The 63,405-nt window shown below is 42.0% G+C and overlaps 1 protein-coding gene across 3 annotated transcripts; it reads left to right on the plus strand.

Annotated features, from left to right (window-relative positions):
* The first annotated feature begins 16,080 nt into the window (after nucleotides 1-16,080).
* Nucleotides 16,081-41,632, plus strand: MSANTD3 (Myb/SANT DNA binding domain containing 3). Of its 3 annotated transcripts, none has more exons than XM_075826810.1 (5): nucleotides 16,089-16,477; nucleotides 22,279-22,705; nucleotides 24,072-24,215; nucleotides 29,587-29,715; nucleotides 39,970-41,632. In XM_075826810.1, the coding sequence occupies exons 2-5, from the start codon at nucleotides 22,279-22,281 to the stop codon at nucleotides 40,377-40,379; spliced, it is 1,110 nt and encodes a 369-aa protein (XP_075682925.1). In that variant the 5' UTR covers nucleotides 16,089-16,477; the 3' UTR covers nucleotides 40,380-41,632. The 3 variants fall into 3 exon arrangements, with proteins under 3 accessions (XP_075682927.1, XP_075682925.1, XP_075682924.1); XM_075826809.1 differs by having other exon boundaries at nucleotides 16,089-16,338; XM_075826812.1 differs by lacking the exon at nucleotides 29,587-29,715 and having other exon boundaries at nucleotides 16,081-16,338.
* The last annotated feature ends 21,773 nt before the right edge of the window (nucleotides 41,633-63,405 follow it).

Here is a 63,405-nt window from a genome sequence, read left to right on the forward strand (position 1 = left end):
CGCCGGGAGGCGAAGCCTAGTCTGCTCAGTGAATAATTGACAGATCTAATACATTGCACTATGTAGGTAGCGCAATGTATTAGAAAAAAAAAATCTGACAGTTAGACCTTCAAGTCCCCTAGTGGGACTTGAAAAAAAGTGTAAAAAAAAAGTGAAAAAAATAAGTTTGAAAACATAATCAAAGTTTCAAGTAATGAAATAAAACACAATCACCCTGTTCGTTTATCAAGTCCTTTATTATTGAAAAAATAACAATAAACCATAAGTATTTGGTATCGCAGCGACCGTAACGACCTGAGGTATAAAAATACTATATTATTTATTGCACGCGGTGAACAGTGTAAAAAAAAACGTAAAAAACTATACCAGAGTTTCTGTTTTTTGGTCACTTTGCCCTACAAATATTGAAATAAAAAGTAATCAAAAAGTCGCACGTATCCAAAAATGGTACCTATAAAAACTATAGCTCGCCTCGCAAAAAACAATCCCTCATACAGCTCTGTCGACTAAAAAATTAAAAAGTTATAGTTCTCAAAACATGGCGACAGAAAAAATACATTCTTTTTACAAAAGTAATTTTATTGTGCAAAACGTTGTAAAACATAAAAAAAAGTGCTATAAATTAGGTATCGCCAGAATCGTACTGACCCGCAGAATAAAGTTAACATGTAATTTATAACCCATGGTGAACTCTGTTTAAAAAAAAAAAACCTAAAAAAATTATGTGAGAATTGCCTCTCAAAAAAAAGGGTAAATAGTGATCAAAAGGTCGAATGTACCCCAAAATGGTACCAATATAACTATGGCTCGTCCCACAAAAAAAAGCCCTCATACCATTACGTCTATGAAAAAATAAAATTACTTAAAGGAACAGTGTCATCACAAATTATTTTTTTATATGTTAAAGATGTTAGTGCTTTATTAAAAACGTTTATATTTATTTGTGTGTTTGTGTTTTACTTTTTCTTATTTTTACACTTTTTCTTCCCTATGGGGGCTGCCATTTTTTGTTCCATTTCTGTATGTGTCGATTAACAACACATACAGACATGGAATACGGCAGCCACAGTCCCATAGGGACTGCGAACGGCTCCCGTCCCATTCACTTGTGTGTACGGCGTCTGTGTGGGAACTGCGCATGCGCCGCTCCCACACAGTCCAATTTGAAATTGGCGCCGTCCGGCGCCATTTTCCTGTGGACCGGAAGTCGCGGCCGGACAGTAATATTACTACTTCCGGTCGCGGCTTCCGGACTTGTGCACTTGGACCAGCGGCAGCAGACGGAGCGGACGGGCCGGAGGGAGCCGCGGCGGCAGGAGCAGGTAAGAGATTTCAATGTATGTTCGTGTTTGTGTGTGTTTACTACTGTATGTAAACCTACTACACTGTGTGTTAGCTCAAAAAATGGCGACACACAGTGTAGGAGGTTACACCGTTCAAACCCCTCGTTTATCCCGGCACTAGCCAGGATAAAGGAGGGGGGGGGATGCTGAGAGCTCACTAGAGCGAGGGCTGTTTACCCAATTTTGCAATGCTGCAATTTTGGGAATAGCTCCATCTAGTGACCAGAAATGGGAAATATTATAAATTTGAATTAATTTATAATATTTCCTGACTCGTGAAAAAAATAAAAAAAATTTGAACAATGTTTAATCACCCACACACTAAATGTTTAATTAAAAAAAAACAAACATGTTTTTCTGGCAACACATTCCCTTTAAGGCTCCAAAAAGCCAGGAAATAAAAAATATGCAGTTATGCAGATCAGAGGGTAACATTTCGTCTGTTTCAAGAGGCGATTTATCGGGGCCCTAAAATTAGGGAACCAGGAAGGGGGGGTCCCAAACATATCTGCTAGAAGCGAGGGCGCCCATATTATACCAGGATAACACTTCCTAGCAAAATTCCCCAAACTGAAAAGGTGCGGAGTGTGGAACAAAAGGGGGATAAGTAAAGACACCGTTTATCAGTGCGACACCGGTCTGTGCAGAAATTATTGCTTCACAGCGTAATACACATCTATGGATTATTTTATTGTTTACCCCATTATTATACCACCGTACTATGCCCCTTATGTACTCTGCCCAGCTTACATATGCCCCCACTTTATAAACGGAAACACCAGTAATACTCAAACAAAACTCCTACCAAGTAAAATCGACGCTTCAAAACCCAAATTGCGCTCCCACCCATCTGAGCCCTACAGCGTGCCCAAACAGCAGTTTACTTCCACATATATGGCACCGCCATACCCGGGAGAACCCTTTTAACAATTTTTGGGGTGTGTGTCTACAGTGGCATAAGCTGGGCACGACATACTTGCCACTGAATTGGCAATTTCGTGGAAAAATTTTAATTTTTACTTTGCACCATACGCAGCGCATTTATTTATGGAAAAGACCTGTGGGGTGAAAATGCTCACTACACCCCTTAACCCCTTCCCGCTCCTGGACGTACTATTAGGTCATGGTAGCTGTATCGTTCGCGCTCCATCCGTCTCGCGTTCAATAGAGATCGCGGATTTTTAGGGGTTAAGCTGCCATCGCCCGGCCTGCTACACGATAGTGGCCTGCGATGGTGACTATGGCAACCGGACACCAAACAATGTCTTCCGGCTATGCCATCGACGGAAGCCTAGTGGGTCCTGACAAAGTCAGGACCCACTATGCTTGCTGTCAGTGAGTAGCTGACAGTTCTAATACACTGCACTACGGATGTAGTGCAGTGTATTAGAATAGCGATCAGGGCCTCCTGCCCTCAAGTCCCCTGGTGGGACAAAGTAATAAAGTAAAAAAAAAGTAAAAACAAGATGTGTAAAAATAAGAAACTAAAAGTTTTAAAAGTATTAAAAGTAAAAATCACCCTTTTTACCTTATCAGTCGTTTATTATTAATAAAAATAGATAAACAAACAAATAAACGACACATAATTGGTAACGCCGTGTCCGTAACGGCCTGAACTACAAAATTATTTCGTTATTTATCCCGCACGGTGAACGCCGTAAAAGAAAATAATAATAAACCGTACGACAATCACAATTCTTTGGTCACTTCACCTCCCAAAAAATGAAATAAAAAGAGATCAAAAAGTCGCATGTACCTAAAAATGGTACTGATCGAAACTACAGTTCGTTACGCAAAAAATAAGTCCTCGCACGGCTTTATTGATGGAAAAATAAAAATGTTCTGGCTCTTAGAATATGTTAACACAAAAAGTGAATGATTTTTTACAAAACTTATTTTATTGTGCAAACGCCAGAAGACATAAAAAAACTATAAACATATGGTATCGCCGTAATCGTATCGCCCCGCAGAATAAAGTGAATATGTAATTTATAGCGCACGGTGAACGCTGTAAAAAAAATTGAATAAAAAAACAATAGTAGAATTGCTGTTTTTTAGTCACCACGCCACCTAAAAATAGAATAAAAACTGATCAAAAAGCCGCATGCACCCCAAGAAAACTACAATGAATTCCTCAAGGGGTCTAGTTTCCAAAATGGGGTCACTTTTGGGGGGTTTCTACTGTTTTGGCACCACAAGACCTCTTCAAACCGGACATGGTGCCTAATAAAAAAGAGGCCTCAAAATCCAAAATCATTATCACTCTAGGGCCACATGTGGGATATTTCTCAAAACTGCAGAATCTGGGCAATATTGAGTTGCGTTTCTCTGGTAAAACCTTTTGTGTTATAGAAAAAAATGGTATAAAAAGGATTTTCTGACAAAAATAAATATGTAAATTTCACCTCTACTTTGCTCTAAATTTCTGTGAAACACCTAAAGAGTTCATAAACTTTCTAAATGCTGTTGTGAATACTTTGAGGGTTCTAGTTTCTAAATATATTTTGTCACTTGACACAATTCACTCATTATTTCTCATGATTTTTTGGTCAACCGCAATATATCCACAAGAGGGCACTAACACAAAGTCTATTATCTTAAATACATGTATTGACAGCATCTTACATTTAATCAGATGGGACTCTACAATCGAACATATTCACGCCTTACATCTGTGCCGGGGGTTCGTGCGAGCAGTGATGAGGGGAGCGGACTTCCCCCGTCAGACGTCATTCATCGCTCTATGCGCCTGCGCTGTCTCCCTGGTGACGCGTCCCGGTACTCGCACACGCGCTGATGAGCGATGTCGCCCGGCGGCGGCGGTCTCGCGTCTTCCTGACAGTCACGCTCACACGCCGTCATGACTTACACGGATTGGCCTGTAGCAAAGCACATAACCACCAGGGTTTAATATTTAAATGAGGTATCGACATAATAACAATACCCCTTGAAAAACCTACACGCGAAACGCGCGTCGGGGCGTCACTTTATCTGCTGGGTCATACAACTACACCAATGAATATGGGTAAGCACATTACAGTGGTTCTGCCAGGTTTTACATTTTGTCATTACACTGGTTACATCCATTAGGTGTAAGCCTTCATTTAAAGCTTTTCACCTCCTCTCTTTCTTTTGTTTTGATATGCATCTACCTATATGGCATACATACCTGAGTTAGGATACAATAAATAAGTGTTTCCCTATGTCATACACTGTTTGTACATAATTTTGACCAAGTGTACATCCATTTTTTGATCCAGTAATTGACCTGTTTTAGATTCTCATGTTTCAATACTAATAAAGATTTTCTATTTTCTCAATATTTGACATTTGATATTTATGGACTCCTTCTCTTGTTTATATACCTCTAGATAAATGCCTTAAGGGGTGTAGTTTTTAAAACGGGGTCACTTTTTGGGGGTTTCAACTGTACTGGTACCTCAGGGGCTTCTGCATACATGACTTCGCACCAGAAAATTCCCAGTAGGCCTAAATGGTGGTCCTTTCCTTCTGAGCCCTCCCATGAGCCCAAATGTCAGTTTATCACCACAAATTGGGCATTGCCGCACTCAGGACAAATTGGGCAACAAAATGGGGTATTTTATTTCTTGTGAAAATAAGAAATTTTCAGCCAAAACTATATATTATTGGAAAACATTTTTTTTTTAAAATTCCCAGCCCAATTCAAATAAGTTCTGTGAAGAAACTAAGGGGTCTAAATGGTCACATTACCCGTCAATTATTTCCTTGAGGGGTGTAGTTTCCAAAATGGGGTCACTTCTGGTGGGTTTCCATTGCTTTGATACCTCTGGGGCTCTGCAAATGTGACATGGCACCCAAAAACCAATCCAGCAAAATCTGACCTCCAAAGAACACACAGCGCTCCTTCTCTTCTGAGGCCACCCATGGGCCCAAACAGCAGTTTATCGCCACAAATGGGGTATTCCTGCACTCAGGAGAAATTGGGCAACAAAATTGGGTATTTTGTTCCCTGTGAAATTAAGAAATTTTGATAAAAAATGACATCTTATTGGAAAAAATGTCATTTTTTTAATTTCACAGCCCAATTCAAATAGGTGCTGTGAAAAAACTGTGCGCTCAAAAGGGTAACAACAACCATAAATTAATTCCTTGAGGGGTGTAGTTTCCAAAATGGGGTCACTTCTGGTGGGTTTCCATTGCTTTGATACCTCTGGGGCTCTGCAAATGCGACATGGCACCCGAAAACCAATCCAGCAAAATCTGCACTCCAAAGAACACACAGCGCTCCTTCCCTTCTGAGGCCACCCATGGGCCCAAACGGCAGTTTATCGCCACAAATGGGGTATTGCTGCACTCAGGAGAAATTGGGCAACAAAATGGGGTATTTTGTTCCCTGTGAAAAATAATTAATTTTTATCAAAAATTACATCTTATTGGAAAAAATTAAATTTTTTTAATTTCACAGCCCAATTCAAATACGTGCTGTGTAAAAACTGTGGGGTCAAAATGGTAACAACAACCATAAATTAATTCCTTGAGCGGTGTAGTTTCCGAAATGGGGTCACTTTTGTGGGATTCCTACTGTTTTGGCACCTCAACACCTCTTCAAACCTGGCATGCTGTCTAAAATATATTCTAATAAAAAAGAGGCCTCAAAATGTACTAGGTCCTTCTTTGATTCTGGGGCTTGTGTTTTAGTCCACGAGCACACTAAAGCCACATGTGGGACATTTCTAAAAACTGCAGAATCTGGACAATACATATTTAGTAGTGTTTCTCTGGTAAAACATTCTGTGTTACAGAAAATTTTTTAATACAATTGCAATTCAGCAAGAAAAATGAAATTTGCAAATTTCACCTCTACTTTGCTTTAATTTCTGTGAAATGCCTGAAGCGTTAAATAAACTTTCTAAATGCTGTTTTGAATACTTTGAGGGGTCTAGTTTTCAAAATGGGGTGTTTTATGGGGGTTTCTAATACATAGGCCCCTCAAAGCCACTTTGGAACTGAACAGGTACCTTAAAAAAAAGGCTTTTGACATTTTCTTAAAAATATGAGAAATTGCTGTTTATGTTCTAAGCCTTGTAACGTCCAAGAAAAATAAAAGAATGTTCAAAAAACGATGCCAATCTAAAGTAGACATATGGGAAATTTGAACTAGTAACTATTTTGGGTGGTATAACTGTCTGTTTTACATGCAGATGCATTTAAATTCTGAAAAATTCTATTTTTATTAATTTTCTCTAAATTTTGCAATTTTTCACCAATAAACACTGAATATATCGTCCAAATTTTACCACTAACATAAAGCCCAATGTGTCACGAGAAAACAATCTCAGAATCGCTTGGATAGGTTTAAGCATTCCGACGTTATTACCACATAAAGTGAAATACGTCAGATTTGAAAAATGGGCTCTGAAACAAGGCTGCTTCCTTAAGGGGTTAATAAATGCTTTGAAGGGTGTAGTTTCTAAAATGTGGTCACTTTTGGGTAAGTCGTCAAATTAGGTCGCCTCAATTTTGCATGGTATGCTCTCATTCCTGGGCCCTGTTGAATGTCCAGGCAAAAGATTAGGGCCCCATGTAGGGAGATTCTAAAACCGGGAAACACAGCATAATAATTAGAGAGCTGTCTTGTTATGGTGCCACAAGCTGGGCACCACATATTGGCCTAAACCATTTTCACTCTGCAATATCAGGGCACACTAATTTATGCAAAACACCTGTGGCGTTAACATGCTCACTACACCCCTAGGTGAATACCTTTAGGGGTGTAGTTTCCAAAATGGGGTCACTTTTGGGGGGTTTCCACTGTTTTGTAAATGCTACATAGCAACCATAAACCAATCCAGCAAAATCTGTACTCCGAAAGCCAAATGGCACTCCTTCCCTTCTGAGCCCTGCCATGTGCCCAAAAATTAGTTTATAACCACATATGGTGTATTGCTATACTCAGGAGAAATTGCTTAACATATGTTGGGGTTCTTTTTTTGCTTTATTTTTTGAGAAAATGAAAAAGTTTGCGCTAAAGCTACGTCTTATTGGAATAAAAATGTCATTTTTATTTTCACTGCCCAATTCAAATAAAATCTATGAAACAGCTGTGGGGTCAAAATGCTCACTACCCCCCCAGATGAATTCCTCAAGGGGTGTAGTTTCCTAAGTGGAGTCACTTTGTGGGCATTTTCATTGTTTTGTCCCCTTAGAGGCTCTGCAAATGTGACATGGACTCCGCAAACCATTCCTGCTAAATTTGAGCTCCAAAAGCCAAATGGCGCTCTTTCCCTCCTAAGCCCTGACGTGTGTCCTAACAGCCGTTTATTACCACATATGGGGTACTGTTTTACTCGGGAGAAATTGCTTTACAGATTTTGCAATGATTTTTCTCTTTTAGTCCTTGTGGAAATGAGAAAAAATTAGCTAAACCTACATTTTCTTTGAAAGAATGTAGATTTTCATTTTCACGGCCTACTTCCAATAATTTCTGCAATAAACCTGTAGGGTCAAAATGCTCACTATACCCCTAGATAATTTCCTTAAGGTGTGTAGTTTCCCAAATGAGGTCACTTTTGGGGGATTTCCACTGTTTCGGCACTACAAGACCTCTTTAAAACCGACATGGTGCCTAAAATATATTCTAATAAAAAGGAGGCCCAAAATCCTATAGGTGCTCCTCTGCTTCTGAGGCCTGTACTTCAGTCCAGTAGCGCACTAGAGCCACATGTGGGATATTTCCTAAAACTGCAGAACCTGGGCAATAAATATTGAGTTGCGTTTCTCTGGTAAAACTTTGTGTTACAAAATAAATGGATTAAAAATGAATTTCTGCAACAACAAAAAATTTAATTTGTAAATTTCACCTCTACTTTGGTTTAATTCCTGTGAATTGTGTAAAGGGTTAAGAAACTTTCTAAATGCTGTTTTGAATACTTTGAGGGGTGACATTTTTAAAATGGGGTGACTTTTTGGAGGTTTCTAATATATAAGGTCCTAAAAGCCACTTCACAACTGAACTGGCCCCTGTAAAAATAGCCTTCTGAAATTTTCTTGAAAATGTGAGAAATTGCTGCTAAAGTTCTAAGGCTGGGTTCACACGACCTATTTTCAGACGTAAACGAGGCGTTTTATGCAACATCTGCCCATTCATTTGAATGGGTTTGCCGACGTACTGTGCCGACGACCTGTCATTTTACGCGTCGCTGTCAAAAGGCGATGCGTAAAATGACTGCCTCGTCAAAGAAGTGCAGGACACTTCTTCGGACGTAATTTGAGCCGTTTTTCATTGAATTCAATGAAGAACAGCTCAAAATTACGCCCGTAATTGACGCCTCGCAAAACGCGAGTACGAGCAATTACGTCTGAAATGCACTATAATGTAGTGTTATAGTAATGTAGTGTTATTATAGTAATGTAGTGTTATAGTAATGTAGTGTTATAGTAATGTAGTATTATTATAGTAACATAGTATTGTTATAGTAATGTAGTATTATTCGAATAATGTAGTATTGTTATAGTAATGTAGTATTGTTAAAGTAATGTGATATTAGAGTAATGTATTATTGTTATTATAATAGTAATGTCGTATTATTATAGTAATGTAGTATTATTATAGTAGTTCAAATAACTAATTGATTAACAATAATTTTGTAATGTATCAATTTGAAAGTAATGCGGCCCGTCAACTTCACATTTTTTCTATATGTGGCCCACTTACCCCTGCTCTAGGACATATGATGCATGCAGATTGTTGGTACCCAGATGCATAACTTTACATTTATCCACATTGAATCTCATCTACCAATTGGATGCCCAAACACTCAGTGTGTCCAAATCAGCTTGCAATTCACGAACATCTTCCATAGACTGAACAATACTACATAGCTTGGTGTCATCTGCAAAAATAGAAATAGTGCTATTAATCCCATCCTCGTCTATATCATTAATAAATAAGTTGAATAATAGTGGTCCCAGCACGAAACCCTGGGGTACACCACCTATAACCGGGGACCATTCAGAGTAGGAATCATTGACCACAACTCTCTGGATACGGTCCTTGAGCCAATTCTCAATCCAATTACAAACTATACTTTCTAAACCTATAGTCCTTAATTTACCCATTAGACGTCTATGAGGGACAGTGTCAAATGCCTTTGCAAAGTCCAAAAACCCTATATCCACAGCGGCCCCTCTGTCTAGGCTTCTACTCACCTCTTCATGTAAACAAATCAGGTTGGTTTGACAACTTCTGCCCTTAGTAAAACCGTGCTGGCTGTCACTTATAATATGCGTGGGGCATTTCTTGTCCCCTACCCTCAGCATTGGTAAAATTACTATTTATTTGGTATATTGATGTAACATTTTGTTCATACGTGTATACTTGTACTTATAGACTACGTTGTCCATGATGTATTCGAATTTTGTGTTGAGGGGATAGGAGGTTCAGTGGGAGCTTGTTGTTGGCCACTTATCATGGTGACAGCTCCCAAGTTCTTTGTATAGAGCATGTTGATGCCATTTTAAATGTTTTTAACCGTGTATTATGGCTTAATTTGTCTAATAAAATTAGTTAATTTCAACTTATGATAAGTTACTTCATGATACCAATATACATACCCAATCTTTGTTATTGAATGTTGTAGGGATGTCACGATATCAGAATTTGGACTTCTGTAGTATTGCGATTGCGATACCAAAACGATACTTTGCCAACAGTAATAATAAAAAATAAAAAAAAGTTCTTCCATTTTCTGATGTGAGGCGCGAGGTGTGATGATGAATTTAACCTCCACGTGCCTCACATTCAGGGCGGATTTACACGAGCATGTGCGTTTTGTGCACGCAAAAAATGCTGCGTTTTGCGTGCGCAAAAGGCACTTAACAGCTCCGTGTGTCATGATCATATGGTGCGCGGCTGCGTGCTTTTTGCGCAGCCGCCATCATTATGACACTCTGTTTGTAAACAGAAAAGCACGTGGTGCTTTTCTGTTTTCATTCATACTTTTCACTGCTGTTGCGCAAAGTGCTTCCATGTGGTGCGCGTGATTTTCACGCACCCATTGACTTCAATGGGTGCGTAATGCACGAAATACGCACAAAGAACGGACATGTCGTGAGTTTTACGCAGCGGACTCACGCTGCGTAAAAATCACGGAACTGTCTGCACGGCCCTATGGACTAATATAGGTCCGTGCGACGTGCGTGAAAATCACGCTCGTTGCATGGACGTATATCCCGTTTGTCTGAATAAGCCCTCATAGTAATTATGTTTCTCAGTCATAATGGGTTAATGTGTGAGGTACATGATGGGGATAATTACTATTAATGTGAGGCACATGGAGATTTAATTCATCACACCTCGTGCCCCACATTAAGGCTGGGTTCACACGACCATGTTACGTCCGTAATGGACGGAACGTATTTCGGCCGGAAGTCCCGGACCGAACACAGTGCAGGGAGCCGGGCTCCAAGCATCATAGTTATGTACGATGCTAGGAGTCCCTGCCTTCGCTGCCGGACAACTGTCCCGTACTGAAAACATGATTACAGTACAGGACAGTTGTCCTGCAGCGAGGCACGGACTCCTAGCATCGTACATAACTATGATGCTAGGAGCCCGCTCCCTGCACTGTGTTCGGTCCAGGATTAGGGGCCAAAATACGTTCCGTCCATTACGGACGTAACATGGTCGTGTGAATCCAGCCTAATAAGTGAAAGAAGTTTGTTTTTTTTACAGCGTACACATAAACGATGCAAAAAAATTGTTGTGCAGGTTATTATGGCTGCGCCAATACCGAATATGTGTATGTTTTATGTATTGAGACTTATTTTAATGTTTATTGTAAAAAAAAGTTGTATGTGTATTTTTTTAAATTTAATATTACTTTATTTTTAAACTTTAATGTACTGGCATATATCTATATGCCAGTACATTAGCCTGTGTACATATAGTACACAGGCAGTTGTTAGGTCATACCTAAGTGTGCCCTAACAGGAAATATGGTAAGACATCCCTGGGGTCCTTCAATAGACCCTGGGCTGTCTGCCCATATATGGTATGTCCCTCAATCGCGTCACAGGAATTCCCTGTGACGCGATCCAGGGGCATCCCCCCTTCTCATTTTCCCCTGAATGCTGCAGTCAGCTTTGATGGCTGCATTCAGGGGAATAGTGGCAGAGATTAGAGGTTTCTCTGATCTCCGCCGTTATAGAGCAGGGCTGCAGCTGTGTAATACAGCCATTGTCCCGCTCCTGACAGGAAGTGCGCGCGCGGTCAGCATGAGGAAATGCGGCCGGTGCTGCACTAATGAGCGCAGGCACTGGAGACAGAACATGGGGGTGTTTTGTAGTGGCCCGCCATGTTCTGTCTTCAGTGTCGCCGCTCATTCGTGCAGCGCCGGCCGCATCGTATCATCCTGACGGCGCGCACTTGTCAGAACTCAGGAGCGTGGCAATGGGCAGATTACAGAGCCGCAGCCCCGCTCTCATACATTCATGTGTTACTATACTTAGCTGTGCGGCCGCACAGCTTAGTATCGAAATACATGAAACAACGGTATCGAACCGTTTGGGGATGCACAGTATCGAAGTTTCGATGCATTGTGCATCCCTAGAATGTTGATTGTTTCTCTGTTTATGTTTCAATCCTAGCTTTGGCTTCCAAACACTGAAGGAATATATTGACCAAAATACTGCCGTATAAAAGTGGCCCTATGTTGTATTTGTGGTCTCCATACTTTAGCATGTTCAGCACCACTGGTTTAGAAGACCTTTAACCTCCACTTTATTCGTTTGATAGGAGAAAACGTGAATTCAAGTTCTCTTTATCCCTTCCCATAGAACCACACACATGTACGTTGCGGGAAAGGTCCATTGACAAACAGCCACCCTCCAGCACTAATGGTTGGGATCGGATAAGAGGGCTCTCTTTGCTATCTCCCTGTGAGCCCTGGTATTGTGAACGCTGGGTCTGACAGTTTTTAAGGCTGGATTCACACGAACGTGGTGTTTTTGTGGACGCAAAAACCCGGCTTTTTGCGCGCGCAAAAACCACTTGACAGCTCCGTGTGTCATCAGTGTATGATGCGCGGCTGCGTGATTTTCGCGCAGCCGCCATCATAGAGATGAGGCTAGTCGACGTCAGTCACTGTCCAGGGTGCTGAAAGTGTTAACTGATCGGCAGTAACTCTTTCAGCACCCTCGACAGGGAATTCCGATCACAATATCGAGCAACCTGTTCAAAAAAAAACCAGACGTTCGTACTTACCGAGAACTTCCCTCCCGGCCGTTGCCTTGGTGACGCGTCCTTGGTGACGCGCCTCTCGACATCTAGCCCCACCTCCCTGGATGACGCGGCAGTCCATGTGACCGCTGCAGCCTGTGCTTGGCCTGTGATTGTCTGGAGCTGTCACTTGGACTGAATTGTCATCCCGGGAGGTCAGACTGGAGGAAGAAGCCGGGAGTTATCGGTAAGTCAGAACTTCTTTTTTTTTTTTTACACGTTCATGTATATTGGGATCGGAAGTCACTGTCCAGGGTGCTGAAACAGTTTAACTCTTTCAGCACCCTGGACAGTGACTATCTCCTGACGTCGCGTACCGGAAATTTTTTTGCCGGGTTCGGTGAAAACGAGTTCGGCCGAACACGGTGAAGTTCGGTTGTCCGGGTTCGCTCATCTCAAAGACACTCCGTTTGGATGTTTGTAAACAGAAAAGCACATGGTGCTTTTCTGTTTTAATTCATCCTTTTGACAGCTTTTGCGCGAATCACGCAGTTCGCACGGAAGTGCTTCCGTGCGGCATGCGTGGTTTTCACGCACCCATTGACTTCAATGGGTGCGTGATGCGCAAAAAACGCAGAAAGAACGGACATGTCGTGACTTTTTTTCAGCGGACTCACGCTGAGTAAAAATCACACACATGTCCGCACGGCCCCATAGACTAATATAGGTCCTTGCAACGCGCGTGCAAATCACGCGCGTTGCACGGACGTTTTTCCCGTTCGTCTGAATAAAGCCTAACAGATGCCTGTATATTTTATATGCACCGGCAGGATTGTAATTACAATTAGAAAAAATAAAGACAAAATTTTTTTGTAAAATTAAAAATACAAAAGTACGTTTTTTTCTTTATCAAATCAGTCTTATTGAAATTAATTATTAAAAGTAATGACCTGTATAATAAAGTTATTTTAGCAATTAAGGTAAATAGTGTTAAAAAAAAAAAAGTAAACTAATTCCTGTGGTCCTTAAAGGGTTATTCTCACGTTAGACATATCCACGGGATATGCCATAAATGTCTGATAGATACCTGTGTTTTTACTCTGAGTTGCGATTTTCACAGGGGGAATCGCAGCTTTCTTGCCGCTAAAATCACATCTGCTATTTGTTGCAGGATTTATCTCCCCATTGAATTCAGTAGGGAAAACCTGCAACAAAAAAAGCAGTGCTTATGCAGATTTGACATGCTGCATATTAAAAAATACTCACCACAGGTCAATTTCTGAGTGTTTTTTCCGCTTATCATTTACGCAGCGTGTGGCTGAGATTTGTTCAAATCTCATACACTCTGTAATGCTACTGTATTATGCTGCGGATTTTCCACAACTAAGTCTGTTGCGGAAAATCCGCAGTATTTCCGATACGTGTGAATCCGGCCTAAGGCTGCATTCACATACAGTGCTTTGCTGCGTTTTTCGTGACTTTTTAACAGCGTTATTTTGTAAGTGTTTTTTCTTTGTGCTGCCAGGTGTTAAATTAAAGTCTATATTCAAATATAAAACGCATTACATACACTGCGCTTTGGTTTGTGGTGTCTTTTGGCCAGTGACGTTTTTTTTTTTTTTAATTGAAGCATGCTCTGGGCGTGGCGTTTTATCCAATTGCCTGCTCTGTAGGTCTTCAAAAAAACGTTTAAAATGTCACAAAATAACGAAAAAACTTAAAGGCATGAAAACGCTTGAAATTCATTGTGTTTTTTTACAAGCGTTAAAAAATGCTAAAGATAGTGTATGTGAAAGAGGCCTAATGGAGATGAGCTTCAAAACTGGACACGGCCCATCAACAGACATGGCATTGTTTCTGGGGAATTTTTGTTTTCTTTTCAATGTTGCACAATTCCTCTAAGGATCTATTCACATCTCATTTGTGATGTCCATTTAGCATGTAGGTCGGGAGCGCTCCTGCTGTATATGCTAAACGAGTCCATAGGCCTCCATTATCCCAACGGAAGCCAAAAAGAGTGTCCTTTTGGCCTAGGTCGGGCCTGTATGCGTCACTATACCTTTTTTTTTTTAAGGATGGACTAGTGTAGTAGACTTCGCCATTCTAATCCATTCCACCAGATCCCGCAAAAAAAAAAGTATACTGCTCGGTTTAAGTTTATTTTAACATGGGTGACGTATGACATTGTATGGCATCCGTCACAGGCATCCATTTAAGGAATACATCATGAGCCCTCCAATAGCCTTTCATGACGTATTCGTTAAAACGAATACAATTATAGTCTATAGCTGACGGACCAATTAAACAGATGCCACTATGTTGCCATCTGCCACCCATAGACTATAATGGTTTCCTTTTCCCGGCTACGTCATGAACTCTCATGACCCCAGTTCTCAACATATCCATGGAACTGTTACTATTAAAGTCTATGGTGACGGATGCCACTGTTAGGCATGCGTGACAGCCTGCGTTTAGTGTATACATCAAAGGTTTTTTCCCCTATGTATACACTAAACGTAGGCAAAAAACGTGATGTGAACATAGCCTAAGCAAAACTGGCTACTAGTCAGCGTGATCCGCTATTTATTGTTCGGTGGTCGAACAGCAGATCTCTACCAATTATTTGTCCACTGCTGGCTCCTCCTCCAAAATATGAAGAAAAATTGATTTAATTACCCTGACCTGAAAACAAGTATTACGTCTTCTAAAAGTAACGTGATGATGTCACATTCACAGTGAGGTTACATCTTGTAATCGTAGCTGGCTGTGGGGACAATGCATTTCTGCTGTACTCACATGATGTGACGCCACTCTACTTTTATAACATCTGAGCAGTGGGATGCACAGAGGCCAGCAGGGGGAGCATACCGTTCACTACGCTATGGTTTCCGCAAAAAAAAAAAAAAAACGGAAAGCCTTACGGAACAGAAACAAGCGGAAACCAATTGCAACGGAAGCATTATCATTGAATTCAATGGTAATGTAAAAGGAAGCTATGGTTCCCGTTTGGCTTTCAACTTATCAGTTCCCCTGATGAAGAGGTCGAATGGAACCCATGAACGGAAGGGTGACGCTGATGTGAACAGGCCCTAATATACCCCACAAAGTGGGCTACTTTTTAGAATCTTTTTCACACTGGACACTGTGATGCTTTGTGACCAATCGCACTTTAGCAGATTTTACTTTCAGATTTGGTAGCTATTCCTTAATATGCCGTTATTAAAATCCCTACAATTACTATCTGGAGCAATTTGCAAATAGTGCAGCGTTGTATCGCGGTTTTGCCTTAATTCCATCCGGAGTGTTTATGCCAGTCTGGACCTCATTCACACACTACCATAAATAGCGCTCGTTAGACTCTTTCCTGCAGTTTTTCAACATTCCAGCATATCGGAACGACTCAAGTAATATTATGAGGGAATTTCTATTCAAGCAGTTCTGCAATAAGTTATTAACCCCCTCTGACTGGTGTACTGAATTCCTGAGGTGACCTCCGCTTTCGGTGCTCCCTCCACAGACACTCCATAAAGCGCTCACTCTATTGCATTCCTGTACTCAGCAGCACTTAGTCCCCTCCAGCTTATCCAGTCCAGCTCTTCCACTGTACAGCCTGCTGGCAGCATTGGGAGGAAGGCCTTTTGCATGCACTCAGGTTGAAGAGCCTCAAATGGCAGGGAAATTATCTGGCTCTGGAGGAAGGGCTGCGCTTGTCCTTTGTTCTGATCAGGTGCAGCCATAACAATACATATTGGGGCAGACGCAAAATTAACGACGGCGACCAATCTCAGACTAATGGTGAGCAGTCCCTGCGGCAGCAACGTCTCCTTTCTGGGGGCAACTGAGGCTCTTTGTCCGGGCAAGGCTTAAACTGATTGCTCCAAGCCAGGTGCTCGCCGGTCCGTGGAGGAAGCCTTCAGGCCAGTCCCGATGCTTGGTAGGATTATCACCCTGTGAATGTTCATCGCTACAGTTTTGTAATGAATTGTTTATAGACGGTGTCCCTTCCATCCACCCTTTCCCGGGCATTCTCCTCCCACTCTCACCTCTTTTTTTTTATGGCATTGCACCCCTCCTCCCTTATTTATCCCATCCCCGTCTATTGATTCATATGACGGAAGGTTGCAGGAAGCGCCGGCTATGTGCCACAATTAGCGCGCCGGTGATACATGTATGTGGACAGTGACATGTGTGGCAGGGGCATGCGCTGCCTTCTCCTGCCAGTCTCTCACCACATTCCTAATGGCATTTTTACGAGTCCTGTGTGTTTTTGAATTGGCTGTGGTTGCTATGGTAACACTCTTGAATGGACTGACCTAGCCCTAATAATTTTTCATTTTCCCCAATTACATTGTTCCTGCATCTTATTGTCAGGCATTGCTTCATGTTGTACACCTTGTATAATATCTGCTCAGTTTGTTTCAAAAGAAGTTTGCTATTGTAAATTAAATCTCGTCACACCGCCGGTTTCTACAGATAAGGGCCTGTTCACATCAGCGTTCTGGTTCTGTTCACCTGTTCCATTTGACCTTTCTGTCAGAGGAACAGATGGACAGAAAGCCGAACGGAAACTATCGCTTCTGTTTGATTTCAATGGTTCCGTTCCGTAAAGTTTCCGTTTTTTGTTTTTTTTTTCACGGAAACAATGGCATAATTTAAGGGGGAAGGGAAAAAAACAGCAATTCTGCCATTTCTTTTACGCCATGTGGTATAAAATTATTATCTTTAGGCTATGTTCACACAGAGTTTTTTTGCAGGCAGAATTTTTGCCTCAAATTTCGTTTGGAAGTTTGAGGCAGATTTTCCTCTCCTTGCACGCAGATTTTCGCAGCGTTTTTCGCCCGCGGCCATTGAGCACCGCGGGCATAAAACGCTTCGAAATACGCTCTCTCTGCCTCCCATTGAATTCTATGGGAGGTCAGAGGCGTAAACGCCCAAAGATAGGGCATGTCCCTTCTTAAAACCGTCTCGCGGGAAAAAGACGCCTCCGCCTCCCATTGAAATCAATGGGAGGCATTTTCAGGCCGTTTTTGACGATGTTTGTGGCGCGGTTTCTGCATCAAACTAGTCGAAAAACTCTGTGTGAACATAGCCTTATTCTGTTTCAGTAATTGTTATTAAGGAAATATGTGAAATACGTATTGTGGTTATAAAATTTATAGTCAACCTAGCCGCACAGTGTCTCAATAAAGCAGAGCTATAACCCTGTAACGACCACGTAGTGTTCTCAAATGCAAGACATAGAAAACATACACAGGAGTGGGGAAAAAAAGAAATAGATAAGGAAAAACAAAAAAAGAAGAGATCACTCCTGATTCAAGGAGAATCCAAATAGAATTAGTGCAGAGAGAATTCTCGAGTAAATTATCCAGGGGGATCTTCTCAAACAATGGTTATCCAGGCACTACAAATTGATGGCCCAGCCTCAGGAGCAGCTGTTTTGAATGGGGTGCAAAGTTCGTACGAGTGCTGCTTCCCCTTCATTTCTACTTGCTCACTGTGAATCTTCGACACGCATGTAGCGGTGAGTCACAGGTATTGCAGCCGCCTTCTCTCCTTGAAGTGAATGGGAGAAAAGGCTGCAATACCTGTGAATCGCAGCTACATCGGTGACACATGTTCCTACTAAGGCCTCATGCACACGACCGTAGCCATGTGCACAGCCTTGATTTTCGGGTCGGCCGGCAGATGAGTGTCACCCGCGAGCCGCCCACAAATCGTGGGCCGTGCCAATGGCCGCATCCGTTATTTGCTATGAGCCTGGACCGCAGAACACAGCCGTAATAAGACTTGCCCGTTCTTTCTGAGGTCTGGGCTCCTTGGCCATGCATGGACCGTGGAAACTACGGTCGTGTGCATGGCCCCATAGGAATGAAGGGGGCTGCAATTCTCCAGTGGATTTTCGGGGGAATTGCGGCCGCAAAAGCACGTTCGTGTGTATGGGGCCTAAGTAAACCTGTTTCTATAACCCCAAACATACAAAAAATAATAATCTTCAATAAATGTATGTTTTTGATAGTCACGATAGCGGGGGCATGGAAGATTCCTTCGATTAGCTTAGATCGTGTGATGTTAAACTTATCCTGGATTATGGTCAGTGAGAGACTTTCTAGCATTTTTCAGGATAATGGTAAAGGGGTTATCCAGTTGCTAAAAAATTGTTGGCCAGCAATATGAGCAGGAAAAACACACTATTTGTTGCAGAAAATCTGCGGGAACATACCCTAAGGCCGGGTTCCCATGGGGCGAATACGCTGTGGAAAAATCACGCCGCATGTCCGACCTAGAACCTGCAGTACATTCCGTCAAATGGTGCAATTTTTTTTTTTTAAACAGAATATCTGCCGCGGAAGAAAGCCGTTCATACTTATCCCCTCCTTCATCTTACATCCCTCCGGCCTCACCAGATGATGGTGCAGGTCATGTGACGCTGCAGCCTGTGATAAATTGCAGCGGTCACATGGGATGCTACTTTATCCCAGGAAGCCGGACTGCAGGAAGAAGGAGGGCGTTCTGGGTAAGTATGTGTTTTCCGTAACGGAAAAATCAACAAAAAACACAGCATAAATTGACATGCTGCGGAACTAAATTCCGCACCGCAGGTCCATTTTTTAATGTCTACACTGGTTTTTTTTTTTATCCACAGTGTGGGCATGAGATTTCCTGAATCTTATCCACTTTGCTGCCACTGTAAATGCTGCGGAATTTCCACACACAATTTTGTTACAGAAATTCTGCAGCATTTACGCTATCCGGCCTAAGGGTACGAAAACACAGCATAAAAACGGCAAATTTTCCGCAACTGATTAATTGCAAAAAATCCGCAGTGTATTACAGTAGAAGCAGTGTGGGTGACATTTCAACAAATTTCGTCCCCACACAGCGGAAAAAAGCAGCCGAAAAAAACCACACCTAAATTGACCTGCGGTGAGGTTTCCTCAACCGCAGTATGTCAATTAATGCTGCAGAATCGCAGCTCTTCTGTTGCCGGTTTTCCCCACTGAATTCAATGGGGTGCTTAAATCCGCAAAAAGTAGTGTCAGTGATTCCAGTGCAAAAATCGCAAAAAATATTTATCGTTTTTTTTTTTTTTTTGTTTTTTTTTTAATACTTACCCAGAGTTCCTTGCTTCTCCAGTCCGGCCTCCTGGGATGACGTTTCATCCCATGTGACTGCTGCAGCCAATCACAGGCTTCAGCAGTTGCGTGGCCTGCAACATCATCCCAGGAGGCCAGACTACGCGCAGAGAACAGGGAGGGTGTAAGTATGAACTTTTTTTTGGAAGGTTTTTCAGGCGCTGCTTTATGCTGCTGAAATTGTTTGTTTTTGTTTTTTTCAGGGTGGATACGCTGTGCAGCTTGACGTATCCGCCCTGAATGCGCTGTGTATTCATACCCTAAGGCCGGGTTCCCACGTAGCGTAAATGCTGTAGAATTTACGCAACGGAATTGTGTGCAGAAATTCCACAGCATTTATGGTAGCAGCAAAGTGGATGAGGTTTAGTAAATCTCATGCCCACGCTGCAGAAAAAAACCCGTATTTAAACATATTGCGTAAACTAATTTAATTCTGCAGCATGTAAATTTATGTTGCGTTTTTGTTGATTTTCCGTTGTGGGTTTTCCCCATTGAATTCAATGGGGATGCAAAACCCAAAACAGAAAGCCTAGCATTGCGACTTTTGCGGCGTAATCGCAGCGGTTACGTTGCAAAAAATTGTAACGCCGGAAGAAATAAAAAAAATCCTACTTACCCAGAACGCCCTCCTTCTTCCTGCAGTCCAGCCTCCTAGGGTGACGTTGCATCCCATGTGACTGCTGCAGCCAATCACAGGCTGAAGCGTCACATGGCCTGCAATGTCATCCAGGGAGCCTGGAGTGGACATAAGAGGAGGGAGGGGGTAAATATGAGTGGCTTTCTTCCGCAGCGGAATTTCCGTCCAAAAAAAAAAATCGCACCAGCGATTTTGTCATTATTTTTCGGACGGAATGTCCTGCGGCTTCCAGGTTGGACACACTGCATGTGTTTTACACAGTGTATACGTCCGTGGGAACCCAGCATAAGGGTGTATTTGCATGGTGCGATTTTCGGACGCACGTCAAAACCGCATTGTGTGAATACACCCTTAAAGGAGAGACATGTAGCTGTTGTCTGGATAGCGTACATTGGCAAATTAGGTCCCTCAGTAACCTCGTCGTGATATTGCGAGCCATAGTGGCCCAGAGTTAGCTAATACAGTGCCCCCAGTCACAAATTTCTATTCCCGTCTCGATCTGCACTTCAGAAGAAGACAATCTGTGATCGCTTATGCTGACTTAGAAACATAGAGGGCAATTTATTAAAACTGGCGTTTCAAATGCCAGTCTTAATAGATGGAAAAATTGGAGTAAAGTGAGGCACATTTATTAAGAGGCAAAATTCTCTCAATACAATTCCTGACTCTGCCCATTGTCGTTGTGTTGTATGAGCCATGCTAGAATGATGAAAGGACATGGAGTGGTGAGGTGATCATCATTTACTTATTTTTGTTTAACTATCCACTGGGGGCGGGCCTCTACCTTGCTTCGCCCCATAGAGCGAATTCTGGTGTAAATTCTAACTGCGTTGGGCTGCTGTGACCTCGCTCCTTTTCTGAAGCCATGTACCCTTTTCTCCAAAGTGGCGAAGGCAGTTTAAAAAGTGCAAAAGTACTAAACTTTACCATGTTTTTAGAGTTTAAAAAAAACGCTCCAAACTAACAGCATGTGTTGTTTATTTCTTTTTCCTGCCTCCTATTGATTACAATGGAGGTTTACAGGCAGAAACTGCTCCAATATAGAGCATGACGCTTTTTCAAAAACGACCTAAGAAAAGAAAAACGCCTCTACCTCCCATTGAAGTCAATGGAGGGAGATTTAGCGCGTTCTTGGTGTGGATGCCGTTTCCGTTTGAATATCGGTGCCAAGACACGTTGTAGTCACTGGGCCTTAACAGAGAAAAGTATAATGGAAAAAATTGTACCTCTTTCCATATTTTGGATCCACTACTGGTTTTGGCTGTCAAATACTGAAACCATTTACTAACCAAATACTTTATTATGTCTGTAAGAAGAGGGGGCATATCGTAGGACATGAGACATGACTATAGGATTAGACTCGACACAGGGTTTGTTTCTAGTCTGGAACTGTGAACACACATAGTAGACACAAAATATTAGATTTTTTTTTTCTAAAATGTGTAGTGTACAATATAGTTTCCATTTTAGTAAGAGGCTTCTTTCACACTGACGTTACTATCAGTTTACCTCTCTTCCGTCAGAGGAAGAGAGGACCGATACATTAAACGTAAAGCAATGGTTCCGTTAAAATTACCATTGATTTCAATGGTAATTCTTTTGTATCTGTTGCTTTCCATTTGTCTCCGTTCGCTAGGTTTTCGTTTTTTTGAACGGAAATAAAAGTGCAGTCTGCAGAACTTTTGTTTCCGTTCAAAGAAACAGAACCTAGCGAACAGAGACAAACGGAAAGCAACAGATACAAAAGAATTACATAGTTAGTACGGCTGAAAATCAATAGTAATTCTAACGGAGCCGTTGCTTTCCGTTTAATCTATCGATCATCTCTCCCTCTAACGGAAGAAAGGTCAACGGATAGTAACGGTAGTGTGAACTTAGCCTTACAATGTTTAAAAGAATTAAAAAACAAACTAATATTGCTACTAATAGATCTATTATTTTGAAATTGTTTTTTATTCTCTCAAGATGTTTGCAGTACCGTGGAAAATGCAAAACAACGAAGTGTTGAAACCGGCCAAGTACTTTTCTGAACTGGAGAAGAATGTCCTCTTGGCCCTGGTAGAAAAATATAAATATGTACTGGAGTGTAAGAAAAGTGACGCTCGAACTATTGCTCTGAAGCAGCGCACTTGGCAAGCACTAGCCCACGAGTACAATTCACAACCTAGTGTATCTCTGAGGGATTTCAAACAACTAAAAAAATGCTGGGAGAATATCAAGGCAAGGACCAGAAAGATAATGGCCCACGAAAGAAGAGAAAAAGTGATGCGATGTGGGCTTGCTTCTAACAGCCTTAAAGAGAAGGTAGCAAGTATGATTCCAGAGCAGATCTACTATGTACAGACTCCATCTGAGGAGGAATCTCAATACAATCATGACTCTTCCAATCCAGGTAATAGCTTCTTTTAGTGCCAAGAGTATTTGAAAGAGGGATACTGGTTATACTTTATAAGAAATGCCATAATCACTTGAATGTCAAAGATATGTACATGCTATACCAATCGGGGCTATGTAAACTATTGTGGTACTTACTGGACCCAGATAGACTCTATCTCTCATCGTCATGTCCACAAAAGTCTGAACAACTACAATATATCATTATTTAGCCCACACGATTAACACTGTAAAAGAATAAATAAAATTATTAAAACGCCTATTTTTTTGATCACCACATCTACTCCAAAAAAATGGAGAATTAAGTGAGCAAAAAGTCTCATGTAGCCCAAAATGGTACCAATAGAAACTACAGCTCGGCATGAAAAAAATATGCCCTCCTTTCACTCAATAGATGAAAAAATAGAAAGTTATGGCTCTCAGAAAATGGCGACGCAAAACTAAATTTGAATTAAAACAATTAGTTTTTTAATTGTAAAAGTAGTACGTTAAAAAAAATTATATAAACTTGGTATCGCTGTAATCGTATTGACCCGCAGAATAAAGTTAACATGTAGTTTTTATTGCTGTAGGAACGCCATAAAACGTAACCCAAAAAACAATGGAAGAATCACTTTTTTTTTTTTCCCCCATTCTACACTGCAAAGAAAATGTTTTTTCAGTTTCCCAGTACGATAAATGCAGTGAAAAACTATAACTAGTCCCGAAAATAAAGCCATTATAAGGCTTTATCGACAGAAAATAAAAAAGTTTTGGAATGTGGGGACAAAAGTGTAAAACTGAAAATCCAAAAAGTGGCTGTGGAGGGAAGGGTTTAATCAAAGTTCTTAAAGGGTAACTAAACGTTCAACAAACTTCTGAAATGTCATAGTGACGTGTCAGAAGTTTTGATTGGTGGAGGTCCGAGCACACTGGGATCACTAAAACGAAGCAGCAGAAGTGCTCGTGTGAGCACTCAGCCGCTTCGTTTCTGTTCGTTTTTTTTTCCAGAAACAAATGTAGCGGAGTTCGGGCTCAATAGAAAGTCTATGAGCCCGTACTCCGATATGTCGGCTTTCCGGAAAAAGCCGAACATAACCGAAGTGGCTCAGTGTTAACATGAGCAGTTCTGCAGCTTAGTTTTAGCGATTGGTGGGGTCTCGGTGCTCGGACCCCCACCAATCAAAACTTCTCACATGTCACTATGGCATGTCAGAAGTTTGTTGAACGTTTAGTTACCCTTTAATATACAATATAGACTTAATATAATGTTGCTGATCATCCTTGTACGTTGTTGCATTTGTACATGTTTTTTGTTTTGCCGTAAGCTTATGTATTTAATTATTGACCCGTGTAGTAAACTATTTATTTTTTATTTGCTCTAGACATGGACTGCAAGAAAGTTAATCTGTTAGATTTGGAGCTTCTTATTGATGAACAGGGGAAAATCCAGACCAAACCATATAAAAAAGCACCTGAAACAGATTCATTGTGTGGGGAGGGTTCGCCTTCCAGCTCAGTAGAAAAAGGTAATCTGAGGGCTAAAAGCATTTACCTATTTATGTAGTTGTAACTCCAGTGTTTATCAATGTTTCTAAGCCAAGAACCTGCTAATCAAAAATATTTCAACCGGATACCCCAAGGCTGTGATCAGCTACAATTTGAAGAACTTTGTCAGTTGACAGCATATTATACTGTGTTGTACCTAATAATAGTGCTGTGCTTCTATGTACTGATGCCATCAGCTTGATTAATGCTTGAATGTTCGTCTGGGGCAGTGGCGGGTAGGTGACTTGTTGGTAAATTCATGCCCCATAAATTTTGTAGACCGAAAAGAGGAACACTTATATGCAGCATGCTGTAGCAACGCTTTCAGGAGTCACATTGCCTCTATTAAAGTGCACATATAATACAATCCCCAATTTCCATGTTTCCACACTGCTCTGACCTCCGTTCTATGACTTTTCTTAGCGGCTACTAAGTAGTGCATCAAATGTGCCCCCCCCCCCCCCCATTTCTTTTGTACTGGCGATCAGAACCGGGTAAAAATTGACCAGTAGAGGGGCATCATGGGTTCAGAACCTAAAGGTGGCTATAAACTGGCCATCAGATGCAGGACTTATCAGTCGAGCAGTAGAACCAAAGACATTCTGTAATATTTGTCTTTAGGGGCCAACTGTATAGTCCATGAAAGTAGAGATTGACTTTCCACTTACTTGCACTCTTCTCTAATGCTGGCCAAACGCATTAGATAAAAGCTGACAGTAGCTCGTTCCACTCTGCCCATTGAAATAAACATGCATACTACTGGTGTGGTGGGGGGGGGGGAGGGGTTGCTTCTTCATTATTAGGCTGCTTTTATAGAAATGTCCTAATATACTTGTTTTAGCAAGTAAGCGCTATTTTATAAATGGGCGATTTTAAATGCTCCTCAGTTTGTTTTTTAAATAGTTTCTGTAGCTGCCCATCCTTTTCCACTACAGACACTGACCGTTTTACATCCGTTTGTAGTATGGTTGCATGATTCATTGAAATATTGATATTTAGCACAGCTTAGTATTGTAACTCATGAATGTGGTTACTAGCATGATGTATTGCGTCCGGCGCCGCGCTAGTGAGCGGCGGCACCAACCCTGAAGACATGACGAACGTGACGGGCGCATTGCTTAGTGCCTGCTATGTTCTCTCTTCAGTGCCGACCACATCATCATTCTGATGGCGCGTGCACAACCAAGGTGCGCGCGAGATCAGGAGTGGGGCAACGACTGTAATGCACAGCCGTAGCCCCGTTCTAACGGCGGACATCAGAGAAACCTCTCATCAATGCTGCGATCAAAGCGGACCACGGCATTCAAAAGGAAATAAGATGGGGGGGACCCCCCTTTGATCGCATCACAGACCATCCCTGTGACGCGATCGTGGGACATACCCTATATGGACAACCAGCCCAGGGTCATTGAAAGACCCCAGGGCTGTCTGACCATATTTCCTGTTGTAAGGGCATACTTAGGTATGTCCCAACAACTGCTTGTGTACTGAGAGTACACAGGCTAATGTACTGGCATAAAGATATATGCCAGTAAATAAAAGTTTAAATATAAAAGTAAAAAAAAATTATTTTAAAAAATAATGTTAAATAACAAAAATCTGTAAAAATTCACAAATGCATTTTTTTTTTTTTTTGTTTGTTAATACAATAAACATTATTAAAATAAGTCCCAATGCATAAAATGTACATATTTGGTATCGTCGCGACCGTAATAACCTGCAAAACAAATTTATAGCATCATTTATGATTGGTGTATGCTGTAAAAACATTTTTGCCCCAAAAAATACTTACAGAAATTAAATGATAATGTAAATGTACCATAAAACAAGTGTCTCATTCAGCTATGTTAAGTAAAAAGTTATGAGCGCGGGATGCAAGAAGGAGTCTGTCCCTAAGGGGTTAACCCCAATGTTACCATTATGTGAGGGAAATGATAGGGGCACTTATTAATGTGAGGCACGAGGTGTTATGAATTTTGAACTTCCACGTGCCTCACATTAATAGTAATTAACCCCATCATGTACCTCACACTAACCCAATTTTGCCCATTAGGACTGAGGTATAGGATGTGGTTAATTTAATATTAATGTGAGGCACATAGAGGTTCAAAATTAATCCCACCATGTGCCTCACATCACAGAATGGAATTTTATATATTTTTTTATGTTGTCAAAGTATGGTTTTGGTATAGAAAATCGCAATACTACAAAAAGGATCGGTATCAAAGTCCAAATTCTGGTATCGTGACAACCTTAGTTTATAGGACACCCATTAGCTAACTTTATGCTTAAAGAGGCTGTCACCAGATTATAAATGCCATATCTCTAGTTTCTTAATAGACAACTGGGCGTTGTGCAGAGAAGTGTATGAGGGGGCCCGTGTCGCCCGCAGGCACGGGCCCCCACCATGGCCGGAGGCTCCGCTAGCCGCCGCTATGGCTGCTACTGCACGACGCCACTGAACACTACGGCAGAGCAGGGAGGTATCTCCCCGGTCTGCCATTAAACGGGTTGTTCCTACATAAGACATGTATCCCCTATCCACAGGATAGGGGATACATGTGTGATTGCTGGCAGCGATAAGGAGAACAGGGGACCGAAAGTCTTCCGGGGTCTGTGTCGGCAGCTCCGTAGAAATGAATGGAGCGCCGGTCGCGCTTGTGTGCATGCGTGACCAGCGCTCCTTTCATTTTTATTGAGCTGCGCAGACTCCGGAAGTCAGAGGTTAGTCATGGAGAACTTCGGGGGACTTTCGGTCCCCCGTTCTCCTTATCAGTGCCAGCGATCACACATGTATCCCCTATCCTTTGGATAGGGGATACATGTCTTTTGTAGGACACACTATAGGTCAGATTTTTTTTGGGGGGTTGGGGCTGCATCGCGTTACCTACAGGGGGGGCTGTATAGCGTTACCTACAGGGGGGCTGTATAGTTACCTACAGGGGGGTGCTGTATGATATCTACAGGGGGGCTGTATGGCGTTATCTACAGGGGGGGCTGTAAAAAAGGCACTATCTACAAGGTGGGGTTGTGTGACACTCCAGTCAAAAGTTTGCTATGGGGCCCAGTCTTTCCTAGTTACGCCCCGTTGTATGACGCTGACCAATCAGCGTCATACACTTCTCACTGTTCTAGCCCAGCTTTCTTCACTGCACAATCACGCTGTAACAATGTGCTGGAACAATGAGAAGTGCAGGACACTGATTAGTCACTGATTGGTCAGCGTCATACACTCCTCTGTACAACGCCCAGTTGGTAAAAAGTAAAAACACGCCCAGTTGTCTATTAAGAAACTAATTAGCATAAATCTAAAATTGCTCATAAATGATGGTTTTTATTTTGAAAAACCACTGTGTTATCTACGTTACAGCACCGATCAGATTATGTAGGAGATAGGCCACTTATAATCTGGTGACAGAGCCTCTTTAATAAAGACAGTATGTAATGAACTATAATTTTTATATATACACTTATTTTTCCGTCAATAGAGTGGTGTGAGGGCTTATTTTTTGCAGGAGGAGTTCCAGTTTATTTTGGCTCCATTTAAAGTACCATATAATGTACTGGGAAACTGAAAAAAAATTCTTTGTGGGCAGAAATTGGAAAAAATGTTTATTCCTCAATAGTTTTGTGTTTTTTGTTTTTACGGCTTTCACCATGCGGTAAAAACGACAACTTGTTAAAAAAAAAAAATTGTTTTGTTTCACCACATAACAGAGAGAGGTAACTTTTTTTTATTTTTTAGACAATTGAGTTGTGTGAGGGCTTATTTTTTGCGGGACGAGCTGTAGTTTTTATTGGTACCATTTTGTGGTACATACGGTACAAGTTTGATCACTTTTTACTACTTTTTTATTTTTTATTTTTTTTAGACCCAAGGTGACCAAAAACCCAAACATTTTTTTACACCATTCACCGTGTACGTTAAACAATGGTATATTGTAATAGTTCAGACTTTTAGCGACACAGTGATACCAATTTTGTTTATTTTTTTTACATTACTTTAGAGGAAACATTTTTACATTTATTTTTTCACTACCAATAATTTTATTAAACTTTTTTTTTTTTACTACACATTTTATTAGTCCCCAAGGGCACTTGAACCAGTGATCAATACATTACTAATGTATTGCAGTATATTTGTCATTTTTACAGACTTTTGTTAAGGGCTTAACAGAGGCACAGTGAAGGCAGACCTTGGGGCCATCATTAGGCCCCTGGGCTGCCGTGACAACCATCGGTCATCCCACGATCACGTTGCGGGGGACCGCCCCGTCTTTTTAACACCTCAGATGCTGCAGTTGTGATTGACCGCAGCATTTGAGGGGTTAAACGGCTAGGAACAGCATGCTCGCTGTTCCTGGCCGTTAGTCCTGGTGTCATCTGTATGTTAGTCCTGGGTGTCAGCGTATGGAGCGGGCTCAGTGCGCGAGCCCGCTCCATACATCACCCCCCGCACCACGATGTGCTATTATGTCGTGGTGTGCGAAGGGGTTAAGGCCACATACACACGATGCGTATTACGTGTGAATTTGCTGGACAGACTTTCCTGCAGCAAATCCACAGCATAATACAGTACCAGCATAGTAAATGAGATTGAAAGTAATTTCATCTATACGATGCAGAATTTTTCTTCACGAAAATTGAACTGCAGTGCGTATTTTAAAATCTGCAGCTCGTCAATTTATCTTGCGTTTCTGTCTCAGAATTGTATCAGACAAGTTTATTTAAAAAAAAAAAAATACATAACACCTAAAAACGCTTAAAACGTTTATTGACCATTTTTTCCCAATTTGAACCCAAAGAACCTTCTAAAAGGTTATGACTCAGAATGTCTTCCAAGGACAACTATGACCATTCCAAAATTTGTTAGTTCAGTGAATTCAAGTACTCGGTTTCCAAAATGGAGCTTATTCGATAATGAAAGTATATTGAGGAATTGCTAACAGGTCTCATGCACACGATAATGCTATGTTCATAGATCCATAAGACTCTGCGTGGAGCACTTATAGACCTGTAGCCACTACAAGTAGCATTAATCCTAGGGGAGAATACAGTGGCACAAACGTTTTTCATACACCTTTTAATTATAATACAGGGGTATGTATACATTGGTAATGGCTTACTGCAATGAACACTTTCTGTGTACATTAAATAGATGATCGTGTTCTACTATACTTGCTTCCTCAGTACCCTTGCAGGTATACAATATATCCTAAATGTCACTAGTACTATTTATATCTGTACACCGTTTACATGTGCATTTTATTCTATTAAATATCATTGAAATATATAATAATACTAAAATAGCATTTAAGGTTTTTTTTTCTTCACATATTTACTTTCCTATAGCTTTCCACAAAGGAGACCTAGAAATCCTCATTGACGAACAGGGAAAGATCCAGACAGAACCAATAAGGAATGTGTCTGTCACCGACTCAGTGTGTGCAGAGCGTGCTTCCCCCAACAGTATAAAAAAGGGTAATATGTTCAAAAATATATGTACAGATGTGGCCAAAATGATTGGTACCCTTCCATTTTCTTCAGTAAACTAACATTTATGAAACTGACCAACGTATTTATCCACCATTTCGTGTTTCCTCGCAGAGCAGTATGTTTTACTCCAAATTACCTTGATAGTCTTCTGATTTTATTGTTCTTTGTGCCGGTTCTAGGTACCATAAATGAGTGTAGGCATCCCGGTAGGATTGCTGTTCCCAAGCTTCGCTTTATAGATATGTGTGTTATTATTTTATTGTGAGTTCAGACTATTGTGTGTTTTTACAAAAATGACACATTTGCGGAACATACAAACAAAGCACAGTATACTACCAGGGAGGGCTGGGCGATTTTGCCCAAAAAGAAAATCTAGATTTTTTTTTATTTTTTTTTTCTCAACACTATGGGCAATTTTTCGATTTGAATCTCGTTTTTTTTTTTTTCTTATTTTTCTGTTTTATTTAACAGTAGTACCAAGAGATTTAATAAATTTTCTTTATATAAATAACTTTTTAGCATATATTTTCTCTAATAATTGCACAACTTTTAACCTCTTCAAATACTTTATCAGAAATACAATAGCAAAAATGTATATCTAATTGATTATAACTTCTGTGTTCCCAGACAGGGAACAGGTTAACAGAATCTGTAATCAATTTTGCACTGCGTGCACTGACATCCCTCTCTGCCCGTCACCACCTCAGCTGGTCTACGGCAGTGCAGGCGAGAGCAGTGTAAATTGCAGCAGGGCCAAGCAGATAGCGCTGAGCGGGTACTTTGGGGAGAGATTACATTCTAGTGTCTGAAGTCTAAACAGGACCCTGTGCAGTACCGGCCTCAAGATGAGGTTTTAAATAAATCACATTAAGGCTGGATTCACGCGACCGTGAAAAACGGTCTGTGTGTCAGCCGGATTTCCCAGCTCGGCCACAGTACATGTGAACGGGACCCCTGGCATCCGTCATCTAGGCTACAATCATACAAACCAACTGTCAGTTTTTCATGGCCGTTTTGCATCAGTGTGTGTCCAAATTTTCATCCATTTCCAGTCCATCTCTCCATTTTTAATGGCTGTTTGTCATCCATTTGCCATCCGTTCTTCATGGCCGTTAAAAAAACGAATAAATTAACTAATTTCGTTGTTTTTTTTTTTTTTTTTTATCCCAATCCCCTGAGAACACTGCAGTGCCCATGTAGATTGTGCCGCAATGTCCCTGTAGATAGTGCCCACATCGAGCCAACCCCCCTTGTAGATCCCTGCACCACCATTCGCCCCTTGTAGATCGAATCTCCACCCCTACTACCAGGACTTGGGAGAGTTACATACTCTCGCCGCTTTTGCTACTGTTTCACAGCAACTGATGTGGCTCTCTGCCACTCCATTACCGCATTGTGTGAATGTACCTTAATCTCTTGACGCATTATCGCGTACATTAACGTGATAAGCGTCATAGGGATGTATGAAGTGCGCTCCGTACGCTGCGGGTGTCAGCTGTGTTTTACACAGTTCATGGCAGTTTAACCCTTCAAATACTACGGTGATTCACGACTGCAGCATCTGAAGCGTTGAAAAGAGGGGGCGGCCCCCTACGACAGCTCATCGGTGCCCCCGCACCGCAATCGGGGGGGGGGACGCCGGTGGTTATCATGGCAGCCCAGGGGCCTAATGAAGGCACCCAGATCTGCCTCTGTAACGATCGCTGGTTCAAGTCCCCTAGGGGGACTAATAAAATGTGCAAAAGAAAGTTTAATAAATTATTAGTAGTGAAAACAAAAATTGTGTGTGTGTGTATATGTATGTGTGTGTGTATATATATATATATATATATATATATATATATATATATTTTAAAAGTTGCAAAAACCTTTTCCCAATGTAAAAAATAAACAAAATTGGTATCGCTGCGTCTCTAAAAGTCGAACTATTACAATATACCGTTCTATAACTCGCACGGTGAGTTCCGTAAAAAACCCAATTTAAAACGACAATCACTGTTTTTTGATCACCTTGGTTTGCAAAAAAAATTTATGAAAAGTGATCAAAAAGTTGTACTTACCAAAATATGGTGCCAATAAAAACTACAGCTCGTCCTGCAAAAAAAAACCCTCACACTGCTCAATCCATGGGAAAAAAAAAAAAAGTTATGGCTCTCAGAATGTGGTGAAATGAAACCGTTTTATTTCTAACAGGTTTTTTTTTTGTTTTTTTTTTAACTAATAAAATATAAAAAAAACAACTATCAATTTGGGATCAACGTAATCGTATTGAGCTGCAGAATAAAGTTAAGTTCTCGGTTTTACCGCATGGTGAAAGTCGTAAAAACGAAAAGCAAAAAACAATGTAAATCGCAGGGTTTTTTTACAATTTCAGCCCGCAAAGAAAAAGTTATGGTTCTTGTAACACGGGGAGTGAAAAACTAAAACTGAAAAACGGTTCGGTCCTTAAGGGGTTAACTGTAAAAAACAACAGTCTATTTATAACACAATTGAGGCAGCGCTTTGATATATAAAAAAAAACACATAGGGCAGCTTCGGTGGCTTGGTGGTTAGCACTGGTGCCTTGCAGTGCTGGGGTCCTGGGCTCAAATCCAATCAAGGACAACATCTGCATGGAGTTGTGTGTTCTCCCTGTGTTTGCATTGGTTTCCTCCGGGTACTCCGGTTTCCTCCCACATCCCAAAAACATACTGATAGGGAACTTAAAGAGGCTCTGTCACCAGATTTTGCAACCCCTATCTGCTATTTCAGCAGATAGGCGCTGCAATGTAGATTACAGTAACGTTTTTATTTTTAAAAAACGAGCATTTTTGGCCAAGTTATGACCATTTTCGTATTTATGCAAATGAGGCTTGCAAAAGTACAACTGGGCGTGTTGAAAAGTAAAAGTACAACTGGGCGTGTATTATGTGCGTACATCGGGGCGTGTTTACTACTTTTACTAGCTGGGCGTTGTGTATAGAAGTATCATCCACTTCTCTTCAGAACGCCCAGCTTCTGGCAGTGCAGACACAGCCGTGTTCTCCAGAGATCACGCTGTGTCGTCACTCACAGGTCCTGCATCGTATCAGACGAGCGAGGACACATCGGCACCAGAGGCTACAGATGATTCTGCAGCAGCATCGGCGTTTGCAGGTAAGTCGATGTAGCTACTTACCTGCAAACGCTGATGCTGCTGCAGAATCAACTGTAGCCTCTGGTGCCGACACGATGCAGGACCTGTGAGTGATGTCACAGATCTGCACTGCCAGAAGCTGGGCGTTCTGAAGAGAAGTGGATGATACTTCTATACACAACGCCCAGCTAGTAAAAGTAGTAAACACGCCCCGATGTACGCACATAATACACGCCCAGTTGTACTTTTACTTTTCAACACGCCCAGTTGTACTTTTGCAAGCCTCATTTGCATAAATACGAAAATGGTCATAACTTGGCCAAAAATGCTCGTTTTTTAAAAATAAAAACGTTATTGTAATCTACATTGCAGCGCCTATCTGCTGCAATTGCAGATAGGGCTTGCAAAATCTGGTGACAGAGCCTCTTTAAATTGTGAGCCCCAATAGGGACAGTAAGTGTGGACCTTTGTACAGCGCTGCGGAATATGTTGGTGCTATATAAGTAACAGAAATAAATAAACACACTAAAGATGGCTATATTTCATCAGGATTGATTTACCTAACGTTTATAGGGACAGCTGTGTACATTTGACTTTATACTTTTGTTTTGATCCATTAAAAACCGAACTTAAATGTTAAAAATAATGGACTATATTTAATAAAAACTATTTGAAGAACAAAAAATAATGGACTATTAGACTCCCCTAATCTCTCCACATAAAGCAGAAACAGTTTCCTGGCCAAACAAGCTATGTGATCGCTTATTACCACTAATAAAACAAAAATGTAGGTTATTTCAGTTGGGTTTTTCTTAGGGTATGTTTCTCTGTAAATAAAATATTACAGAATAACTTAGAAAACTGCCTTGTACTTCTGTTCTTTGCATCCAGGCCCAGTTTTGGTGTAAAAATATGAAGTCAATGGGTGGATAAACACCACACCTAACTTACAGGTAACATTATGATACAGGCTCTTCTCACCTAAAAGAGAGAAACCACAACAAAAACACCTCTAAAACTCCCATGGGGAATTTCTTTGAAACTGGCAACCAATCAGGTTGCAGCTTTCATTTAATCCCTTCAGAGCAAAGCCTATTTTAGTATTTAGGACCGCAGGAATCTTTTTATTTTATTTTTGTTTTTTTTTTAGTTTTGGTTGCTGCATTCTAAGAGCCATAACTTTTTTTTTTTTTATTCGTCATTGTAGCTGTATGAGGCTTGTTTTTTTGCGGGATAAGTTATTTTCAATGGCACCATTTTGTGGTACATATAACTTAAAGGGAATGTGTCGCTAGAACTTTATTTTTTATTTTTTTAGTTAAACAATTATTATGTAAGTGATTAAACATTGTTGTAATTTATTTTTATTTTTTTTCACAAGTCAGGAAATATTATAAAATTTGATTCTAATTTATAACATTTCCATGTGCTGGCCACTAGAGGAAGTAAATCACAATATTGCAGCATGTTCAATGTGGTAAAGCAACCTCATTGCTTTATACTGCAAATTTGGGGTAGACACACTCGCTCTAGAGTCCTCACATTATCCCCCCCTCCCTTATTCTGGCTAGTGCCAGGAGAAGGAGGGGGTTTGAATAGTCAAACCTCCTACACTGTGTGCCGCCATTTTCTGAGCGACTGCACAGTGCTAAGAGGATTAGATACAGTGCTCAGCAGACAGTATCACACAATCCTACACGAACATAACTTACCTGCTCCTGCCGCCTCCGCTCCTACTCCTTGCGCCTTCGCTTCCTTGAACATATGGCCGGAAGTCGTCATCTTAATGTCCGGCTGCAGCTTCCGGTCCACATGAAAATGGCGCCGGATTTCGCTCTGCCAAAGACCTTCCTTTTGGTCTGTGTGGGAGCGGCGCATGCGCCGTTCCCACACAGACGGCATACGCTGCAGTGAATGTAACGGCTCCCGTTCGCATTCTCGATGGGGTTGGATGTGCCGTATTCCATCTCTGTATGTGTCGTTAATCGACACATACAGAGATGAAAAAAAAAATGGCAGCCCCCATAGAGAAGTAAAAGTAAGAAAAAAGTACAACACAAGAACACAAATAAAATGTATTTTAACCCCTTAAGGACGCAGCCTTGTTTTGGCCTTAAGGCTCAGAGCCCATTTTTCAAATCTGGCATATTTCACTTTATGTGGTAATAACGTCGGAATGCTTAAACCTATCCAAGCGATTCTGAGATGGTTTTCTCGTGACACATTGGGCTTCATGTTAGTGGTAAAATTTGGACGATATATTCAATGTTTGTTGGTGAAAAATTGCAAAATTTAGAGAAAATGTGTAAAAAAAAATAGAATTTTTCAGAATTTAAATGCATCTGCTTGTAAAACAGACGGTTATACCACCCAAAATAGTTACTAGTTCACATTTCCCATATGTCTACTTTAGATTGGCATCGTTTTTTGAACATTCTTTTATTTTTCTTGGACGTTACAAGGCTTAGAACATAAACAGCAATTTCTCATTTTTAAGAAAATTTCAAAAGCCTTTTTTTTAAGGTACCTATTCAGTTCCGAAGTGGCTTTGAGGAGCCTATGTATTAGAAACCCCTATAAAACACCCCATTTTGAAAACTAGACCCCTCAAAGTATTCAAAACAGCATTTAGAAAGTTTATTTAACCCTTTAGGCATTTCACAGAAATTAAAGCAAAGTAGAGGTGAAATTTTCAAATTAAATTTTTCTTGCTGAATTTCAATTGTATTCAATTTTTTTCTGTAACACAGAAGGTTTTACCAGAGAAACACTACTAAATATGTATTGTCCAGATTCTGCAGTTTTTAGAAAAGTCCCACGTGTCTCGAATGTGCTCGTGGACTAAAACACAAGCCACAGAAGCAAAAAAGGACCTAGTACATTTTGAAGCCTCTTTTTAATTAGAATATATTTTAGGCAGCATGCCAGGTTTGAAGAGGTGTTGAGGTGCCAAAACAGTAGGAATCCCACAAAAGTGACCCCATTTCGGAAACTACACCCCTCAAGGAATTAATTTATGGTTGTTGTTACCATTTTGACCCCATAGTTTTTACACAGCACCTATTTGAATTGGGCTGTGAAATTTAAAAAAATGACATTTTTCCCAATAAGATGTCATTTTTTTAATCAAAATTTCTTATTTTCACAGGGAATAAAATACACCATTTTGTTGCCCAATTTGTCCTGAGTGCAGCAATACCCCATTTGTGGCGAAAAACTGCAGTTTGAGCCCACGGGAGGCCTCAGAAGGGAAGGAGAACTGTGTGTTCTTTGGAGTCCCGATTTTGCTGGATTGGTTTTCAGGTGCCATGTCGCATTTGCAGAGCCCCAGAGGTATCAAGGCAATGGAAACCCACCAGAAGTGACCCCATTTTGGAAACTACACCCCTCAAGGAATTAATTGATGGGTAATGTGACCATTTAGACCCCATAGTTTCTTCACAGAACTTATTTGAATTGGGCTGGGAATTTAAAAAATATTTTTTTCCAATAATATGTAGTTTTAGCTCAAAATATCTTATTTTCACAAGAAATAAAACACCCCATTTTTTTGCCCAATTTGTCCTGAGTGCGGCAATGCCCAATTTGTGGTGATAAACTGACGTTTGGGCCCATGGGAGGGCTCAGAAGGAAAGGACCACCATTTGGCCTACTGGGGATTTTCTGGTGCGAAGTCATGTATGCAGAAGCCCCTGAGGTACCAGTACAGTTGAAACCTCTGAGAAGTGACCCCGTTTTAAAAACTACACCCCTTAAGGCATTCATCTAGAGGTGTAGTGAGAATTTTTACAAGGACATACACCCCATAAACTGTAATGTGGGTTCTCACGGGTATGGCAATACCCTCAATGTGGCCGTTATCAGCTGCGTGGGCACACGGCAGGGCTCAGAAGGGAAAGATGAGGGGGATAAGATGTGTGGAGTGCATCAGGGTAAGTAAAACTGGGGTAGATTAAAAATGAAGGGCTGTATGATACATTTTGTAGCACTCTTTCATACGGAGCCTTAGTTTTTCGGGACACGTGTCACAGTGATATCTTGTGTCCTCCCTTATCCCCCTCTTATAGCAGACTTTGTACCTCTTTTGACTTTTTCCTTTCTTGCCAGTTTGGGGAACTTCTCCTGGAAAGTGTTGCCCTGGTACGATGCGTGTGGCCCCCCTTCTTGGTCCCTAAAAATTAGTTTCTTAATAACCACCTCTTGAAATTCCCGGAAAGTTCCCGCCTGGCCTGCACATCGACTTAGCATGTACACATTGTACAATGCCATCTGTATGATGTGCACGGCCAGCTTCTTATACCACACCGCATGGCGCTGTTGGGCTTCAGGACTTGATCTGACAAGTCCACCCCTCCCATGTACCTATTGTAGTCCAGGATGCAGTCTGGTTTGGGGGTCTCTGTACTGGTACCTCGTACAGGTACATGGGTACTGGTGTGACCACTCTTGTCCTTGTACGTGACACACAATATGTTGCTGCTAGATTGTGCCCTGTTCTCACCCCTTCTGAGTGTTTGCCCTGCAGAGTCTTAGGGATTCCTCTCAGATTTCTTCTAGCAGTGCCGCATGCCGCAGGACTTCTGGAAGCGAGGCATTTGAAGAGTGGGACGCTGGTATAAAAATGATCCACATAGAGTTGGTAACCCTTGTCCAGCAGTGGGTGCACCAAATCCCACACAATTTTTAACTCCCAGTAAGGGGGGGGGGCTTTCTGGGGGCTGAGCACTGGTGTCCTTCCCTTCATATATCCTAAATTTGTAGGTATACCCGGATGCACTCTTGCACATCTTGTACATCTTCACACCATACCTTGCCCTCCTACCCGGCAGGTACTGGCGGAATTGAAGCCTCCCTTTAAAATGTACCAAGGACTCATCAATTGAAATACAATTCTCGGGGGTGTATGCTTGGGAAAACCGGGCACTGAAACGGTCTAATAGGGGTCTCCGTTTATACAAACTGTCAAAACTGGGGTCATCTTGGAGTAGGCAATGCTCATTAGGAGAAGCGAAGTATTGCCTCATTTTTATTTATTTTTTTAGGTTCCAGTTCAGTTCTGAAGTTGCTTTGAGGGACCTATATATTAGACACCCCCATCAAACACCCCATTTTAGAAACTAGACCCCTCAAAGTATTCACAACAGAATTTAGAAAGGAATTTAGAGCAAAGTAGAGGTGACATTTACATACTTATTTGTCAGAAAATCCTTTTTATACAATTTTTTTTTTTTTCTATAACACAAAAGGTTTTACCAGAGAAATGCAACTTAATACTTATTGCCCAGATTCTGCAGTTTTGAGAAATATCCCACATGTGGCCCTAGTGCGGTAATGGACTGAAACACCGGCCTCCGAAGCAAAGGAGCACCTAGTGGATTATGAGGCCTCTTTTTTTTATTAGGCACCATGTCCGGTTTGAAGAGGTCTTGTGGTGCCAAAACTGTGGAAACCCCCCAAAAGTGACCCCATTTTGGAAACTAGACCCCTTGAGGAATTTATTGTAGTTTTCTTGGGGTGCATGCGGCTTTTTGATCAGTTTTTATTCTATTTTTAGGTGGCGTGATGACTAAAAAACAGCAATTCTACTATTGTTTTTTTATTTTATTTTTAATTTTTTTTTTACAGCGTTCACCGTGCGCTATAAATGACATTCACTTTATTCTGCGTGGCGATACGATTACGCCGATACCATATGTTTATAGTTTTTTTTTAATGTCTTATGGCGTTTGCACAATAAAATACGCTTGGTAAAAAATCATTCACTTTTTGTGTTACCATGTTCTAAGAGGCAGAACTTTTTTATTTTTCCATCAATAAAGCCGTGCGAGGTCTTATTTTTTGCGTAACGAACTGTAGTTTCAATCATTACCATTTTTAGGTACATGAGACTTTTTGATCTCTTTTTATTCCATTTTTTGGGAGGTGAAGTGACCAAAAAATTGTGATTCTGGTACGGTTTATTATTTTCTTTTACAGCGTTCACCGTGCGGGATAAATAACGAAATAATTTTGTAGTTCAGGCCGTTACGGACGCGGCGATACCAATTATGTATAGTTTATTTGTTTATCTATTTTTATTAATAGTAAAGGACTGATAAGGGAAAAAGGGGGATTTTTACTTTTCTCACTTTTAAGACTTTTATTTTCTTTTTACACCTTTTTTTTTTTTTTTTACTTTATTACTTTGTCCCACTAGGGGACTTGAGGGCTGGAGACCCTGATCGCAATTCTAATAAACTGCACTACATGTGTAGTGCAGTGTATTAGAGCTGTCAGCTACTCACTGACAGCAAGCATAGTGGGTCCTGACTTTGTCAGGACCCACTAGGCTTCCGTCTATGGCATATCCGGATACCATTGTTTGGTGTCATAGTCACCATCGCCGGCCGCTATCGTGTAGCAGGCCGCTGATGGTAGCTTAACCCCTAAAAAGCCGCGATCTCTATTGAACGCGGCTTTTAAGAGGTTAATCAGCGGGGACACAGCGATCGGTCCCTGCTGTAGGAGCTGCGGCAGCTGCTGTGCGAGACAGCGCCTGTATGTGTCAGGAGGACGGCCGAAACTGCCGTTACTCCCGAGACGTACTATTAGGTCATGGAGCGCGAACGATACAGCTACCATGACCTAATAGTATGTCCAGGAGCGGGAAGGGGTTAATATTATACTAAAAGCAATATTATAAAAAAAATTAATGACACCTTCCCTTTAATGATTAACTTTTTATAAAAAAGAAGCTATTTCATTGTTTGTATTTTGCATTTTTTTTGCATGTAGATCTGACCCTCTAAGGGACAGTTTTGTTTCAAGTGACATCAGTTTTTCAACTGGACATCTTCCTGAGTCAGACAGAGAAACGTTGCGTGCAAGTCTTCTCTGTACGGCTTGTGTATGGCAGACAAGTGCACAATTTTGTAATCAGCTGTTTCCAACTTAAGCGTAAAACAACTGGCCTGACACATGTGAACCCAGCACTAGGCTGTACAGTCATTATTTAAGTCTGTGTAGAATCTGTATATTTTTATTGCCAAAATAGAAGATTTCTTCAGAGAGAGGTAGGAATACTACAGTGTTAATGCATAAAAATAGATATATTTTTTTGTAATATATGTCTGTTTATTACCTAGAATCCTTTGTCATCCCGGACAGAGACATGTATTCATCAGAAAAGTCTAATATAGTCAACATGCAGAAATGTCAAGGCAACCTGTCGTCACCGTCCTGCTCCACTGCAAGAGTAACTGCTAACAGGACCTATAGGAGTAAACCCTCCCAGAATGGCATTCTGACAAAGATGCATGAAGAAGAGCATCATCAACAGATGTCTATCCTCCAGCTGCAATTAATTCAGATGAATGAGGTACATGTGGCTAAAGTGCAACAGATAGAGCGGGAATGTGAAATGGCTGAGGTCGAACACCGAATAAAGATGGAGATCCTGAACAAAAAGAAAATGTACTGGGAGAGGAAGCTGCAAACAATCACGAAAGAGTGGCCAGTAGCCTCATTCAACAGACCTTTTCCTAACTCACCATGAATCTTAACACTTCTAAGCGTTCAAAAGACACTTGGGAAAACACTGGCAGGAGCACTGTACATGGCTCAGCCATCACTATAAACAATCAGTAAGCCCAAACACTGGCAACAGTTTCTGTGTAGGAAAATAGTTAGACCAAAAAAAAAAAAAAAGGATATATATATTAAAAAAAAAAAAAAAGGCCGAAAAAGTTCTAGGACATGCCAGGGGCTGGTATTGGGAGCAATGTGATTTTGCTTTTAGTAGTATTAAAACACATAAGCTGCATATGGTCTACTCGCTATAACTCAAAGCTTATGATAAAAGAAGCTGGAAAGTTTGGTCTTTCTTCCCACAAACTATTTTTTGTAATTTTTTTTCTTCGTTTTACAGACATCAAGTTCACTTTTTATGTTTTGTGTATTTGTTTCCTTGTTTGTTTGCATTTCTTTGGTACATTATTTGGGTAATATGTGGATAATTGCTATCCATTTATAAATCTATGGAAATTGTGTGATGATTTGGAACCAAATGACCACAATTCTTCTGGAAGAGACCAAACCTTACTGCAAGAGTTCTTGAAGTATTGATGGTGGAGGATGATGTGGCTGAAGTATTGTTATTTCTCACATCCGCAGTAATGTTTACACAATCCTCCGCTGTAATGGGTCTAAGGTTATCCAGGTATTGAAGAGGCCAAAGGTACAAAAAAACCATTGTGTCTTATTTATGTCATATTATCTGACTGATAAATCAGGTTTAAGTGAAACTTGATTGAAGCACTCTACTGTTTTAAGCACAAATGAAGATGAGTGCTGTACACCCTTGTGTGTAGCTACACTAAACTTTCCACTGCTACTCCTCTACTAGTAACAGTATTTATGTAATTGAAAATAGAAATGTATTGAAGACTTGACAGTGATCGGACTTTCATTTTCTACACACTTACTACCCTACATAGGGGGTAGAGTAAACAACCACTCATCCCCTGATAGGGGGGGAGAGATTTCTCCCAAGCACTGAAAAAAAAAGAAATATTTTTCATCGCGTTCATTTTCCTGACACTAGTAAAATCATGTTAACGTCAGGCATTGCGATTTATGGAGTTAAGACAACCAAATACAACAAAAGACTTTTTATGTGGGGGAAAAAAATACTAATTTATTTAGTGTGTAAAAAGTGTAGTCAGTCACCGGAGTGAACTGTGTTGCGCAAATGAAAATGGTCATTTGTAAGTGAAAATAAACTCTGATTTCAGATGTTTTTGTTTTTAAGAGAGGTATGTGTTTATTAGCCTTGTCACATTTTTGGGTGTGACTACCATTTTTATTTTTTGTGTCTGTGAATAAATTATCCAAAAGAAAATTTTGCTTTAATATACAATGAGACTTGCCTGTACCTAGGGTATTCATGTTCGCAATGCAAATGATGTGGGAAACACAACCAGCATATATTTGTTTCAGTGTACTTTGGAAAATATATACAAACACAGTTGGAACAGCTCAAGAGTTACTAAAAAATTTGCAACAATGTTGCTAGATGATATTTGGTTCTGAATCAGTCCTACATTAACGTAGTGTAAGCCTGTAATAATATTTAAAATAGCTTACCAATATAGTTGTATTTTGACTTTTACCCTGAAACGCCAAAGGAAACGGCAGTCACGTGTTCCTAAACCTCCCTGTAGTTTTCACCTTACATGATGAAGCACCAACCAGCCCCACGTGACTTCTTCCTGCCGTTGGTATTGGCGTGTCATCGAATGTGATCAAAAGGGGCTGGCTCTGGGACTGATCCCTTCCTAAGCTAGCCCCTTTCTAATTCCCGGCTCTCTCCTATTCGAGAGGCCATAAAAGGGGAAATTTTGGGCATGAATAGGCTGCGGAGAGGGCAGCAATGCATAATGGTAAAGTAAATGGTAGTAAAGCAGCACCAGTTCAGTACTAAATCCCGCCTACAAACCGGAAATGTGAAGGCGTATCGGCCGTGATATCGGGGGTAGGTGACAGACCCCAAAAATTTTGTGTCGCCATATTTTAAGAGCTATAACTTTTTTTTTTTTTTCGACCGATGCAGCTGTAGGAGGTTTTTTTTTGCTGGACGACTTGTAGTTTTTATTGGTACCATTTTGGAGTAAATGCGACTTTTGCTAACTTTTTATAAAAAATTTTTTTAAGGTAGGATGAACAGAAAACAACAATTCTGCCATTGGTTTTTATTTTACTTTTTACGGCGTTCACCGCGAGGGTTAAATAATGTAATCGTTTTATAGTTGGCTTTGTCATGGCCGCGGCGATACCAAATATGAGTAACTTTTTACTTTTGATCACAAAGTATTTTGTAAGGGGAAAAAGCGAGTTTTTAATTTTTATTTTTTTTACTTCAGACTTTTATATATTTTAAACTTTAACTTTTTTTAGTCCCACTAGGGGACTTTATTATAAAAACGATCAAAAGATTGCATAGTACACTGCAATACATCTGTATTGCATTGTATTATTGTCTGTCCGTTTAAAACTGACAGGCACCTGTTAGGTCATGCCTCTAGCATGGCCTAACAGGCAATCACGAAAGGCAGACCTGGGGGACTTTGTTAGGCCCCAGGCTGCCATAGAAACCATTGACATCCTGCGATGCACGTGGGGTGAGAGGGGGAGCCCCCTCCCTCTAAAACCACTCGGATGCGGCGCTCGCTATTGAGCGCTGCATCTGAGGGGTTAAATATGATCGGCGACCATACTGCTGGTGGTCTCTGATCGTTGCACTGAAGCCCCAGGCTGTTAGTAACAGCCCGGACTTCAGGAGCACGATGCGGGATAAGTTCTTCTGAAGTGCCGACGTGAAAAGGCGGCACTTCAGAAGAACTACCCCAAACGGCTGACGTAAAAACACTATATAATCGGTCGTTAAGTGGTTACGCAAATGTACTCAGCTGGCAGCATTTTACACTTCAATGTTGCCATTAGTGCAAATTCATGCATAAATAAATCAAAAAGCCACACAAAAAAGTTAATGTCATTCCATCAATGTGGAGGTTTACACAAGTAATAATGTCTACTTAGTACCCCAATCCAGTGCTCAATTCATACCCCCCATACAATGATTAAATTAATGAATGCCGCCATTGTCTATTTAATGCCTTTAGGCTATGATCTCACACACACTTTTGAAGCAGTTTTTGGTTAATTTTTTATTTTTTAGCCAAACGCAGAAGTTGACACAAAAAAAGAGACGCATCATTCTTTTCTTTATACCTTTCCTTTTGTTTTGGATCCATTTCTGGCTTTGGCTAAAAAAAACTGAGCCACAAACTGAATCAAAACAACTGTATCCTGGCCTAATTCCACCAGTGCTAATTTAATGCCATTATACACAGCACAATTACTGTGGCTATTAATAAAGCTACCCACCCCCAGTACAATACGGGTGCAGCCATAGGCTGCATCGTACTCTGTTCAAAATTGCCCTGTTGCGCCTGCACTTCATTTTTAATGTAATGTTGCAATTTGGTGATTTTCTTTTGTTTTAGAAAATGTGTTTTTTTTTAATTCGTATTCCCCCAGGACAGATGCATGGGCATGAGGCTGCCTTACATATTCTAGGATAATGTTTTAAAACTGAACAAAAGGGACACTAAATGGAAAATGAGCACTATGAGGCCACTGAACTCTGTGCCCATTTGCCATTTATTGCTCCTTTAGTGTCATTCTGTTCACTGCCTCCTGTCTGCCAATTCATTTATTTTTTTAAAAGGCTCTCTTTTATTAACTTTTCTCATCGTACAAAAGTACAATAAAAAAAAAAACCAGCATACTGACCAACCAAAACTAGTTGGCAATAACAATCACCATAAAATGAGACATTCATATTACAAAAGACCGTATTCCGACAAGAAGGATTACATAAGGATATTTGTAAGTTTCAATTAAAACAGGATCATAAGGTGACCATTATTGCCCAGAACAGACAAAACAAACACCCATTCGCACGCCAGTCACACATTCGCTCCACTCATCTCCCAGTGCTCCCACTCCAGCCAGTACAAAACAGATTAGATAGCAGTGTCCGAGGTCTCCAACCACCTAGCCCAAATCTTCCCAAATTTGTCAGGGCATCTCCTGTTAAGGTATAACTTTTGATACATGGGTACATACTTATTCACCAATTGCTTTCCATGCCATAATCATAACCTTCCTAGCACAAAACAAAGCGAAAACATATTTTGTCATAATGCTCAAGAGGCACACCTGAGGGGAGAGAACCAGAGGAAACTCAAATTTATCATGAGGGAACTCCACAACCTTAGACCAGAATGGTGAAATCCTAGGACATAACCTTACACTGTGTAGGTGTGTGCCAACATCCGACTGACACCTAAAACAGCTATCGGACCATGAGGCTGCAATTCTTTGGAGTCTAAGGGTATGTTCACACGGCGGGGGTCCGTAACGGCTGAAATTACGGGGATGTTTCAGCCTGGCATGTGCAGGCGCTTGAACGCCGCGTCAATTACGGCCGTAATTAGCGCTGCTATTCATTGGAGTCAATGAATAGCGGCTCCAATTACGGCCAAAGAAGTGACAGGTCACTTCTTCTACGCGGGCGTCTATTTACGCGCCGTCATTTGACAGCGGCGCGTAAATATACGCCTCGTGTGAACAGACAAACGTCTGCCCATTGCTTTCAATGGGCAGATGTTTGTCAGCGCTATTGAGGCGCTATTTTCGGGCGTAATTCGGGGCAAAAACGCCCGATTTACGTCCGTAAATAGGCCGTGTGAACATACCCTAACCGGTGTGTAATAAATCCTGTGCATGAACCGTGGCTGTATTAAAAAATCTTGTGCACTAATAATGGAGTCAAAGAAGGAGAGTTCGAGGGGCGTGGCTTAGCTATGGAGCCGTGAGCATGCGTCTTGGGGGAGCTCCGGACAAGCGGGCACGTTTCAGTGATTTACACCGGGTGAAACCGGCAGGCGATGCCTGGCAAACGCAGGGGAACTTGCCCTGCAGACTCTCGTTCCTTACCCCCGATCCTCCGGTCGCTGCAAGAGTATGGAGCGCTTCCACTCAGCATCGCAAACAGCCTCGGGTTCTCCTGCAGCAATGGCGGACGCACAGTCGCCGCACCTGTCCACCGAGATGTCGGCCTTCCTCGGCCGCGGCCTGCAGCTGCCGAAGCGACCCCAGACGATGGTCCTCACTGCTGCAGTGAGCAGAGTGCGGTAAGCCCTGCATCTCCAATTACCACACTTCCCCTGAGGGAAACGCCCGCCACCTTACTGCACCCACGTGTTCCTGAAGTGCAGAGTGGGCCACTGGGCTTACATGCTGACTTACATTTGCTGAGGGAAATGATACAAGCCCTCCATACTAGACAGGACCTTGACTCCCTGGTTACCAGGATTGAGCAAGCACACCAGCTAGACATAGCAGACCTACGCCTGGAGGTGGACAGAATAGACTCTAGGGCTCTTTCTACTGAGCAAGCTGTATTTACTATTAACTCCAGATTGGCCTCTCTGGAACGTGCTGCCATAGGTACTAGAACACACTTGCAATCCCTGGCACTTCAATTAAATGATTAGGAAAATAGGGGACGCAGGAACAACGTCCGCCTGAAGGGCCTCCCAGATCTGGGCCCACGAGACGAGCTATCTATAAGGGTCCCTATTATCTTCAACAAGCTCACTAACAGGCCGCCAGAGGCGACTTTCCTCATAGACCGCATTCATAGGGTATCTCGCCCAGGCCCACCCGATCCGTCCACACCAAGGGACGTTTTATGCCGTCTACACTATTATACTGACAAAGATGCAATTGTACGGGGTGCGTGGTCACATGGGCCTGTGGCCATGGAGGGTAGTACGGTCACAATATACCCAGATGTCTCGCCACGAACACTCTATATGAGAAGGCTTCTTCATCCTTTATTGGAAAAAATTAAAGCAGCAGGCGCTACCTATCGATGGGGACACCCATTCCATGTCGTCGTCAAGAATAACTGGCTTCTACCTTCTACGTCATTTCTCGGATCTTGACGGCCTATTTCGCTTTCTCCAAATTGACCCTTTTCCAGTTCCTGACTGGTTAGCGTTGGAAAGAGTCGAACAACCTCAAAGACGCCGCCCTACAAGACCCAGTCAGCCTTTTCCCAGCAGGTCTCTCCCAGGGGCGCCACATCTACCACTAGTGGATCTGTCCCGAAGGGTCCCGCCTGAGGCTTAACAGTGGACATACGCGCTGATATCCTTTTTGACATTGTCGCCTGGAACCGTGGCTCCACAATGACTTAATATGTTATGCCTTGTTTATGCATCTCTTCTTTTTTCTTTTATTTGCTTTCTTACAGCTAATGTTTTACTCTGTATGTTAGTGCGTACACATTTTTTCTCCTGTCCAGGTGATGTGGCTGCTCCAACCACTTAGCTAATCCTCTCTGTCTGACTTATGGTTGCACCGAGTCAGCCTACTTATGTCTTTTAGAACGACTCATATATGCTTAGTATCCATAGGTGACTTTGGGGCATGATACTACCTGTTGCTTATTGATTGCCACTCATATCAGTACTTCCCACATCTCCCATCATCATTACCCTCCTTCCATTCCCCCTCTCCCCCCTGCCCAGTCCGCCCCCCCCCCCCCCCGTGGGTTTTCCAGGTCCTCTTTCTTGTGTGTAGTCTCGCTCCTTTTCTTTCTTTTCCCACTTACTTTATCCCCGTCTTTGCTTTGCTCCCCTTCCCCTCCCTCCCTCCATCGCATCCCACTGCGGATATGGCGCAACATATACAAGTGGACCTGAAGATAGGCTCGCTGAATGTCAAGGGTTTACACAGCCCTGGAAAGCGATCCATACTCTTCAATATAATGAGGAGTAAGCACTTGCAGGTTGCGTTTCTTCAGGAGACTCATCTATGTAAGCAAAATCCCTTTACGTTGTCTAACTTGTGGTTTCCTCATGCATACCATAGTTTCTCTCCGGACCCAAAATCCAGGGGAACAAATATTCTGATCTCAAGATCCCTCCCTTGGGAATTCATAGGATCTCGCAGTGATGATCTGGGACGGATGCTCTTGCTCAAGGGCTCGATTGACTCTCAAGTATATACCTTCACCTCTTTTTACCTGCCCAATTCCGGTCAAGGTACAGCCCTTATTGGCTTTTTGACTGCCCTGGAGGAGTTTGGAGAGGGTGCCATAGTTCTGGGTGGGGACCTTAATGTAGCGCTGGATCCTACTATAGATACGTCCAATGGGTCGTCGTCATTCTCGATATCTCAACTCCGCCGTATTATGAGGTCCTTTCACGATCATCTACTGGTGGACGCCTGGCGACTCCTACACCCGGCTGATAGGGACTTCTCTTTCTATTCCACAGCTCATGACACTTACTCAAGAATTGACCTCTTTTTTACTAAACACCACTCTCCACTCTTTACGTTCTGCTGACATCGATACTTTTCGGACCACGCCCTCATCACCCTAACCCTCTCTCTACACTCCCCTCTTATCCGCCAATTGCAGTGGAAATTGAATCCTTCTCACGGATTCGGTAGTTATTGCAGATATTCAACGTTCCATAGATGACTATTTTGCAATCCCATCCAGTTGTCCAAAAAATTGTTTGGGCAATATAATTGGACAAATATGGAGGAGGTAAAGAAATTTAGGCAGATACAGTGAAGGAAATAAGTATTTGATCCCTTGCTGATTTTGTAAGTTTGCCCACTGTCAAAGACATGAACAGTCTAGAAATTTTAGGCTAGGTTAATTTTACCAGTGAGAGATAGATTATATTAAAAAAAAAAAAGAAAATCACATTGTCAAAATTATATATATTTATTTGCATTCTGCACAGAGAAATAAGTATTTGATCCCTTTGGCAAACAAGACTTAATACTTGGTGGCAAAACCCTTGTTGGCATGCACAGCAGTCAGACGTTTTTGTAGTTGATGATGAGGTTTGCACACATGTTAAATGGAATTTTGGCCCACTCCTCTTTGCAGATCATCTGTAAATCATTAAGATTTCGAGGCTGTCGCTTAGCAACTCGGATCTTCAGCTCCCTCCATAAGTTTTCGATGGGATTAAAGTCTGGAGACTGGCTAGGCCACTCCATGACCTTAATGTGCTTCTTTTTGAGCCACTTCTTTGTTGCCTTGGCTGTAGGTTTCGGGTCATTGTGTTGCTGGCCACGAGCCATTTTTAATGTCCTGGTGGAGGGAAGGAGGTTGTCACTCAGGATTTGACGGTACATGGCTCCATCCATTCTCCCATTGATGCAGTGAAGTAGTCCTGTGCCCTTAGCAGAGAAACACCCCCAAAACATAATGTTTCCACCTCCATGCTTGACAGTGGGGACGGTGTTCTTTGGGTCATAGGCAGCATTTCTCTTCCTCCAAACACGGCGAGTAGAGTTAATGCCAAAGAGCTCAATTTTAGTCTCATCTGACCACAGCACCTTCTCCCAATCACTCTCAGAATCATCCAGATGTTCATTTGCAAACTTCAGACGGGCCTGTACATGTGCCTTTTTGAGCAGGGGGACCTTGCGGGCACTGCAGGATTTTAATCCATTACGGCGTAATGTGTTACCAATGGTTTTCTTGGTGACTGTGGTCCCAGATGCCTTGAGATCATTAACAAGTTCCCCCCGTGTAGTTTTCGGCTGAGCTCTCACCTTCCTCAGGATCAAGGATACCCCACGAGGTGAGATTTTTCATGGAGCCCCAGATCGATGTCGATTGACAGTCATTTTGTATGTCTTCCATTTTCTTACTATTGCACCAACAGTTGTCTCCTTCTCACCCAGGATCTTACTTATGGTTTTGTATCCCATTCCAGCCTTGTGCAGGTCTATGATCTTGTCCCTGACATCCTTAGAAAGCTCTTTGGTCTTGCCCATGTTGTAGAGGTTAGAGTCGGACTGATTAATTGAGTCTGTGGACAGGAGTCTTTTATACAGGTGACCATTTAAGACAGCTGTCTTTAATGCAGGCACCAAGTTGATTTGGAGCGTGTAACTGGTCTGGAGGAGGCTGAACTCTTATTGGTTGGTAGGGGATCAAATACTTATTTCTCTGTGCACAATGCAAATAAATATATATAATTTTGACAATGTGATTTTCTGTTTTTTTTTAAATATAATCTATCTCTCACTGGTAAAATTAACCTAGCCTAAAAATTCTCGACTGTTCATGTCTTTGACAGTAGGCAAACTTACAAAATCAGCAAAGGATCAAATACTTATTTCCTTCACTGTATATCATTTTAAAAAGATTTATCCTACCATATAAGGAAAGGGGAAGGTTCCTCCAAGTTTTTAGCTGCTTTTCAGTAGAGGCCACCAATGGACACAGGTTAAGTTCACGAAAATTTAGCAAATTAAGGGAAATCCACACCCCAAGATATGTAAATTGAGATACAACCTGTAACGGGACAGGGAGACCCCGCCGGGAGCGATATTCTGCAGAGAGAGGAAACATAACCCAATGAAGGACCATCATCGGCCAAGTATACCAACGTATCATCCACATATAGGGATATCTTCTCAACCAGAGAACCTCAGGGGACACCAGGAATTGAAGAGGAATGCATAACTGCCAGAAAACAGCTCCTGAATTTCAGACGTAATTGCTCGTACTCGAGTTTTTCGCGGCGTCCATTATGGACGTAATTGGAGCTGTTTTTTCAATGGAGTCAATGAAAAACGGCACCAATTACGTCCCAAGAAGTGTCCTGCACTTCTTTTGACGAGCCGTCTTTTTACGCGCCGTCTTTTGACAGCGACGTGTAAAATGACAGGTCGTCGGCACAGTACATCGTAAAACCCATTGCAAGCAATGGGCAGATGTTTGCCGACGTATTGCAGCCGTCTTTTCAGGAGTAATTCGAGGCGTGAAACACCTCCAGTACGACTGAAAAGAGGTCGTGTGAACATACCCTAACTGCGGGCAAGAAGTCAGATGACGCCATAGAAAGGTCAATTCTAGAGAATGTTTTATGTGCAGAGGAGTAATAGGAGTATCATCTTTCAAACGGGTATTTCCAGCGCCACACATCCGTCAAGTGAAGCATTGAGGACCAAGAGTGAAGGTGAATAGAAGACTGGTCCGAACCTCCCGTACAATCCATTTATATGTCAGGGACCGCATTGAAGTCGCCCACACATAATACTGGGCCAGCAGGGAACTCTGATAATTTCTGAGCTATCAAATCCAGCAGTGCCGGATCGAAAGGCGGGGGAACATACATATTAACTATAGTAAAATGCGACCCATGCAGTGAACGGTGTATGATTACATAACGCCTAAAATGGTCACACGCTACTCTCAACACCTCCAGGCGCACACTGTTGAATATGAAGTATAGGAGGAGTGATACCCTCTAGCAATCCAAGCCCTTTTAAGGGCCAACATTTTTTGTCCAGTTAAATGTGTCTCTTGTAAGCAGATAACTTGGGGTGAGTGTTTCTTCAGAAAATTGAAAACAAGAGACCGTTTAAATTTAGAATTAAGCCCACGGACATTCCAGCTCAGGGCCTTAATTATAGCCATGGTACGCCTGAAGAATAGAAAGCAGCAGGAGCCACCCAGTCCAAGGCCTCAGTGGGGGAAATAAAAAAATCTCGCAGTCGGGCCATCAATCACCCTCAGTTTGGCAGGGTATAACATAGCATACTTGTACCCCTTTTTTTGGAGCTTCTTCCTGACCTCCGTAAAACAAACACGCTGCTTCCGAATAGTGACCGAAAAGTCTGGATAAATGGAGATCGGCTGGGAATTAGATAGGATAGAACATTTACACCTTGCCGCTTGAAGAATAGCATCTCTATCCCTAAAATGTAGCAGACGGGCTGACAGGGGGCGAGGAGGGCCTCCCGGCCGCCCGGGCCTAGCAGGGACCCGATGAGCCTGTTCAATAGTGAAGTGTGCTGAAAAAACAGCATCAAAGGTCTCCTTTAACCACCATTCCAGAAAAGAAACTATCTGCACCCTCCGATTTTTCTGGCAGCCCCACTATACGGATGTTATTTCTTCTAAGCCTTTTCTCAAAATCATCAGCCCGCTCGACGGAGGTCTCCTCTTGCCGCCTTATATCTGTGATCTGAGCTGGAATAGGGTGTAGATCCTGCGCTCTGTTTCTGTAGTGCATTCCCGCACTTTTTGCACATCATGCCTCAGGATAACAAAGTCTTGACGTAGTTCATCAACCTTAGTAACCAGCAAGGATTGACGTGAGGTAAATGCAGACATTAATTCAGCAAATTTTGTATCCACATGTGAGGAAGAGACAGGTTGGTCCTGTGGTGAGAATGGCCTCGGAGGACTCAGTGAGCCATTAACCCCTTAAAGGGAATGTGTTGCCAGCAAAACATGTATTTTTTTTTTTAGTTAAACATTTGGTGTGTAGGTGATTAAACATTGTTCAAATTTTTTTTATTTTTTTCACGAGTCAGGAAATATTATAAATTAGATTCTAATTTATAATATTTCCCAGTGCTGGTCACTAGATGGAGCTATTCCCAAAATTGCAGCATTGCATGTGGTAAAGCAACCACATTGCTTTTTGCTGCAAAATTGGGAAAAAGCACTCGCTCTAGTGAGCTCTGAGAATCCCCCCCTCCTTTATCCTGGCTAGTGCCGGGATAAACGAGGGGTTTGAACGGTCTAACCTCCTACACTGTGTGTCGCCATTTTTTGAGCTAACACACAGTGTGGTAGGTTTACATACAGTAGTAAACACACACAAACATGAACATACATAGAAATCTACCTGCTCCTGCCGCCGCGGCTCCCTCCGGCCCGTCCGCTCCGTCTGCTGCTGCTGGTCCAAGTGCACAAGTCCGGAAGCCGCGACCGGAAGTAGTAATCTTACTGTCCGGCCGCGACTTCCGGTCCACAGGAAAATGGCGCCGGACGGCGCGCATTTCAAATTGGACTGTGTGGGAGCGGCGCATGCGCCGTTCCCACACAGACGGCGTACACAGAAGTGGATGGGACGGGCCCCGTTCGCAGTCCCTATGGGACTGTGGCTGCCGTATTCCATGTCTGTATGTGTCGTTAATCGACACATACAGAAATGGAAAAAAAAATGGCAGCCCCCATAGGGAAGAAAAAGTGAAAAAATAGAAAAAAGTAACACACAAACACACAAATAAATAAAAACGTTTTTAATAAAACACTAACATAAAACTGACATGAAAAAAACAATTTTGGTGACACTGTTCCTTTAAGGATGCAGCCTTGTTTTGGCCTTAAGGCTCAGAGCCCATTTTTCAAATCTGACATATTTCACTTTATGTGGTAATAACGTCGGAATGCTTAAACCTATCCAAGCGATTCTGAGACTGTTTTCTCGTGACACATTGGGCTTTATGTTAGTGGTAAAATTTGGACGATATATTTAGTGTTTATTGGTGAAAAATTGCAAACTTTTGAGAAAATTTATAAAAAATAGAATTTTTCTGAATTTAAATGCATCTGCTTGTAAAACAGACGGTTATACCACCGAAAATAGTTACTAGTTCACATTTCCCATATGTCTACTTTAGATTGGCATCGTTTTTTGAACATTCTTTTATTTTTCTTGGACGTTACAAGGCTTAGAACATAAATAGCAATTTCTCATATTTTTAAGAAAATTTCAAAAGCCTTTTTTTTAAGATACCTGTTCAGTTCCGAAGCGGCTTTGAGAGGCCTATAAAACCCCCATAAAACACCCCATTTTGAAAACTAGACCCCTCAAAGTATTCAAAACAGCATTTAGAAAGTTTATTTAACCCTTCAGGCATTTCACAGAAATTAAAGCAAAGTAGAGGTGAAATTTGCAAATTTCATTTTTCTTGCTGATTTTCAATTGTATTCAATTTTTTTCTGTAACACAGAAGGTTTTACCAGAGAAACACTACTACATATGTATTGTCCAGATTCTGCAGTTTTTATAAATGTCCCACATGTGTCTCTAGTGCGCTCGTGGACTAAAACACAAGATCCAGAAGCAAAGAAGCACCTAGTACAGTTTGAGACCTCTTTTTTATTAGAATATATTTTATGCAGCATGCCAGGTTTGAAGAGGTGTTGAGGTGCCAAAACAGTAGGAATCCCCCAAAACTGACCCGATTTCAGAAACTACACCCCTCAAGGAATTCATTTATAGTTGTTGTTACCATTTTGAGCCCACAGTTTTTACACAGCACGTATTAGAATTGGGTTGTGAAATTGAAAAAATTACATTTTTTCCAATCAGATGTCATTTTTCATCAAAATTTCTTACTTTCACAGGGAACAAAATACCCCATTTTGTTGCCCAATTTCTCCTGAGTGCAGCAATACCCCATTTGTGGTGATAAACTGCCGTTTGGGCCCATGGGTGGCCTCAGAAGGGAAGGAGCGCTGTGTGTTCTTTGGAGTGCAGATTTTGCTGGATTGGTTTGCTGGGGCCATGTTGCATTTGCAGAGCCCCAGAGGTATCAAAGCAAAGGTAACCCACCAGAAGTGACCCCATTTTGGAACCTACACTCCTCAAGGAATTCATTTATGGTTGTTGTTACCATTTTGACCGCACAGTTTTTTCACAGCACCTATTTGAATTGGGCTGGGAATTTAAAAAAATATATATTTTTCCAATAATATGTAGTTTAAGCTCAAAATTTCTTATTTTCACAAGAAATAAAATACTCCATTTTGTTGCCCAATTTGTCCTGAGTGCAGCAATACCCCATTTGTGGTGATAAACTGCCGTTTGGGCCCATGGGAGGGCTCAGAAGGAAAGGAGCGCTATTTGTTCTTTGGAGTCCCGATTTTGCTGGAATGGTTTTTGGGTGCCAAGTCGCATTTGCAGAGCCTCAGAGGTATCAAAGCAATGGAAACCCACCAGAAGTGACCCCATTTTGGAAACTACACCCCTCAAGGAATTCATTTATTGGTGTTGTGACCATTTTGACCCCATAGTTTTTTCACATAACGTATTTGAATTGGGCTGGGAATTCAAACAAAATTATTTTTTTCCAATAATATGTAGTTTTGGCTGAAAATTTCTTATTTTCACAAGAAATAAAATACCCCATTTTGTTGCCCAATTTGTCCTGAGTGCGGTAATGCCCAATTTGTGGTGATAAACTGACGTTTCGGCCCATGGGAGGGCTCAGAAGGAAAGGAGCACCATTTGGCCTACTGGGGATTTTCTGGTGCAAAGTCATGTATGCAGAAGCCCCTGAGGTACCAGTACAGTTGAAACCCCCGAGAAGTGACCCCATTTTAAAAACTACACCCCTTAAGGCATTCATCTAGAGGTGTAGTGAGCATTTTGACCGGAGACATACACCCCATAAACTGTAATGTGGGTTCTCACGGGTATGGCAATACCCTCAATGTGGCTGTTATCAGCTGCCTGGGCACACGGCAGGGCTCAGAAGGGAAAGATGAGGGGGATAAGATGTGCGGAGTGCATCAGGGTAAGTAAAACTGGGGTAGATTAAAAATCTAGGGATGTATGATACATTTTGAAGCACTCTTTCATACGGAGCCTTAGTTTTTCGGGACACGTGTCACATTGATATATTGTGTCCTCCAACTTCTCCTGGAAAGTGTTGCCCTGGTACGAAGCGTGTGGCCCAACTTCCAGAAGTACTGGGTGCCCCACTTCTGGGTCCCTAAAAATTAGTTTCTTGATAACCACCTCTTGAAATTCCAGGAAAGTTCCCGTCTGGCCTGCACATCGACGTAGCACGTACGCGTTGTACAATGCCATCTGTATGATGTGCACGGCCAGCTTCTTATGCCACACCGCATGGGGCTGTAGGGCTTCAGGACTTGATCTGACAAGTCCACCACTCCTATGTACCTATTGTAGTCCAGGATGCAGTCTGGTTTGGGGGTCTCTGTACTGGTACGCTGGTATAAAAATAATCCAGGTAGAGGTGGTAACCCTGGTCCAGCAGTGGGTGCACCAAATCCCACACAATTTCTGCATCAACTCTCAGTAAGGGGGGGCATTCTGTGGGCTGAGCACTGGTGTCCTTCCCTTCATATATCCTAAATTTGTAGGTATACCCTGATGCACTCTCGCACAGCTTCTACATCTTCACACCATACCTTGCCCTCCTACCCGGCTGGTACTGGCAGAATTGAAGCCTCCCTTTAAAATGTACCAAAGAGTCATCAATAGAAATACACGTCTCCGTGGTGTATGCTTGGGAAAATCGGGCACTGAAACGGTCTAATAGGGGTCTCCGTTTATACAAACGGTCAAAACTGGGGTCGTCTTGGGAGTAGGCAATGCTCATTAGGAGAAGTGAAGTATTGCCTCATTTTTATTTTCTTTTAGGTTCCAGTTCAGTTCTGAAGTTGCTTTGAGGGGCCTAAATATTAGACACCCCCATCAAACACCCCATTTTAGAAACTAGACCCCTCAAAGTATTCACAACAGCATTTAGAAAATGTATGAACTCGTTAGGCGTTTCACAGGAATTTAGAGCAAAGTAGAGGTGAAATTTACATATTTATTTTTGTCAGAAAATCCTTTTTATACCATTTTTTTCTAGAACACAAAAGGTTTTACCAGAGAAACGCAACTCAATACTTATTGCCCAGATTCTGCAGTTTTGAGAAATATCCCACATGTGGCCCTAGTGCTGTAATGGACAAGCACCGGCCTCCGAAGCAAAGGAACACCTAGTGGATTTTGAGGCCTCTTTTTTATTAGGCACCATGTCCGGTTTGAAGAGGTCTTGTGGTGCCAAAACAGTGGAAACCCCCCCCCAAAGTGACCCCATTTTGGAAACTAGACCCTTTGAGGAATTCATTGTAGTTTTCTTGGGGTGCATGCAGCTTTTTGATCAGTTTTTATTCTATTTTTACAGCTACCATGACCTAATAGTACGTCCAGGAGCGGGAATCGGTTAAACAGGGACAGAGATGGGTCCGGAGAAGCATGGAGACGTTCAGGCATAGTAAATTGCTCCAGCCTCTTTACTGCATTAGCCTTGATTTTTGCCAGGGCCGTGCCAGTGCCCACTGGATTACCATTTACCATTCATTGTCAATTTGGCACCCTTGTCACACAAAAATAACTAAAAATGCAATAAATGGCAAAAGCCTTTTCACTGCTGCCGCCACTCATCAGGGATCAGTGGAGGAAGAGAAGGCGTTCTGCGTGAGGCCCTGTTTTGCCTCCTGAATGCTAAAGCAGGCCACCATAATGACATCATTGCAACAATCTATATCACTATTGGGAAGCGGTGGCCACAGGGCGGAGAACTGAGAGTGCACATGGTAAGTTGCACCTACTGTTGCCACTCCCTACAATCTGGCTCCCAGTGCCCTGTAGATAGTGCCACACAGACCGCCCCTTGTAGATAGTGCCACACAGACCTTCCCTTTTTATATGGTGCCCCCCAAATAAAAAAAAACTTATACTCACCTGGCCCTCTTCCTGCGACGAATGGAGCAGCTCTGCAGGATGACTCAGCCATGTTAGGCCTTTAGCCTATGTGTCGCCAAGATGGGACCCTTGCGTAGGCCGACGCGATGCACTGACATCTTAGTGCTGATCTGCACAGGGACCCTGTTCCAGTGTCTTATAGGCTGCAGGCCTAACATGGCCTCAAGCCTAGTGAATGGCAGAGCAGGGCTCCCGCAGAGTATTAAATTGCATCTGAGGACGCCAATACAATTAAATTTGGCAGTCCGGGGGATCCGGAGCACCGAGCCAAAAATCGAGTTTCTTCCCTGTATATTCGGTGCTAGCGGCGCCACTGGTCCGTGCAACTGGCGACTGCGGTCCACCAGTTGAGGACCCCTGCCCTAGGGTATGCATACCACGGTTTGAAAAACACTGCGCTAGAGCACTAATATTATCTGCAACTGACAACACCTGGGGAAGCACATGCAGGGAGTTCAAGGGGTAACACTGATTTAGAATTCTATACAGTTAGGCTGAAGCTAGACAGAATTATTTTTGTAGCGAGTGATAAATCGCTGTCCATAGAAATGCATTAGACTAGAGCGAATTATCTTACAAAAATCTGTGTGGTAAATCGCTGTCCATAGGAATGCATTGTAACTTCAAAATTCCCTTCAAAATTGCTCCATTTAAGAGCTGGATGCTGGAATTTCAGAGCTACACACTTATCTGGAACGATATTTAAAGAGATTTTTAAGCTACTCAATGCATTCCTTCGGAATGCAGCAATTTATCACTCACTACAAAAGTAGGTCTAGCTCTAGCCTTATGTGACCGAAATCTCGAAGGTAGTAAAAAAGTTCAGATTAACTCCTTAACGCCGAAGGACGGATATATTCGTCCTCTGCAGCTGCTAGTTCGCGCAGGAGGACGGATATATCCGTCCTGTGATGGCGCGGGTACTGAGACTGTACCCACGCGATCAGAGGCAGGAGCACGGCTGTTATACACAGCCTGGCTCCTACTGCAACTGCCGGAATCGAAGCGCGCGCCGATTCCGGCAGTTTAACCCATTAAATGCCGCTGTCAATAGTGACAGCGGCATTTAATGTGTTTGACAGAGGAGGGAGCTCCCTCTGTCACCCGATCGGCGCCCCCGCAAACAAATCGCGGGTCGCCGTCGGGTTTCCATGACAGCCGGGGGTCTAACAAAGACCCCCAGGTCTGCCTTCAGCATCTGCCTGTTAGGCGATGCCGGAGGCATGACCTAATAGGTTGCCTGTCAGTTTTACACTGACAGGCAATAATGCTTTGGTATACTAAGTATACCAAAGCATTATATATGCGATCGGCACATCGCATAGTGAAGTCCCCTGGTGGGACTAAAAAAAAAAATGTAAAACAGTTAAATAAAGTTTGTGAAAAAAAAATAAAAATAATTACAGTCAAAGTCAAATAAAACTACTTTTTTGGCCCAAAAAGTGGTTTTATTTAGTAAAACGGTCAAAACAAATCACACATACACATATATGGTATCCCCGCGTTCGTAACAACTTGACCAATAAAATGAACATATTAATTAAACCGCCGGATGAACGGCGTCCAAAGAAAACGCAAAAAACAACGTCAAAATTCTCTCTTTTCTCCCATTCCCCCCATAAAAAATAAAATAAAAGTTAATCTATAAGTCCTATGTACCCCAAAATAGTACTAATGAAAACTACACATTGGCCCGCAAAAATCAAGCCCCCATACGGCCACATCGACGGAAAAATAAAAACGTTACACCTCTTGGAATGTGGCGATGCAAAAACAAGTAATTTTTTTCTAAAAGGGTTTTTATTGTGCAAACGTAGGAAAAACATATAAAACCTTTACATATTTGGTATCCCTGTAATCGTGCCGACCCATACAATAAAGTTAACATGTTATTTACGCTGCATAGTAAACGGCGTAAATTTATAACGTGAAAATGAATGCTGGAATAGCTGCTTATTTTCAATTCTCTCCTAAAATAAAGTTAATAAAAGTTAATCAATATGTTATAAGCATCTAAAAATGGTACAATTACAAAATACAACTCGTCCCGCAAAAAACAAGCCCTTATATGGCGATGTCGACGGAATAAAAAAAAAGTTACGACTCTTGGAATGCAACCGTGAAAAAACAAAAAATAATCCTTGGTCATTAACGCGCAAAATGGCCCGGTCATTAAGGGGTTAAGACCCTATCTTCATCACGTTTTTTTTCAACGTTTAAAGTATAAGTCGGGAAAAAGTTTCCAACATATATGTTAAACGTAGAATGTGATGAATTATGTTCATGATGTATTTGTTAAACAGATACCATTATAGTCCATGGGTAATGGATGCCACTATTAAGCATTAATTTAACGGATCTGTCATTCATAGGCTATAATGGTATCTGTTTAATGGATATGTCATAAATTGCTATTAAAAAGCTAATTACGTATCCATTAAATAGATGCCTTTGTCACCCATATGGTATCATGTTTTTTTTGCATGATTCAGTTGAATGAAATAGCGAAGGCTATTCCATCATTACATAGTTCGTACGGTTGAAAAGACACATGTCCAACATTCATTCATTAAAAAAACAAAACAAAAAAAAACAACTAAACTTGTACTAATAAGTGTACTAACTTATTCCAACCCGACAGGCCAAAAAAATTCTCTTTAACCTGTTAGTGACCGGCCCATCGTGTTTCTACGTCGGTCACTAACGGGCTTTATTCCGATGCCATAGACTTTTTACGTCGCGGCATCGGAATAAAATAGCGCCGCCGGGGGGAGGTTTAGCTCCCTGCTCTCAGCTGCCGGAGGTAGCTGAGGGCTTGGAGCAGTGACTGGGGACCGCTGTTTGCGGTCCCCATACCGGCGATAGCCGGTATTCAACGAATACCGGCGACCGCCGTTACAATAAATGTGCCGATGCAAATGATGATTTTATCTCCTCTCACCATGTATGTTTGGTGAGAGGAGATAAAAAAACTACTTCTTAGGCCCCCTGCTGCCACCGATCGTGTCCCCCGTGCCCCCCCGTGCCCCCCCCCGTCCCTAACTGCCGGGAAAAAAATAAAAATGGCGCACGCATGCGCTGTGAGTCTAAGGCAGCTATTCTGCCTGTAAATAGAAACTGATCAGGGACCCTGATAATTGGTCCCTGATCAGATGGTCACTGTGATATACCTATCACAGTGACCATAGTCCCATATTTTCACAATACAGCACAAGATTTGTACTCTTTCCCTCCCTCCTCTCACTGTAGTTGATCTGTGAGAGGAGAGAGAGAAATACTATAGAAATGTTGTGCTGTATTATACTGTAAAATACACCACATACTTACTCGCCAGTGTTCCGATATTGTCCGTAATTACCCCAGATTACCCGTAATCACCCCAGATTACCCGTAATCACGCCAGCTTACCGGTAATTACTTGTTATCTCCGTAATTCTTTTTTTTTCCGCTGAATTAGTTTTAGTCGCTGTAATTAACTGCGGTTTACCGTATTTTTTTTATTTTTTTCTGTTAGTTACAAAAAAAATGGAAAATACAAAAAAAAATAACATTTACTTGTTAGTTTAGTGTTAGAAAATAATGAACCGCAGAAGCCGCAGAATGTTCTCTGCAGAGCAGGCATACGCCATGCTATGCTCTAGCGGTTCCGGCAGTGATACGGACACTGCGTCAGAAGCAGAACTTGGCTCAGAAAGCGACACAAGTTCTGCTTCTGCCACTGGACCCCCAGCCCTATGGTGGTGGACGCAGCGGTCACCGGTGAAGCGTCAGGAGCCGGGCCTAGTACTGCAGTCCCTCCCGCAATGTGGGATCCTGCAGTTTCTTTCTCCCCCCAAATTCCGCCATTTACAGCGACTCCAGGCATCAACTCTGATGTCACAAATTTTACCCCCTATAATTTTGTTAATTTGTTTATAGGCGATCAGGTCCTGGAACTAATCGTCCAGCAGACGAATTTATACGCCAGGCAATTTGTCACCAAAAATCCCAGTTCTTACTATTCCAGAGGATGGATCCCCACAACCGTCTGTGAAATGAAAAATTTTGGGGGAATTACACTAAATATGGGGATAGTAAAAAAAACTTCTATCCGCTCTTACTGGGCTACTAGCGCTATCCATAGCACCCCTGTATTTGCTGCTGTCATGACCCGAACGCGCTATGAGACGCTAATGCGCTTCATGCACTTCTCGGACAACTCCCAAATCCCCCCAAGAAGTGACCCAGGCCATGATCGCCTCAACAAGTTGAGACCCCTCATCTCCCTCCTATCTGAGTCTTTTCTAAATTTGTACACCCCAGGCCAAAAAATAGCGGTAGACGAGTCCCTTATGTCCTTCAAGGGCCGTCTATCGTTTCGCCAATACATCCCCTCCAAAAGAGCCCGATACGGAGTGAAACTCTATAAGGTGTGCGAGAGCACAACGGGCTACACCTGTGCCTTTTTTATATATGAGGGCAGGGACCGCCACCTTAATCCCCCAGGATGCCCAGAGGATATTGGCATTAGTGGGAAAATTGTCTGGGAACTCATGGTGCCATTCCTACAGAAAGGGTACCATGTGTACACCGACAATTACTACACCAGTGTCCCCCTGTATAAGTCCCTCCATGCTGCGAATACAGGGGCCTGTGGGACAGTACGAAAAAATAGAGTCGGCTTTCCTCAACAACTGGTGTCCAGGCGACTAGTAAGGGGTGCGTCACTCTCATTCACCAGTGACCAGTTGCTCGCAATCAAATGGAGTGACAAAAAGGACATGTACATGCTCTCCACCGTGCACGAGGACACCACAGTGGCAGTGAGAGAGAGGGGCGCAACCTCTGATAAGAGGAAACCGGTCTGCGTGGTGGACTATAACAAGTTCATGGGGGGAGTCGATCTATCTGACCAGGTCCTACAACCGTACCTGGTCAAGCGCAAAACTAGGGCCTGGTATAAAAAGGTAGCGATCTACCTTATCCAGATGGCCACTTACAACAGATATGTGCTGTACAAGACCCTGGGAACGCCCAGTTTCCTCCAGTATCAGGAGAAAATTATAGAGAACCTCCTGTTTGACTCCCCCGCACCTGGAGACTCCTTTGAGTCAGAGAATGTCAAAAGGCTCACTGAGCGCCACTTCCTTCACCCCGTCCCTGCCACTGAGAGTAAGGAATACCCCCAAAGACGATGCCGGGTGTGCAGTAAACACGGAAGGAGGAGGGATACCCGGTTTTACTGCCCCATGTGCCCTTCAAATCCAGGCCTGTGCAACTACCACACCGTTTCTAATTATTAATTTTATCTATAATTTAGGGAACACCAAAAAGGGTGGGGTGGGGGGATTCTTTTTAGGGAGTCAATTTCATTTATTCATATTTTTTTTTTCCGTTTCTGAGCTTTCCAAGGGAGGGAGGGATTCTCACGGGGAGGTAGTAAATTATTTATTTCAGACTGTAAAACGAATTTTCTCCTTTTTTGTTTTTTTTTTATACATTTCTTGGACAATTAAATCCAGGACTTGATCACTCACAAATGAATACTGTTTATTGTGCAGGAGCACACACCTGTCTATTCAGAACATGGACCCCACAAGTGTTCTTGAAATAAAAAATAAATGTGGGCATTGCATTTATTAGTAGATAAATCCAACACCTGCGGCCAGGGCCGCCCCTGAATTAGTGGAAGTCGTGCATTTTAGCAATGGTTACAAGAATAAATTGGGGATGTATTTCCTTTTTCTTATGACTATGTCCTGCCACATACAGCTGTTACATTCCTAATTCTGTACCGTGATACGGGCATGATATTTTTTTTTGGAGGATCTCTAATAATCGAGCTGTTCCTTATCAATACACCATGGGCTTTGTTACGGTTCTTCTGGAAATACTGACATCATTTTGGGGATTAGTGATCCTTTACTGTTCCTATAGATGGTTTTGGACACTGTCCCTTTATATATTCTGTAGGTGATTGGTTGTTTTGTGTACATAGCGGTTTCTACCTTGCCGGGCAGGGGCCTGTTATGGTGTACCGCGTCACTTGGCACATTCGTCCCTCATAAGGATTGATGGAGCTAAAGAGACGTTGTACAACCAGTCACTGAAAAAAAAAAGACCTTGTCATGGCAGCCCTGCAGGTGTTCTTCTATCTAGTTGACCGACTCGAGTTTGCAACATAGTTGGATACATTTTCCTCCATTTGTTTGAAGATATTGCCCGTCACTCCAGTACAGTTTATTTTTTCCTCTCTGACTGATTTTATATTAGGACAGAATTCTGTCCACAATGACATCATAATGGCACCAACTGCTTCTTCAGCAAGACATAGTCTTATATAAGTACAGGCAAATACGTCTATAGCGACATGTATCCGTTATGAATACACAGCTTCACTTCTCTTCTGTATGCCGCACAAATTTATTAATGTGGCATATTTCTAACAAAATAACCTCCTACCACGTCTCCTCTATTTTATCTGGAAACGTAATAAGAGTTTGAAGAAAACATTATATACCCATAGTGTCTGAAATGACATCTAATAAGCAGATTGGGGCAACAATGGGAGTATTTTTGAAAAAAGGAGAAACCGGGTGATAGATTTTGGGGTGTGTTTCTTCA

The sequence above is a fragment of the Rhinoderma darwinii genome, chromosome 5 (genome assembly GCF_050947455.1).
Source record: "Rhinoderma darwinii isolate aRhiDar2 chromosome 5, aRhiDar2.hap1, whole genome shotgun sequence".
In the NCBI taxonomy this organism is placed as follows: Eukaryota; Metazoa; Chordata; class Amphibia; order Anura; family Rhinodermatidae; genus Rhinoderma; species Rhinoderma darwinii.

Bases quoted from the DNA above. Each gene is read 5' to 3' on its own strand.
- MSANTD3 (XM_075826809.1), top strand. The intron at 24,216-29,586 runs GTAATCTGAGGG...ACTTTCCTATAG, and splicing joins TTCCAGCTCAGTAGAAAAAG to CTTTCCACAAAGGAGACCTA. The intron at 29,716-39,969 runs GTAATATGTTCA...TTTATTACCTAG, and splicing joins CCCCAACAGTATAAAAAAGG to AATCCTTTGTCATCCCGGAC.